Genomic DNA, 60,166 nt, shown 5'->3' on the forward strand with positions numbered 1-60,166 from the left:
AGCCGCCACATGCCTCAGGCCTCCAGGAAAGAGGAGGGGGTGGCTGTCTGACCCATGTGTTCCAGAAGGGAAAGTCCACCTAGTTCCAATGTCCCCAAATCTGTCTTCCCAAGAGAACCACAGGAATAGGGAAGAGCTGACCCACAGGCATCAACTTCTAATCCCAAGTGCCCAAGGCTGGAAGAGATGCCCCAGGTGCTCCAGGGCACCAGTGACCCACAGCCCGAGGTGGGAGGGGAGGATAAGGACAGTAGTGGAGGGAGGAGGGAAGGCCACATGAGCAGTGGGTGACACCTGTATCACAGGCTGGCAGGAAGATTAAATGAGATCATACGTAATCTCCAAGCACAGAGGCTTAACCCCTTGTTGCCACTGTGAACAATTCCATAGCAAACTCTTTTGGCCGTAAAACCAGATCTCATTTGATGCAAGACCAGTTAGTCATTATTCGCCCCACTTAAATATTCAATCGTTTTACTGCAGAAATGCTATGCATGAATGTGAGTGCTACCCCAGCCCCATGAGGGTGTCCTGTGGTGCTGGTTTCTTCCCCAAATCTGAAAAATTCTGAATTCTAAAACTTGCCTCACCCCAAGAGTTTCAGACATTCAGTTCTGGGTCCCCTTCCTTCTCTAAACTGCTTATCTCTGTGCAAAAAGAAGCTGACCCTCCGTGGTGATGGGAGAGAAGACGTGCGGATTAACGTGTACACTGCGAACAGGCGGTGATGTGGGCATATTGTGTACAAGTGTGTAGGTAGGAGAGGTGACCGTGCACATCCAACACTTTGTCAAAGAGGCAGGCATAGGTGGGTTAAATTCTTCATGAGAACGAGAGAGACAGAGAAGACGGAAACAGAGAAGTTGGAGGTCGGTGGGGGCACCTGTGAAGAGCAGCAGATCTGACAGTTTGCCCTTTTATTACTCTCCCCAGCATGCAGCATGCGGAAAGGGGGCAGGGATAGGAGGCTGCTGCTGTGAGAAAGAAAAAAAAAACAGCCACAACAGAGCTTCAACTGCCATCAAAGGTCAGCTCGCCACCTGAAGCGGGGCAACGCAGAGAAGGCCTGCAGCCGCTGCCCAGGAGGTGCCAAGAGGACCCAGCACAGAGGCCAGCAGTTAGCAACCGAAGTGCAGAAAGAGCTCCCTGGGCAGGAGCCATGGCCTGGCCACTTTCCTGCTGGCTGTGGCTTCTGGGGACGCTGGTGGGGCTCTCAGCTATCCCAACCCCCAAGATCTGTTCAGAGCAGCAGTACTGGGCTCCGGGAGGATGGTGCTGCCAGATTTGTAAGCCAGGTAAGAGGAGGCCTTGCCAGGGGCCAGGTGAGTACGGGAGAGAGAACTGGGTTTGGGGAGAAGGGCCACAGGAAGCGAGTCTGAGCTCAGGCAAGGAGAGGAATCCTGCAGCACTTGAGACACCACCTTGAAGAGGGCGGAGAAGCGGCCTTCCTTGGGCCTTGACCCTGGACCTCTGCTTACAGGAACGTTCCTAAAGAAGCACTGTGACGGGCACAGCAAGGCTGCTCAGTGTGACCCGTGTACACCAGGGATCTCCTTCTCACCAGACCCCAACAAACGGCCCCACTGTGAGAACTGCCGGCACTGTAACTCTGGTGAGATGGGGGAGCAGTTGGGGGAGCAGGTGGCAGAGCTGGGTGTGGAGAGCAAAAAGCAGGGAGCGTAGGAGCTGCAGTTACTTCAAGGCTACAGCAAGTGGAGCTAACTCTGGGAATGGAGCACCCTGGGAGCAGGTATATTGATGTGATGGGGAGAACTCTGGTGTTTCAGGGAAGGGGAAGCAACATTTGAGGGACTGCTCAGAACGGTCAGCATCAAGACAATAAAAAGGGGCAAGTGGCTCCAGGATCCCAGATTACAGCCCAGCAACCCCCCACTTCTGAATTGGCTGGGTTTGAAGTGGACATTTATTTGGAACTTGGAATCCATCTTTTAAGGACATAACAACACCAGCCAGTAGATAATAATCTTTCTTTGCACAAAAGCCAATGTAGGAAAATGAATATGCATGTGGCTTGTGTTTTTCTTATTTTGCAATTTTATTGTTTTTAATTAAGAAGTATAATATCTGCAGGTGTTATGAATTCTTTTATTATTTCTCCATTTTAGCTAGAATTTCAGAAACCATGTGTCAGTCTACATAGAGTAAGAGACTTTAAAGTGGCCCCTTTGAACAAATGTCCTCCAGCAGGACACTTGTGGACTACTTAACTAAGCTAATCCACTACTTGCCTATAAAATGTGTTTGCTCTCACTAGGCCTTTTAATGCTGTCTTCTTTAAAACCTAACTAAATAAACGGTTTCACCATTGCAAATCAAACAGCAACATTTGAAATACACAAAAAGTATTCCTCGGTCCACTCAACTTAAAAATGATTGTTAATGGATGTTTTTCTCTTCTTGGCATCAACCCCAGCAGGGCTGGACTTTTTTTAGGTCAACGCCTGCCCCACTCACTCTGTGGGCCCCACCAGAAGGCCTTTGCCCAGTACTGAGCCAATCCATACCCCTTTTGCTGTGTTCCAGACAAGCCCAATCCATGATCCTCCCCTGAGACACAGCCCACAGACTCCCCAAAGCACTGGGGCAGCACCTGGCTCCTCTGGGGAAGGGCTTGGGGGGAGGCTGAATGCGTGCGGTCCTCTTGGACCTCAGCATTCCCATTTGTAAGATGGAAAAGTGCCAGAAATCAGCCTGGAATTTTGTGCACAGGTTACACATGGTGAAGAGAACTCTCAGGTCTCTGGATGCTCATCACTGAAAACAATGGCGCTTCATCCATTTTCACCCAGTCCCCGTCCCCTCTCTAGCTCTTCCTTTCCTGTTGGCAGACACGTTCATGATCGCCCCTCCCGGTCTTCTCCTTTGCTTACCTCTTTCCCTCTCCATCACCGCCGTCCCCCTCCCCTCTCTGGTCTTCCCTTTACGGATCCTTATCCAGGTGGGCTCACCATTCCTGGTAAGCCACAGAAATCCAAATCCACATCGCAACGACTAGTCAGAATTCAGAAAGAAGAGGCCAGAGGAGCATAAGGATGAGAAAAAGGAATTTGTGTCCCTCTGCCTTGCCCGACAAAAGGCAAATGCTAAGGCAAACTGGTAGAGTTGTTAGGCAGTCTTTGGAATCCTCCCACCTTCCTTTCACGCTCCTCTCCCTGGATCCCCATGAGTGCACTGCCCTAAAGCCACACCAGGCTCATGCTCAAGTCTGGCCCACATCCAGACGCTGCTGCCCCCCACCCCCATCACCCTCCTCTTCTCAACCCAACCACCTGTGAGCCAACCCAGTCCAGCGCCCCTCACACCCTCCACCTGCGGTATAACTGACTAGCAGATACCCAGCACCAGACCTCTACACTTGAATAACATTTTTATTTTAAAGGCAAAGGATGTCCGTAATCAAGTAACTCTCTAGTAAAGTTAAAAACATATTAGAGACCACGATAGCATAATTCCTAATGGCTGAAAACTGGAAACTACCCAAATGCACATTAGAAGTAGAACAGAGAAATAAACATGGTATATTCACACAATAGGATAGTGTGAACACAGCAATGAGAATGAATAGTCTGCAATTACACTCAACAATATGGATTAATCTCACAAAGAGTTGAGTAAAAGCAGCCAGACCCAAATGGGTACACACACAATTCCCTGTACACAGTACAGGCAAAACTAACTTATGGTGTAAGGAAGTCAGGCTAGTGGCTATTCTTGGGAGGAGGGTAGTGAGTGACTGGAAGGGAATATTACAGTTCAATAATTATGAAAGTCTCAGTGAGTTAAGAGAAAATCATACAAGCTGTTTCTACCTTTCATAGTGTCCATTTCTGAACCATGAGTTTCTAAAAGTCCAAGTTTTCCTCTTAACAACAATACTGATGGTAAAGGCACTGGGTGATGGTGAGGGAAGGGACAGATTTATGGGAGGGGGCGGGAGGGGAGCTGGGAGAGGTTAGCAAGTGGACCTTGCATGTCTCTGCCTCCTGAGTGTCTTGTGTTCCTCTGACCTCCTGTCCCCAGGTCATCTCATTCGGAACTGCACCGTCACCACCAATGCCGAGTGTGCCTGCCCCAAGGGCTGGCAGTGCAGGGACAAGGAGTGTACCGAGTGTGACCCTGCTCCAAACCCCTTGTTGACCCTGCGTCCATCGCAGGGCCCGGGCACACATGCACAACCCACCCACTTCCCTTCCACCGAAAGTAAGTCCCAGGCTACGCTTTGTCCAGTCACTTGGGGTAAGGGTTCCCCTTAACCAACACCCCCACTTCCATGCCCATCCCCACAAGTTGGTCAGCCTGTCTCTGCCTTCCCATCTCAAACAGCACCTCTCGGGGCTCTGAGGCCTTCAGCTTAGCCTTTCCCTGTGGGTGGCTGCTCACCCTCTGTTTCCAGAGCTACCAGAGGCCAGGACAGCCAGGCACATGCGGACTCTGGCTGACTTCATAAAGCTGCCTGCCCCAGCTCTTTCAACCCAATGGCCACGTGAGTTTTCTCCCCACCCCCAGAGAGAATGCATACAGGAGAGTCCAGGAGGAAAGACATCCAGAAAGCTCTTAGGAGTAGGAATAAAAAGAGGAACTCTAGGGATGAGGAAAGGACTTGGTCCAACGGTGGGGATGGGGGAGGAAGGAAGGGAAGGAGAGAGGCAGCGGTGGTGGGAAAGCTGGGCTGAGGGGAGTCAAGGGCTAGGCCCTCCTCAGAAACCCCTCATGGCCTCTGCCTGTCACAGCCCAGAGATCCCTGTGCAGCTCAGATTGCATCCGCATCTCTGTGGTCCTCTCTGGAATGTTTGTTTTCACCATGGTCGGAGTCCTGTTCCTCCATCAACAAAGAAAACATGGACTAAGTAAGAGACAAAATACAGGTCGCCAGACCTGTCCCCGGCCCCATCCCCACCTTCTCCGCCCTGCCACCCATGCCTGGAACCTCATGGATGCCTCCCGAGCTTCATCTTGACCAACCCTGGTTACTGCCTACTCTTCCTCTCCTCTTAGCTGAGAGCCTCCCGAAAGTCCTCCCTAAGCTTACCCTCTTTGCTGTCTCTTCTCTCTTCACCCTCCCCCCCAGACCACCACCAGCAAAGACTCATCTAATTCTTTCTACAGACAAAGGAAGCCCAGGAGTGCCTGTGGAGGCTTCTCCTTACAGCTGCCCCAGGGAGGAGGAGGGCGATGCCATCCCCATCCAGGAGGATTACCGAAAACCAGAGCCTGCTTCCTACTCCTGAGCCAGCACTCCACGGAGGGGGTCATCACTGCAGTGAGGTCCTAGCCTCAATCTCACCCCACTGACCATATGGAGGCAATGAGACCTGGAACCCTCAATTTCAGCACCATGCTCTCATCAGGACCCTTTCCTGTATGCAGACTTGAGAAAGTGCCTTTTTGAGATTGGCAGTGACAAGGGCACAGGGGAATGAGGTGGAGGGTGGGAAGCAGTATGTGCCAGCTTCACCCGGCCAGCTTCACCCCTGTGCTGCAGAAGGGCTGGGCTTCCGGTTGTAAGGCACACTTACACCTACAAAAGCCGCGCGTGCTATCACTGATTTAGAAACTCGGCAAAATAAAGTGACAAAGACTGTCAAACACAGCCACTCGCCTGTTCTCTCTGAAATTCCACTCACAAGGCAGGCCACTCCCAGCCTCAGCTCTCCAATCAGGGATCGGAGGGAGGAGCTTCCCCGATACTTGCATCGGGAGCTGGATGCAGACTTGTATTGTCCCCCCCCTCCCCGCAAGGGGGAAAGAGGAAATGAATAAAGGTCCCCACGCTATGGGGGGGGGGGTGTCTTGCTCCTGGCTTCAGTCTCTCCCTTCCTCCTCCCACCTCCTTTCCCCCACATCTCCAATTTCTTGGGGACTGGTGGTGAGCAAAAGGGTGCCTGCGCTGAAGTTAGGTCTTGAAATCAGCAAGGGATTTTTTTCTGTGGCGGTGGGGGGGGGTGTGGTGTGAAGAAAAAACAGTGAGCAGGACTCTGGTACCAGCAACAAATGGCTTCACCCACAAGCAAAGGCAGCTGCAGTATCACTTCCTCAAAGTGAAAGTGAAAGTCCGTGGAGGACGAGAAAAAGCAATGTTTGGAGAGACTCCTCTTCTGTAGCCAGGACCTTGCAAGCAGGGAGGCTGTGGAGAGCAGCCGGTGAGGAGGGCCTGAGAGCAGCCCCCATGGGCACGGAGGAGGGGTGGTGCCTGCTGCTCTGCTTGGCTCTTTCGGGAGCAGCAGACACCGGTGAGTGGGGAGCAGGCAGGAGGGAAGGGTTGGGCTAAGGAAGCACCAGGTAGCCACCCTCCCCAGATTCCAGAAGGGGAAAAGGGACAGAGTGGCTTCCACTCGCCTTCTAAGCCCAACAGGAGACAGGCTCCATGGCTGACGATGTAGGGAACTGGTTGTGTTGGGGAGAGAGGCTGAGAACAGCAGGGAAAAGGCCAAATGAAGAAAAGGGGCCTCGGCAATGGATGTGGTAGGGGCTGCTGTCCTACTGGAGAAGGGACACCTGCAGAAGAGGAAGGGGTTCCCCCGCTAAGAAATCACTCGGGAGGTGACCCGCAGGTCGGGGAGGGAAGCACACCTTTAATGGCGAAAGCAGAGCAGACCTGTGGGCGGGCTCCAAAGCTGAGAAGATGGCTGCCAACACCCACACAAACATCCAATCTCCTCTCTCAACGGCAATTTTGCTCATTTATTTTAGCTGAGAATTCCTTTTAACTGAAGAGATAGTTTTTTTCATTTGGTAGTTGTAAATAAAAAACATAAACCCCTATGAAGAAGACAAATCCAGGTCTTTAAATAATTCGTACCAAGAAGTTCGAACCTGGCATGGCAGGTGCTTCCCAGAAATCTGGTTTGGGGAATGACTGGAGGAGGGACCGAGACAGCTAGGACCTGGAGACTTTTACCCCTTGATGACCACACTTGGGGCTGGGGTCGGGGCAGTACAGAAATAACTTTCTGGACAGGAGGGTATGGCTTCACTCCAGCCTTTTCCCTGCAGCAGGGCAGTGGCGGGCAGTGGATGTGGTCTTGGACTGCTTCTTGGTGGAGGAAGGCGGGCACCGTGGAGGTTTTGTCAGCAAGGAGAACATGGTGAAGGCCTTGCTAGTGCTCAGGCAGGTGCCAGTGCAGGATGATGGCTCCCTGGAGGGCTTCACCGATTTCCAACTGGACACAAGGGCCAAAGACAACCCACCTGTTACCTTTGAGGCCTCAGGTAAGAGCATCCACTGTGGCCCAGTCCTTCTGGGATCCCTCCACTAGGAGAGCCCAGTTCCCAGTATCCCCACCCACATCTCCTTCCCATATTCTCAATCCAGCTGAACTTCTGTGCCATCTTTCTCTCACAGTGAACCTGGTACAGGTTCCCAATGCTGAGGCCTTGCTCCATGCTGACTGCAGTGGGCAGGAGGTGACCTGTGAGATCTCCCGCTATTATCTCCAGGCCAGACAAGAGGCCACTATTGAGACAGCAGCTTGGTTCATCACCAACGTGCAGGTGTCTGGAGGGGGACCTAGTATCTCCATAGTGATGAAGACTCTCGGGGATGCTGACAATGGGGCTCTCTTGCACCCCACGCTGAAAGTACCCCCAGGCCTCCAGGGGAATGTGCAGACTGAAGGTGAGAAAATGATAAGGGGCAGAAAGAAAGTTTTGTTTTTTTAAGTGGTCAGAGATGGGGGGATAGGAGAAGAAAGGGAACAAGTCCACCTCCATCCACATCAGTCATCTCAGGGTGTCCAATAGGCCTTGGTCCTTTCTTCCAAAAGACCCAAAATGGGGATAATCTCCTCACTGTGTTGCCGGAGGAAAGAAGGCATGTGATGCTCCATTCATGTATGCTGTTCTCGGTAGTCTTACTGAGCCAAGCACCAGTTTTCTCCCAGTGAAAAGCCAGCCTGGTCTGGTGCTTCAAGACGATCAGCGCAAAGGGCAGGGATACAGAATTTATTCATTATCTCTTATTAGTAAAACCTGGTCCTTGCCCTTTCCAACCCAGCATATCCCAGAGGACACAGGAAATTGAGAACATGACATGACAATAGATTTCTCCAGAGTTCATTGACTCCAATATTTTGCTTCCAAAAAGAGACAACCAAGTCCAAATAAGATGAGGGGGCTACACTCCTGTCCTTAGAAAGCCTCAGAACACTTGGCCTTTCTGTGCTCCAACCTGAGTTTATCCTGCTACATTAGGAAAGAGGAGGTCTCATAGTCCTAGCATAGCTGGATAGTCCCTTTCTATTTGGGGATATTTTAAACCTACAAAAGGTGAAATAATATAATGAACACCTGTATATCATTCACCTACGTCCACCAATTGTTATACCATTTGCCACATTCTTTCCATCAATGGATAGATAGACCCCTTGAACTAATTGAAAGTTGCAGAAATCTTAACACTTCACCCCAAATGCTGCCACGTATAGCACATGTTAGTTTATAACCAAAGACGAGGATAATCCTCCTTCATATTCACAAAACCATCACCTCAACAAACCAAGGTGGGGAGTGGGCTACCGTGGTGCAAACAATAAGGGGGTGTAGTATGTCGGTAACTGAAGAACATATTTGCCAGGGCACTTCGTTCCCATCTCACCCCACCAACTGCTTGCTACACTGCTGAGCGTCATACTTAAGTATCAACATTTTAAAATTGATACAATAATACTGTCAAGGATAAAGTCCAAATTCAAAGTTCTCCACTTGCCCCAACAATATTTATAGCTTTCTGCTTTTTTAAAGTCCAGGATTCAAATAAGCATCGTGCATTCCATTTGGTTGTCTTGTGCCTTTCGCCTCCTTTACTCCAGAACAGTGTTTCACAGCACTGACATGTCTGAAGAGCCCAGGCCCGTTGTCTTGGAGCATATCCCACCATTCGGGTTTGTCTGATTGTTTTCCTCAATAGATTTAGGTTCAGCATGTCTGGCACAAATACTACCACTGTGTGCTTTTTACACTCTTACTCCTATTTAGTCTTCACAACAACCTTGCCTTCAGCAGACGAGCTTGGCAATACTAAGTGACTTGTCCAAGGTCACAGAGCTGTTATACCAAAGAACCAGGGTTCCAAAGCTTTTTCTGCTATCCCAGTGGTTCTTACTGGAAAGTCAACAATAACCCCTAATTTTGCACGTATATTGTCCTGGTGAGAGGTCCATAACTTTCATCAGCTTGTCCAGGGGTGACTCCAAAATAGTTAAGATTACCCCATGTGCCGCACTGCCTTTCCAGAGCCCCATTTCTTTGTGGTTCCACCTGTTGGGAAATGAGCTCAATTGGCCTTACTGTCCAGGAGAGGAGGCAGGAGCAAGTGTATGCTCACAACATGCCCACAGCTCAGAGATCAGGTAACCTCAAGAGGAAGAAGTCCGCCATCACCCCCTCTTTCTCTCAACACAGTGGAGTTCCAGGTGACAACACGGACCCCATCCCTGAGTTTCCTGCTGGGCTCCTCAGCCTCCCTGCACTGCGGCTTCTCCATGGCACCAAGCTTGGACCTCACCAGCGTGGTGTGGCGGCTGCAGTATAAGGGCAGTGGCCAGCTGGTGGCCAGCTGGACCTCAGGGCAGGAACACGTCAGGCGGGAGGGCATTACCCTAGAGCCTGAGCAGCAACTCATGGCGGGGAATGCCTCCCTCACCCTGTCCAGCCTCACTCTGAAGGACGAAGGGACCTACATTTGCCAGATCACCACCTCTCTGTACCAAGCTCAACAAATCATCCAACTCCACGTCCAAGGTGAGGGCAGGACTTGGTTATCTGGGAGAGAAGGGACGGGATATGCCTATTGGAAGTGTTTTCCAGAACGGAATCCAAACACAAGGGCATTTCCTGAGAGGCAGATTGCATTCCCACAACCTAAACGCCATCTCCATCCTAGAAGCACAGATGGTATCAGATTGTCCCTGTCAGACTCCATGATATGCCCACAGAAAAACTACCCAGCCCAGGATCCTGCTGCCCTGCTCTGGTTAGCGCTCTCCAATCTCCCCAGCCCTTGTAGACCACATCCTAAAGGAGCAGCAGCAAACCAAGGAGGGACAGTGGGACTGGTCCTGACCAGGAGGATTGTATCACTGATAACCCTTTAAAATCCCTGGCTTAGCATCAGAAGCAAGCCAACCTTTAGTTGGTTTTACTATGGTTTTTCAATTACCTGTGAAAGATGTACCCTTTTATGGCCTGCATGCAGAGTGGACCCCTCACCCGCCCCTTGGCACTCCACTGAGGATGAAATTTCAGTCTCCACAACCTATCTCACTCTCAGCAGAAGAAAAGGCTTTAGGCTTCTCACCCTGTTGATTGCTCTGGAATCTTATTCATTCTTTCTTCCAGCTTCCCCTAAAGTACGACTGAGCTTGGCAGATGAAGCTCTGCCACCCACCCTCATCTGCAACATTGCTGGCTATTACCCTCTGGATGTGACTGTGACGTGGACCCGAGAGGAGCTGGGTGGAGCCCCGGTTCCCGTCTCTGATGCCTCCTTCTCCAGCCTCCGGCAAAGCCCGGCAGGCACCAACAGCATCTCCTCCTCCCTGACAGCGGAACCTGGCTCTGCAGGAGCCACTTACACCTGTCAGGTCACCCACGTTTCCCTGGATGAGCCCCTTAGGGCCAGCATCTGGGCTTCACCACCAGGTACTGGCGTGCCCTCCTCTCCCCACCTCCATCCTGGGCTTGTAGCTCTCCTACCCTCATCTCATCTTTGGTCTTGTTCTGCTTCCCAGCTTCTTCTTTTCAAGGTGGCAGCCTCCATAGCTGCCACCACACATCTCAAGACTTTGGTAAACCCCAGGTGCCAGGGCACCAGGCAGTGTGCTGAGAGGCAGAGATCAAGGTTGAATAATTCCTGACGCTGCCCTTGAGGAACTTAGTCCAGTTGGTGGGACCGACTAGGCAGTCAGGGAAGATGACTGGGGGTGGGGGTGGGGAGACATGCGAGCCAAGTTAGCTAGCTCGGGGGGAAGGGAACACCAAGAGAGAAAGGATGGCACATGATAAAGCCAAATATGAAACAGTCTAAAGAGGATTTGGGGAACTGCACAACTAGAGCTAGGGTATATGGGAAAAAGGGGAGGTGGCCTAAAGTTTGAGAGGTAATTACATTGAGCATGTACATGAATCAAGCACTGTACTAGCACTTAGATGTATGATCCCGTGTATTATCATGACTCCCACTGTACTGATGAGTGAACTGGCAAATGTCAAGCAATTTGCCCAAGGTCACCTACCTAGTAAATGGTAAAAGGGAAAATGTGAGAAACAGGCAGCCTGATTCCCCTACAACCTTAAACCCTCCACTATTAGTGGGCAGATCTCCATGGGCCTTCAAGCCACAGAATGTCATTGAAAGGTTTTAAACAGGAAGGAATCAGAACCTAGAATACAAACATCCAGGAGCACTGGGCATTATCACTAGGCCGTAAGCTTCCCCCAAACTGGGGTTCTATCTCAGCTTCCATCACTCCTCACATATTTACAAAATTCTAATTTGTCAACAACTAATCTAACACAAATCTCTCTTGCAAAGCAGTAAAAAAAAAAAAATGTTATCCGATGTGGGAAGAGGTAGAGAAATCTACCTGAATACACGAGCATCCAACAACCTTGAACAAGCATGAATGCTACGGTGTGCCCAGTTCCTGGGTGAGAGAACACTTGATATAAGTTCCCCAACCCAGGACTCACACATACTCCTTTGTCCCGTTTATTGGTGTGGGCTCAGAGCTGATTCCTACCCACTGATTCCTGCCCACACCGCTCTCACCTACAGGGAGGAGAACTATGGCCTTTGGAGTCCTTTTTGCCAGCAGTCTCTTCCTTCTTGCACTGTTGTACCTGGGGCTTCAGAGATGGCAAGGTAAGAGCCTGGCTGCCCTCAGCTCTGCCCCTGACCCATCTCACTCATAGATCAGCCTCCTCTAACCACCTCTCCACCCAGACCAGGGGTGAAGCCCAAGCATCACGAGTTCCAGCCAGCCGCCAACCGTAGCCCTCAGCTTTTGGGGTTACCCCAGCTGAACCCAACCTTGTTCCTTTTGTTCTCTCCTAGCTACATCACCCAAGTTCTGCCAGGACACCGAGGCCCTCTGGGCGGCCACTCTCCCGCCTCAGAGTAAAAAGAAAGCGTAGTCATGTGCTCCCAGAAGGACTCTAAGCCCAGGCCTGGAGCTCAGAAAGGCATGAAGAAATCACAGATCACGGGAGCACTGGCTCTGGCTCTGAACATGTGTAGGCGTCTACCTTCACTGTGTCCCTGGGCTAAACACAAAAACAGTGAAGAGGTGAGAGGGCAGCAGGAAGGCAGAATGTTTGGGTGGAGGTTAACAGATCTGAGGCGTGGTGGCAGGAAAAGAAAATGGGATGAAATTAAGAAAGGAGCAAGTGAGGGGCAGTGGGGCAATGGGGTGGGGGGTGGGCCACCAAACGCACATATTGAATTCTGTCCAAATAAAAGCCCCTTGTGTCCTCAGAGGCAAAGCTTTTCCACTTTTCTGTCTTTTTCTAACGCTGGACCCTGAGCTTTTTCTGAGCTGTGTCCCTAAGCCTAGCTGCAAAGTGTTCAAGGTGTGAAACGAAGGCCCTCAGGCAGCCCTAAGGTTCCATCTTAGTTGCTCTGTGTAACCTGGAGATGCAATTAAGGTGCTGCTCCTTCAGACAGTTGCTGGGTATTTCAGGATACCTACAAACTTCTCACTCCCTCAGCTGCAAGGGAGAAATTTCTTTTATTCAATTCTAAAATCTGCCTAATCAACAAGATGGAACTCAGCATAAGGGAAGGAGGTAGATAGGAGATGTCTAAGAAAACCTACAGTTGTTTGTCAGTGTGAGATGCCCACTCAACTTCCTGTTGCCACTTCCTCTCACCAGCACCTGGAAGAGTTGGGCTGCCTCAGGTACGAATGCTGAAAACGGAGACCACTTCCTCTGCTAACACAGAGATCTTTAATCTCAAGACCATCCAGCACACATAAGCCAGCTCTTCTGGCCTAAAGCAACATCAGACTACCAGAAAGAAACAACACTCCCCTCCTCCCCACCCCACCCCAGATAGTCTAACCCAAGCAATAAGCAAGTCAGTGCAGTGGTAGGAATTTGTATTTTTTGCCTGTGTTCAGAATACAAGAAATTGGTAAATATGTCACATGCCTTTGGTGAAGTACAGCTGTTATTATTCGATACAAGAATGAGATTGGGGTTAGGAAAAAGACAAAGAGGTGATGACAGACACACAGTGGAAACTCCACATCGTTTCACAGCAAACCGAAGAAGGGGATGTGGGAAGCTCAGCTTCATTTGACTGCAAAGTCCCAGGGTTTAGTTGCATATTTGCTCATGCACATGGGTTTTAGGAGGGAAGGGGGACAGCAAAGACACAGAAGAGGGTATAAGGTGGGGTGAGAAAGAAAATAGAAGGGCTAACGTTCTCAAAAGAACAAAGCCAGCTATGTCTGGAGAACCTCAAAGAGACAGAAACCTAGGAAGTAATTCCTGTGACAGGGCTGGGTGGGCCAAGAGGGCCAATTTGATCCAGGCTTGGGACACATCGAGGACAGTGGTGGTTCTTCTCCAGCGGTGACTCCCTGCATCAGGCAAGGAGCCCAGAGGGGCGTGGAGACTTTCGAGAGGGATCGGTGAGAGGGCACACTGACTGCTTTCTTCCAGCTCTTCAGTCCTACCCTGGGGCAGGACGAAGGGAATGTGGGAAACAGGGGCAAAGGGAGAGGAAGGATGATTTTGCGCAATGAAGTGCTGCTGCATGGAAAGTGAGCATCTAGACCCAGCCCAGCCTGGTGGCCTCAGCCTCTTCCTACTTGTGAACCGGAGGACAAAGGGAATAAAGGGTCATGGGTGTTCCCCCTTCCGTTCCCAGCCTGCCCGCCTCCCCTCACCCCTGGGCCTATCCCACTCAGTGTCCTACCCTGAAGCCTAGCAGTGGCTCCCAAGACAGGCTGAGTAGTTCCCATCCTCAGATTCCACTGTCTATATCCACAAACCATGCAAAGAGGAGAAAAGGAAAGGAGGCAAAGTGGAACTCAGAGGGGTATACGTAATTCAGAAGGGGAGTGTACTGCAGGAAAAACAGAGACGTGGCTCAAAACCAGAGGGCCCCATGACAGCACAGCAATACACAAGCACACCTGTCTACAGCCTGTCCTGCCTCCCACCCCAAGGCTGAGTTGGTGGGTACACTGGCCTTTTCTTACTACTCAGAACTGTGCAGGCCTCAGAAGAACCTCTTGCCTCATCCCTGTCTTTGGCAAGTACACAGGGGTGGTGTGGAGGAAGGAGTCCCCGAAAGTCCAAGGAGCCTCACACCCCTTGATCAACACAAAGGGAGGAACGGGACCCTCCTTAGTGAGAGTGCAAGCGTAGCTTCCGCTGAGCTTGTTATTTTCAAATTAGGCCCGTGACTCCCTGTTTCTCTACAACCAACCGGCATTCTCTCTTCAGGCCAACAATTAAAACTGACTGAGACTCCCAAACTTGGGCTATACAAAATTATTTGGTACTCTCCTGAACAGTACAGAATGCTGCAGACGATGTGGACAGCAGAAAGCCCCTTGCAGTTATGAGCTTGTAAGACTGCTTCTAGGATGGGCATGAGAGTTCTGGTATTTTCACAATTAGTATATGCTCTCCAGATCTCTGGAGAACAAATTAATAGTCTGTAAGATCCCTGAAGACGTAGAAAATCTTAGACTAACAGATTAGAAATAACTGCAAAAAAACCGTTTTTACTTCCTGAAAGGGTATGGCACCAGGACCAAGGGAGACTTTGGGCCACCCAGGATCCTCTTCAGGCCTGGCACAAGACAAGAGATGCACGTGACCAGGGTAGCCCTGAGTGAGCCACCATTTGCCCAGGTGTTCACGGTTTCCTCCTGACAGTGGCCTGGTTTTTCTTGGTGATGTCATGGGCACTGATACCCTTCTCCTGCCCCAGTCCTGGTACTTTCCTGGGCATGTTACCCCAGCTACGCCCCATCCCCTTCCTTTGGCCTCCAACTCTTTTTGGCTTTGGAGGAATTTGAGAGTACATAAGAAGAGGGTAGGGAGGGGTGCAGCTGTTGCTCTTTAGGTAGTTACTTCAAGACTGTGCCAGGAGCAGCATTTCTAGTGTTGAGGGTCATAGTGCAAATCAAAGCAACAGAACAGGAGGAATGGGCAATGGAGAAGCCTGGGCTGGGATGGAGGAAGGTAGATGGGGAAGTTTGTTGAGCGAACAGGAGGGAGAGGAACAGGAGTTTGGATGGCAACGGAGAAGAGGAAAGGGGTGGCACATTCTCAAGTAAAAAAGTAGACTGGACACAGGAACCAGGAAGTCCCAGAGGGAAAAGAGAGAGAGACAGAGAAAACAAGAGGACAAATTATATCAAGTTACTCGACATTCAGGCCCTTCCGTTGTAGGTATCCCATCCCCAAGCCTCCCTCTGCCCAAGCCAGTGACAAACAGCAGAGCCCTTAGAAGAGAAGGGACCATCTTCCCACAATATCTTACAGAGGAAGCCTTGCCAATCAAGGAAGTCCCATGTCTTTGCCCTTTCTCCCTCCCGAACCAGGTGGTGATCCCACAACAGCGATCTCCATACCTCAGTCGGAGAAGCCCCACTCCCCAGGCAGGCAGGCAGGCAGGCAGGGCTGGGAGAGGACTCCAGGACCTTCCCACCTCTTCACCCCACCAGCAACCTCAGTGATACTTACTTACAATAACTACCACGATGATGGCACAGATCGCTCCCAGCATGATCATCATCTACGGAAACATTGACAAAAAATGGGCCCTTGGACTTGGGGAAAGAGGAAAGGAGTCAGGACTAGAGATGTGGGAAGAAAACTTAGGACAGTGCAAGAACCCAAACATCACCCAGTACACCTGCAGGCCTCTTGGGGAGGGTCCAACCCTCATGCTCCTCAACAGACAACAAACCCCTGGACCACAGCTGAAGTGTCTCAGAAACATCGGACCGTCTGCAGCTTGCTCCTTTTCCCTTAGTTCCTGTTGCCTGAAGGCCTTGAATGGAACTCCAAGGGAGATGCAGACTTTGGATCATTAGTCAACTGGTTCATTTCTCATTGTGAAGTGTTCAGCTCATTCTTAAAAGCTGCATGTATTTAGATGCATATCTAGCCCAGCCACTGTGTCAATGTTGGATGTATCTGAGGAAGGGCCAGGTGAGAATATTTCCAGCGGTCCTTTGAGGAAAAGCAGCTTGACTGGCCATTTTCAAAGCATCAGGGTTATCACTGGCTTTCAGTCAGTGGTTCTGAATATTATAGCCTACCCTGGTGGCCAATTCAGGGTAACACATCTCAAAGAGGCTTTCAAGATTTCCTCCCAAGAAAGAGTTCTGCATGGCAGAGATCTTGCACCACTAAAGGCACGGTGGAAGGAATGAGAGTTTTCTTGCCTTCTATGAGTTGTGGCCCAGGAACAAAAAGGGAGAGAGGATAAGAAAATTCACCTTGCAGTTTTTCCACCAATACTTCCTCTTTAGCTTAGCAGCACTGCTCTCAAATTGTGACGCTCCCATCTGTAAGGCGTCAGCTCGGTCATCCAGCTCTGACAGTATCTCGTCCCTCTTCAGGACCTTGTCCACATTCACACGCATGATGTCCACCACCTGAGGGGGGTTCAGAAACAAAGCTGCTAAGCTTCCCACTAGAGACAGAGGAAAGAACAACGACCAGGGGATCACAAGTCTGCCCTGTGTAACTCTAAGGGATGCCTTGCCTCCCAGAGCCTTTAGCTACACCTCTGTAACAAAGAAGTTTCTAAACGTCTATGATTTGGAAACTCAGAGAAAAATTCTCCACCTACCTCTTCAACTTGCGCCTGGGTTTGCTGTAGTCGTCTGTTACTACTCGTATTAGGAGGAGGGCCAGGGGGACCCCCACCTGGGGCAGTCCCTTCTGCCCCTTCGGTAGGTGGCTGAGCTGGAGCAGACCTGCAGAGAGAAGTAGACAGAGTACACAAAGTACCCAAGACAAGAAAGGAATCAAGTGTATTCTCACCCCACACCACCAAATTCATGGCAATTGTGTTACTATATGCAATTAGAAGGGGTTCTAGCTCCTTGGCAATACCAAGTAGGGAGATGCAGCACAGGGACAAGCAGTAAAAGATTAAAGATCTTGTAACAACATTTAGAGGAAGCTCAGGGATATCCAGAATGGCATCAAGAGATCTTGCTTGGGCCACCCTCGGACCCAAACTCAAACATCCCCTGGCACAATGATTACAGGGACAAATATGCCAGGCTTGGCCTAAATTGTTTCCCTATCAGAAACCTTTCACATGAAGTCAAACTGGAAAACTCCAATCCAGGTTAGAAGAAATGTGTAAAAAAGACTAAACCCTCAGGACAAGACTGTGGACCAAACAGCTCTTTTTTGAAAAGCCTAAATCAGAAAAGAAGGGCAAGCTGACAAACTCTGCTAAGGGGATCCAATTATTGGTTATGATTCATGCAATGATTAGTGTATCGGGGCTGCTGTAAGGAAAACTTGGAGAATCACCAAAGGCATAGCCTCTGTAGATGGAATGAGTCAGGACTGTTTGCTTGCTTTCTTTTGACAGAGAAGATGAGGGTTTCATTTAGACAGAACAGGAGCCTAAAGCAATTGTGTTAATTATGAAACTGTTCCAAGAGCATAAACAGAAGGCAAAGCTAAGGGAAATGGGCCTCTGTGTACATGCACCATGGACATTCTGTCCCTTCCTTTTCTAGATTTGGCATCAAGTCTCGGGAGACTACCTTAGTTCCTTACGTCCCAAAGAGAAATCTTGGTTTAGACTACTACACACAGTGATTGTTCTCTTTTCCTTAGCTTTAGAAGGGATTAATCTAGTGTGGGGTGTTCAAGATAAACTCCTTTCCATGTCCCAACACATGGAGGCTAAATTCACCTCCTAAAGAACTTCCAAAAGTCTAACTTAAGGCATGAGATTTCTTTTCCAAGGAAGAATCCATCAGCAGGAGGGAGATCTCTCAAATTTAATAAAGAACAGAAATTACAACATGAACTCCTCAAACAGAAGCAGAGCCTCACAAGACATACCTCATAGGAGCAGTCCAAGAGTAAATGATCTAGGAATTAAACCATCAAACTCACCACCAGGGAAATGCTTTGACGACTCAAAATAGAACTAATACCCAGAAGTTCCTCCTCCCTAAGTGAATTTCTTTCAGTCTAAAAAGATAGAGAATAACACTCAGAGAGGCTATACTAGCAGACTACACCCTGCTCATCCCCATTTAAGGAATCACTTGCTCATTTCCCTCTAAGGCATCAAGGAGGCAAACGGAGGAAAGATACAAAGCCATGGAAGCCACCAGACTCTTGTGCTACTACTGAGCTAAGCAGTCTAGTTCTCTGACTAAGGATGGAAAATGCAGTGAGTAGGTAGAAGCCACTGTTTGGTCTTGGAAGCAGTCCAGGATGGTGGCACCAATGACAAGATTAAGGTCAGACACGGTATGATGCCCTGCTATTCACCACACTTTCTCCAGCTCCTTCCCTTCATCCCACATGGGTGCTACTGGGAACCAGTCAGCTGAGAAGGATCCTCCTTCCCAAAATGAAAACAAATGGAATCCTAGGACTTGGCCAAAATGCATAGAGCATCATAGTTAAAACTGCAGAAATCAAATAGCGAAAAAGTTAAAGGGTTATAAAGCATCTGAAGGAACCATTCCACATACTATTGGTTGAGAATTGGGAACATTCAGCAGTAAAATATCCAGGATAGTTATAACCTTTATGTAACGTAAGTAAATCTTTTCCCTTTTTGTCACTGGAGAAGCAACACACATATATCTAGGACCAAGCCAGGACTCCAGGCAATAATAAGAAATAAAAATCTTTGTTAAACATATTGTGGTTGTGACAGGGAGGTACTTCATTTGTTTAGCCATAGTTCTCCCTCAGGATCTTGGGATGGAGGTGATGTTGAAGATGGTCAGAGACTAAATTGAATGTGTTGGGGGAAGATGGAGATCCTCAGCTCTATTTCTCTTCCAAATACCTCGCTAAGACTCAATGAAAGGAAAACACCTCCTATAAGGGTGGCCTCGAGATGAATGGCCGCTTGGAATCACATGGCACTGCCTCCTGAATCTGAGCTGCTCACCTGGCGCCAGAGAACTGGCAGATAAGTTTCTGGAGTTTTGCTCACTGCCTAGGTGGTGGTGGTGGGGTAACATTTCACAGCTAGAGTGGGGACATACACAAATGCAGAGATTGCAGGGCAACTCAAGTTACTGGCAGATGCACCCATGACTCTTTCCAGAAGCCCTAAGTACAGATTCAGTAAGACGACAAGAGACCCCTACCCGTTGTCTCCATGCCCCACCTTCTCCCTCTCCTGGGCTCCACTATACCGAGACCTGAATGAGGCGAACCGCAGGCGAGAGAAGGTGCAATGAATGAGGGACCACCGCGTCCCAGCCCCGCCCGTAGGGTGCTGGCTGTGGCTGGTGCAGGAGTAGGGTGCTTCCCTCCTCCCCGGGGTGGCCAGGTCTGGGGGCCGCGCGCAGTGGTGGCTCCCCGCGTCGCCGCAGCTGCTGCAATGCGCCATTTTCCGTCCCGCAGAGTCCAGCACTGGGGGTGAGAGTTGGCAAGGAGGTGTCGAGCCCCCCCACACTAGAGTCAACTCACATTTCTCTGACAGAGGGAGGGTCCGTCTTCTCTCCAGAGGCTGCGGGAAGACACCCGCGAGGGAAACGCTGCGGCTGAAGTCGACGGAACTGCCCAGCCCCGCCTCTAGTTGACCAACCACAGCTAGAGCGGCGGTGGAACTTACTGCAGTTGCCGCGCGAGTACCAGTCTTTATTAGTGCCGGCCACGCCTACCCGGTAAGGTTGACAACCCTGCGGCCCAATCCACGCCCGGAACAGGCGCCAGTCCTGAAGCGAAGCCCAAGCAAATTGGCCAATCACAGCTCTCCTCTCATCCCGACTCTGGAATAGTGTGGTTGTGAGGATCATTTACTCAACAACGTAACTATAGTTTGCTTATGGTCTAACTGTCAGGGCAAGGTGAAAATACTCCTCGGCAACCTGGAGGGGCGACTCTTAACAGCTTGAGTTAGGCCTTTTTTGGTGCCTCCTAGCCAATCGCTGAGCAGTTTCTGAAGACCGGGCCCGCCCACGGTCCAGCTCCCGCAGCTCCAGCCAATCGCACCCCTTCGGCCGACAGCCGCGGGCGGGTCCGGGCTCGCTGTGGCCCAGACTCTGAAGTCCTAGGAGAGGCGGGGGTTTGGCAGTCTAGGCATAGCTCTGGCCCCCAGACCAGATCGGCGCTCCACTCCACCACCCCGCCTGTGACAAACAGCTCCGAGGAAGCAGAATCCATCAAGGCAGATCCGCAGGCTCTCGGCTCAAGTACCGGGCGCAGGATCTGTCCCACCAAAGCAGATACGAAGTCTTCGTTCATTCGTTTCCTTCAACATTGCCAACAAACTGCTCACGCAATGTTATCCAAAATTGAACTTCCCGCCAAATCTGCTCCTCCTATCCCTCCCAGGTAGTTTACTACATCGACTCAGTTACCCAAATCTGAAACCTTGAATCCAGCCTAGACTTCCTTGCCGTTCATCTTTACCCCTCCTCTAATAATTCACCGAATTCAGGGGATTTTTCCTTCTTAGTATTTCAAGAATTCTCTCCCCTTGTCTCACTGTCCCACTTTAGACTACGTATTATCCTTTGCCTGGACGCCATCCCTTGTAAAACACCATTACTGAGGCAGCCTGATGGCTCAGTTGGTTAGAGCGTAAACTCTCAACATGGCTGCCAGTTCAATTCCTGCAGGGGATGGTGGGCTGTGGCCCCTGCAACTAAACACTGAAAAAGGCGGCAACTGGACTTAGAGCTGAGCTGCACCCTCCACAACCAGATTGAAGGACAACTACTTGGAGCTGATGGGCCCTGGAGAAACACACTGTCCCCCAATATTCCCCAATTTAAAAAAATTAAAAAAAAACACACCCAGCTCACCATTATTTTAGTTCCCGCTAACCAAAAAGGTAGCAAAATACACTGAAACAGTGCTTTCTTATCACTTAGAATTTTTATATTTATTGAAAGTGTACATTTATATAGATATATTTTTACATTTCACTTTCGTGCACACATAAAACCACCAAATATAAAAGAATAACGTGGTTACTGTATTCCTAAAACTTTCCATTCAGAATTTGACTCATGATTCATTTTTTGACTCAGTTTTGGATGTTCATGATTTTCCACACAATGTAGCCCTCTGTGCATGCTATCAACGGCTTTGGTGATACACCAGTTATTAAGAGTGTTCTTGTCTTTGCAATTTTCTTCCAAGTTTCAGGCACCCACTTGGCAAGTTTTGATTCTTATGAGTAGGTATGACAAATACAATCTGACTGCTGTCTGGTTAATAGTTACAGTGAAACATCCCTTTTAAATGTTAAAATGGAAAAAAAAAACTCTCTTAGAATCAATGAAATATTTCTGCTTCTAGCCTTCCCTTCCCTCATATATCTCTAAGAAACCACTAGGGTGATCTATCACACACAACAAAGCAAAATCAAATATCACAACCCTGTTTAAAACCATTAAACAATTCCTCTTAGAAACATAACGTGTTGATCTGTGTTTATCCCAATCCCCTCCTAAAAACTACATCAAAATGACAATTTGTAGAAATTGAAAATAAATGGGAGTGGGAGGAATTATTTCCGTCAGTGTGAACACCTATGAATCCCCACTAACTCTCCCCTGAAAAAAATTTAAAATTAAATTTTTAAATTGAGATATTTTTTAACTTTTTAAAAAATGATTACAGATTCACATAAGGTGGCAAAATAAAAGTACAGAGAGGTGCACCTATAGCCTTTCACCCAGTTTCCCCCAATAGCAACATATGTAACTACAATGCAATATTACAACCAGGAAATTGACATTGGTACAATCCAGAGCTTATTCAGATTTTGCCAGTTTTAAATGCATGTGTGTGTGTGTGTGTGTGTTTTGTGTGTTACCACTACCACAATCTCCCTTATGCTATTTATGGCCACACCAACTCCCATCCCTAACCCTTAGCAAACACTAATTTTTTTTTTAACCACTAATTTTTTATAACATTGACTAGGACTTCATCCTAGTCTTATTGCTGATTTTAAAGGGAGTACGTGTCCATAAATATTTGTTGATCTCTAGTATATACCGTTTCCCCGAAAATAAGACCTAGCCGGACCATCAGCTCTAAAGCATCTTTTGGAGCAAAAATTAATATAAGACCCAGTCTTATATAAGACCCGGACTTATAGTAAAATAAGACCGGGTATTTTATATTATATTATTATATTATTATATTATATTACATTATATTATATTATATCATATCGTATAGGACTCAGTCTTATATAAGACGCCGTCTTATAGTAAAATAAGACCGGGTCTTATAGTAAAATAAGACCGGGTCTTATGTTAATTTTTGCTCCAAAAGATGCATTAGAGCTGGTGGTCCAGCTAGGTCTTATTTTTGGGGAAACACGGTAGTTACCAAATTAAGGAAATTTCCTTCTGTTCCTAGTTTTTGTTTTTTAATCATAAATAATTGAATTTTTTAGTTCCCTTTTCTATGTCAACTAAGATAATCATGGAAAGATAACCCCTCATCTTTCATAACAGGAAGTTGATATCTAAAGCTGATAAATCATGAAGAGCAACAGAGCATATTATTTCAAATTATGATGATAAATACCAGAATTCAGTTAACCCTTGAACAACATGGGTTTGAACTTCACAGGTCCATTTATGTTTTTTTTCCTTGTTTTTTTTTAATTCAAGTTTATTGGGGTGACAATTGTTAGTAGTTACATAGATTTCAGGTGTACAATTCTGTATTACATCATCTATAAATCACATTGTGTGTTCACCATCCAGAGTCAGTTCTCCTTCCATCACCATATATTTGATCCCCCTTACCCTCATCTACCACTACCCTCCCCCATTACCCTCTGGTAACCACTAAACTATTGTCTGTGTCTGAGTTTTTGTTTTTCATTTGTTCGTCTTGTTCTTTTGTTGTTTTTGGTTTATATATCACATATCAGTGAAATCATATGGTTCTCTGCTTTTTCTGACTTATTTCGCTTAGCATTATAATCTTGAAGATCCATCCATGTTGTCACAAATGGTCCTATTTCATCTTTTCTTACCGCCGAATAGTATTCCACTGTGTACATATACCACAACTTCTTTATCCATTCATCTATCGAAGGACATTTTGGTTGTTTCCATGTCTTTGCCACCGTAAAGCTGCAATGAACATTGGAGCACACTTGTCCTTATGTATAAATGTTTTCAGATTTTTTGGGTAGATTCCCAGGAGAGGGATTGCTGGGTCATTTGGTAATTCTATTTGTAATTTTTTGAGGAACCTCCACATTGTCTTCCATAGTGGCTGCTTTTTTTTTCAATAAATACATACAGTAGTGTAAATGTATTTTCCTCTTCCTTATGATTTTCTTAATAACATTTTTTTCTAGCTTACTTTATTGTAAAAATACAGTATATGATACATATAACTTGCAAAATATGTGCGTTGACTGTTAATGTTATTGGTAAGGCTTCTGGTCAACAGTAGGCTATTAGTTCTAAGTTTTAGGGGAGTCAAAAGTTATACTTGGATTTTTGACTGCACGTGAGTCAGTGCCCCTAACCCGTGTTGTTCAAGGGTCAACTGTAGTTGAAAGACGTGAAAGTCTTTCATTCTGAAAGTCTGAAGGTAGTTTGGAGGGTAGACTGGGGTGAAGCAGGGGACTGCTATTTTTGTCATACAACTTTCCCTTCTTTTTGATTAACTATATGCATACGTTACCCTGATTTTTAAAAAAATAAAGCTTAATGTAGAAACAAATTGTCTCCCACCCCATTTTTAAATTGAGATATAATTTATATACCATATAATTCGCTCATTTAGTATACAATTAGATGGTTTTTAGTATAGTCACAAGGTTGCGCAACCGTCTCCATTAATTCCAGAACATTTTCATCACCTCAAAATGAAACCGTGTACCTGTTAGCAGTCATCTCCCATTTCTCACCCCTTACCCCAGCCCGTGGCAACAACGAATCTACTTCCTGTCTCTTTAGATTTGCCTATTCTGGACGTTTCATATAAATGGAATCATACAGCATGGAGCCTTTTATGACTGGCTTCTTTTATTTACTAGTGTTTTCAAAGTCTCCACATTGTAGTGTGTATCAGTACCTCATTCTTTTTTATTAATATCTTAATAATATTCCATTGTATGGGATGTACATTTTGTTTATACATTTATCAGTAATAAACATTTGGGCCGTTTCTTCTTTTTGATGTTTATGAATAATGCTGCTATGAACATTCATTTATAAGTTTTTGTGTGGACATGTTTTCAATTCTCTTGGGTATATACCCAGAAATAGAATTGCTGGGTTATAAGGTAATTCTGTTTAACTTTTTGAGGAACCAGCAGTTTTCCAAAATGACTGCACCATTTCACTAAAGGCTAAGTCTTAGCAGTTCTCCAGTCTTCTTCATGATCTGACTCTTGCCTCCATCTCCTGCCTTATCTTTTGCCCTGCACATTAGCTCCACCAATACCATTCATAGCTTTCCCATACACACCATGCTGTTTCTCGCCTCTGGACCTGTTTCTGTTTCATCTGCTAATAAAGCCTGCGAGCCTCCTTTAAGACAACTCAGTAATGGGCCTCCTTCAGAAAGCCTTTCCTGACCCCAATTCTGCTCTCCCAGGAGGAGATAAGCATCCCTACTCTCCATACCTATGCATGTAGGTATTAACAAACTTTAAATGCCATGATACAGTGGATTTTACAATTATGCTTCTTTGTCTACCTCCTACACTAGGTGGAACTTTTTAAATGAAGGAGTTAGGGCTTTTTATTTTTTATTTTTTTAGTATCCCTAAGGCCTATTGGTAGCCTTCAATAAATGGCTGTTGAATGAATGACTTCTACAGATATTTATCAAGGGCCATCATACAAAGATATCTAACATACCACATATTAGGCTACTGTAGTAATCAAATATGTGCAAGACAGTCCCTGCCCTCCGTGAGGATAAGGCCTAGCTAATGGGGAAGACAGACACAGAGACACACAAAACAAAGCAAAATTAAAAAGCAAAAATATGAGTTCACAGGCTCAGCCAAATCAAAGTAAAGGGAACTTAAAAAGTATTCCCTTGCCTTCTTCCATTTTCCAAAAAAGTGGTACCCAACCCTAATTTAGAATCTCTTGGGGAGCTTTTAAAAATATGCCTGGGACCCCATCTCAGATTGAGTTTCTTGGTCTGGGATGGGTCTTAGTTTTTTTTGTTTTGTTTTGTTGTTTTGTTTTTAAGGCTCTGAGTTTTCTAAAATGTAGCTAGGGTTGAATAGCTCTGGTCTACAGGGTAACAAAATCTAAACTCTTCATACTGGCTGGACTCCTGGTTATTTGGCACTATTTTCCTATCCAAACTTATGTTCTATTATTAGAGAAAGACTACCCATGAGTTAATGATCATTAACTTAGTCCTGTGGACCTGTGTCAGTAGCTCCCACCTTTGCTCACATGTCTACGTCCCCATGACAAGGCTGCCCCCCCATGCCCCTTACCCACCTGAATTATTTCCTGTTCTTCAAAACTCCTGCCTATAGATGTTATTGTTCATACTTAACATTGATTTCCCATTTCCATCAGCCGAAATTTTCCAAGACTTAGTTCAAATGTCATCTTTTCAACAAATACCTTTTCTGACCCCCTCCCCCGGCAAAAAAAGAACTCATAGAACTGATTTTCCTATGCAATTATCATATTCGAATTCATATTGTTTACATACATATCTCTTAAGTAGAATGAAAGCTACTGAGGGTTAGAAATCAATCCTGACTTAGTGATTTATGTCCCTCCAAATAACCTCGCACATAATTGTTCAGTGTTTACTGAATGAAAATATTACATAGTGTTTCACACCTAAAACAAGTGTTTTGTCCTTGCAATCAAAGGACACAACAGGAAGCATTCTATAAATGCCCGTTGAACTATCAATTTCTTCTTCACCAATAATCACATATTCCACTAAAACATGCACATATATTCTTCAGAACACCTTGCACTTAGCAGTCTCAAATACTTGCTTTTCTCTCCAGTTCACCAAATCATGTAAAGTATCCCAGAGCCACACACACTTCACACCGATCTCTCCATTCTTATATCCATCTCCTCTCCAGCCATCCATTTGACAAGTCACTCCCATATGAGCCCTGACACTTTCATATATACATTTCCATAAGACCCAGGATCATAATATACATTCACATATACCCATTAATCCATTTCTCCAAAACCCACTTATCACTTACTTTAACAAGTACTTATTAATCGATAAAGTCCCAACAAAGACATGAAATCTTACTGAGGTTAGACTGAAATATGGCTGTTGATACTTCATCACATCCCTGCAATTGCATGCTGCTTCAGATCCAAAAACGGAGCGCATTTCCTCATAGCCTTGAATCTGGGCTGGCCTGTGACTTTCTTCGACCAATAGAATGTGGCACAAATGACACCATGTAACTTCTTACCTATGTCTATCAAGCGTTGCAACTTCCATTTTTAACTTTGGGATCAAGCCTCCACGTAAAGGAGTTTGGGTTAGACTACAAAATAATGAGACCATGTTAAAAAAAAATCTCAGCCACCCCAACTGAGGGACCAAACATGTCAACAAACACGTCTTGGACATTCCAGCTCCAGCCAAGCTCCCATCTGAATGAATGCAACATGACTGACCCCAGCCCACACTAAATGGAGAATATGCCTGTTGAGCCCAGGTAACCCAGAGAATATGAATTAATAAATTTTGTTTTTAGTCACTAACTTTCAGGGTGAAGTTATATAACAATAGATAATTGAAACAAGTATCTACTTGAAAGGATCTGGATCAGATAAGAGGCCTAATCGTCCTAATTCCTCTACCTTCAAATCCAACTTGTATCTGTTAAGTAATTCATTTTCTTTAGTTTGCAATACTACTTTTATAAATAAAAAGTTAAAATAATTTTTAAAACATTTCCATTCATTTCTTCAGGTTTTTCTAATCCTTGACAACTACACACATTCCAGGAGTGTCATTACCATTTACACTTGCCAAACTCTACTAAATATTTTTATACTAAATACATGCATAATTTCATTTGTTCCTCACACAACCTTATGAGGACAGTATTGTATTAGTCCTACTTGACAGGCTAAAAAAAAAATCTAAGGCTTATAGAAGTTAACTACTTTGCCTAGGGCCACGTGAATAGAGTGGTAAAACTTGAGTTTAAACCCTGTCTGACTCCAAAGACCATGTCATTAATCAATAGTCTATACCAGAGACTTACCCATCTCAACCTAAAAACCCTCCCAGGAAACACAAATAGCACTTTTAACCCACATAAAAGATTTATTTAAAAGCAACACATCAAATACTTTCCTTATTTCATTCTGCAAATATTTGAGAGCCTCATTATTCTAGGCACTGGAGGCACACTAAATCTAATCCTAGTCAGTACATGATTCTAGAAACTGCAGCAACATTTTTCTCCTCTCAGTTGAGTAATGCCAAGCTTATTTAATGTGATTCACAGGCAAATAAACTATTAAAAGAAAAACAGACAGTGGCATACTATGTTTTCATTATAGCTAGACCTACCTTGCCAACTTCTAGCACAAACTGTGTTCTCTCATTATGCACCACTGGTCACTCTTCTCTTCCCCCCTTAAAATGTTCTACCCCTTTTTTCTCTCCTTACTGAAATCCAGCATCATCTATGAAGCCTCTTGGAATTAAGCCAAATACATTTTTACCTAGGTCACTTACTGTCCACATCAATGGTGTCCTAACATGGCTAGTTAAAATTACCTGAGGGCTTTTAAAATTATAATTACCTAAAATTAGAGACGTCATACTTTGAAAAAGCAAAAGCCTAGAAACAATCTAAATGTCTATCAAAATGGAATTGGTTAAATCATTATGGTACATAATGTGAGGATATAAAATAATATTCAAGTTATATTAAGTGAAAATGCAAGGTACAGAACAGTGTATATGGAATCCAATTTTTTTTAAGGAGATAGACATATAGTCTTTAATGTAAACTTGTACATGCATAGTGTATGTCCCAAAGGAGTAAAAAAGAATCTTGTAAGAGTGTTTGCCTTGGTGAAAGAACACACACAAAAAAAGGCTGTGAGAAAACTTTTCATCTGATTACCCTTTGTAATTTTTAAATTTGCATTGTATGTATGGATACATATTTTGTAATTATTAAAACACACACATATAGACGCGTAAGACTCAGCTCAGCTCTACAGATCACAGATCTTTGGGGACAGGAACCAGGCTTTTGAAATTGTTAAACTACCATGATTCTGATGATCAGTCATGCTTCGGAACCACCGATGCAAACCATTAATATGGTACTTAATGTCTCATATTAAAGTGTACATGTGAGACTATGACTTTATATCCCTAACTAGAAAAGCATGTGGTCGGGGAAGAATATACGACACTTTTTTCCCCCTACAGTTCTCAGCTCAGAAAAGGTACCCAGTATTTTTGATGAGAATAGTACAGAATTCCATTTTTCTGTTATGTTTCATTCCAATGTGGGAGGGTTTTTCAAAATACATTTAACATTTAGCATTATGGGGTACTTAAAAATTACCACTTTCAATACATGAAACCCAAAGGACAAGAAGTGTCAATAATAATTTTACTTTTTTAAAGGCCGTAAGTATGGCTAGACTGCAAAGGACAATCGATGAAGTCCAAGCCTAAGACTGTAAGACTTAGGGATGAGTCAGACTGCATAGTCTACATGAATGAGTAAAAGTAGCATCTAAAGGAAAATAAAGTATATCAATAACAGATTCCAAAGAAGCCCCATTTTATTATGGAGAGCACACAAATCCCTTCACTGATAAGGAAAAGTACTGTTTCCCTTCTCCTGGGTGATAGATGTGCCTCTTCCACAATTCCTAGCTTTCTCTTCTACCGGTACTTTCCATGTCGGTTAAAGTGTTTGTAGAGATAGCTGATGCGTTTGTTAAGGTTGTGCAGGTCATCAATGAACATCCGATTTCCAACCATTTTCTTCTTTCGGATACAACGCTGCAATTCATTCCCCTTCCAGCCTCGAAGCCATCTGGGGCCCTTGATTAGTTCTTTGGGGTGCTTTTCAAAATTCCCTGTGTAACGTGAGAGTACATATTAGCCCAGACAACCAAGCCTCGACCAGCTAAGCCTTCAGGACACAGTTGCACCTTTCTGAACAGTACCTATAGACAAGCCACATTACAGTATCAAGAGACTCAAATTCCGCCATTGCCATTTATTAGCTTTGGAAAAATTACTTAACCTCTCTGTGCTTCAGTTTCAGCACCTGTAAAGTGAAAAGGTTATCGTGATTAAACGAGTTAATACATGTACAGCACTCAGATCAGTGCCCAACACAACATAAACAAGCCACATAGGTGTTCTTACTATTGAGCACAGTACCATTCCTACACAGGTGGAAAAAAAAACAAAACAGCTGTCACGGCGTAATTGCCATTCTTAAACTATGGACCATGGAGTTGAGTCTTACCCAAGATCCCGACGTTATCATACACCCCGAACATGGCCCTCTTCTCGTTCCAACGATCAACTACTTTGGGGGGCGGGAGGGTGAGTCTTACGTGTAACAATCCAGGAACACCTAGAGATGAAGAAGAAAGGGACTGAATCTGAAAAGCAGTTCTCCCCGGGGCGTTTTTCTACGTCCACCACTTACCCAGAGAGAAGCTTCTGCAGGCCGGGGGCACCCAGCCCCAAAGGCGCCTGCCTGCGCCCCCAGCGAGGCTCCCTGCCATTGTTCTAGTCTCTCCCCTACAACAGGACACCTCAATAGCACAGAGTGAAGGCCAGACGTGGCCTCCAAGGAGATGACAGGAAACGTCCGTAGTGGCCTCACACGTCTTTTAACCTAACGCAGCCATCTTGGGCCTTACCCAAGCAGCTCTGGGCGAAGGGCCCGCCTAGGCTCCACCTTCCCCAACCACAAGCCCCGCCTTCCGGGTTCCGGGACAGAGGCCTTGACACACACCCTCGGGCGCGCACGCGCCCCGCCCCGCCGAGGCGCTTCCGGTCTGCGGTCCGGAATCTTGAAACGCCAGAAGAGCTGAGGGGCTCGCGTCATCATCGCTTACGGCGTCCCAAAACTGAGCTTCAGGAAAATTCATTTTTTCGTTTCCTTGGCTGTCCCTCAACTGTGAGGGAGCTGAATATCCAGACCGTGGAACCCAGAGCTTCCTTTCTCTGTGCCTCACAGCAATTTTGAGCTGTCGCTGTTTCTATTACCCCTATTTTACAAGGGAGGGAATCCGAGACTCAAGAGTGAAGTGACCTGCTAGATATCACAAAGCAGAGGAAATGGCGAAACCTGGATTAAAGCCTAAACCTAAATCCTGCCCTGGGGTTGACTGAGTAGGTCACCACCCTAGGGACACTACCACTGCCCAGCTAGAAAAGTGGCATCTTGGGCAGGCACTGCCGGGGTCTCCTCCCCACCGACGCGGACAAAGGAAGACCCTGAAAGGAAGTGATCACCCGCAAGACCAGGAGCGCGGGGAGTCGGAGCCTGAATCTAGGCCCCGCCCCTCCCTAGGCGGTGCGGCCGGGCTTTCCGACTCCTGCGCTGTGATTGGCCGGTCTCTGCAGAGAGTGTCGCGATTGGTCCCCTTGCGACCGTTTAGATTTGAACTCCACGTTTTTGGCTTTGCCCGCGCGGCGCCGGCAGGTTTTTGCCTTCTCCTGCTCGCGATTGGTAGGTTTCTCGGCCCTCTTGAGCGCTGCCTCTCTGATTGGTGCGTACTGTGCACGCCCTGTTTGTGCACGCCCTGTTTTTTCCTTCATTTCAGCCCCACAACCGAAGTCTGAGGAACGGCAGGTGAGGTTCTCCGGTACAGTGTGGTGTTAATGGAGAGCGGGGAATAAAAGACTGGGAAAATCGGGTACAGGGTAATACTAGGCAGCGTACGAGAGGCAGGGAGGTCTAGTGGGTATATCCTTGGGGTACGATGTGGTAGAAACAGTCTGACATATCCGCAGCAGAATTTGGGCAGATCGCTTAAGCTTTTGTAACCTCAATTTCCTCAGCTGTAAATTGGGCTGTATTATCACTCCAGGAGATTGGGATTTGGAAAATTAGATCGGATATGCTCTATTCAAATAGTCTAACAGAACCTGGCACATAAACTGGTAATGTTAATGCTCTCCCATTCTGGAGCCAGGAAACCCACTAGCCCATGCCAGGCCACTGTTCTGGCCTCAGGCGAAACATTCTATTTTAAAAAGCTTTGCCCATAAAAACGGAAATAATGCAAACATAACGCATTGATATGCCACTTTAAAATTATTTAAACACTTTCATGTCCCTTGACTCTTTGAAAATGAGCAACTGTGATCAGAGACTAGTAGTCCCATTGTACAGGTGTGGCCTGGAGGGTTAAGTGACATAACCAATTGATAGAGTCATGACTAAAATTAGATTCTAGTCTAGGGTTGATTTCACATCCCCTAAGATGTCATCAGCATGATGTAAGACTAAAAAAAGCATTATGTATTGGAGGGAGTGGGGGATAGTAGAACCATAAGAAAAGACAGCCCTTAGATGCAGATCCTGACCTACTTGCTGTTTGGTTTCCAGCCCTGTGAGCCAGTTGGAGAAGGATGTCTCCCCAACTTTATGAGTTCCATCTGCCCTTAGCCCCAGAGGAATTGTTGAAAAGTGGAGGGGTGAATCAGTATGTTGTGCAAGAGGTACTGTCCATCAGAAATCTTCCATCACAACTTAGAGGTAAGAGTGCATAACTGCCACTGTGCCTAGCACTTCAAAATAACCATCCGACATGTAAATTCTATTGTTTGTCTGTTCCACTATATCACTAAGCGCCTTGAGGGCAAGGAACATATTTTTCCTATTCCCTGTTGTTTTCTCCCTAGTATTGCATGGGATGCATTACAGGAAGAGTGCACTCATTGACCACCTTATCTCGAGTATTCAATAATTAATCTTGGTGTATATGGTGGAAAATTATTTTAGAGCTTTATCTCCTGCCATATGCCAAAATAAAGTCCTGGTGGATTTAAGAGCTATTGGAGAAGAGCTTTCTCCAAATGTCTGGGACTTTACCTGACCTATTTCAAGTAACACTTTTAGATTCTAGAATTCTTGTTTCCAAGAGTATGCAGGAATCAGAGAAACAATATATACAAGTATGTACAGCTGTAACACTGTACAATATATGTGCAATATACGTTTCCATCCATGGAAACCTGTAGATGATCAAGAATAATTTATGCATTATCAAACAAGACTCCATAATGTCACTATACTTACTAGAGGTTGTCTTCTATCAGTTAGATTGCTTTAGAGAGGTACACAAAGTAGAGATTGAGACTCTAGAGCCAAGCTGCGTACATTTGAATCCTGGCTGTACCACTCTGACCTTGGACAAGTTACTTATTCTCTCTGTGTCTCAGTTTCCTCATATGTAAAGGTAGGAATAATAACCTACTTCATTTACTATCTCCTACAACAAGAAGAGTTGGTTAATACAGCAGCTTGAATATAACTCCATCTTTATCTCCTCTTGGCCTTCCCATGATGGTTGCCAGGTGGCAGTTCTTTGTTCTGATGTCCAGAGATAGAAAAGGGGATTTTTCTGTTTTGTGCTTTTTCTTCTTTTCTTTTAAAAATTTTACCTGAAGCATCCCAACAGATTAGCCAAAATTGGATCATGTGCTATTTCCCTAACTAATTACTAATAAGAGAAATGGAATTACCCAGATTGGCTCAATTGATCAGTTATTTCTTAGGAGCCTTCCTAAACCTGGACATATCACCATTTGGTAAACAAGGAATAAGTGGAAAATGGAGTGGCCAACCAACAGTGTCCACAGATAAACTCTCCATATTGGGTATCACCAATTGCACATGGCTACACACTAGCAAACTGTTCTTCAGTTATTGTAATGCATTATTTTTTAAAATGGATGATTACTCTCTTTAAGAATCCTTTTTTATATATAATTACATTGCTTTTGGTGTTTAGAACCCTAAATACCAGTTCTATAAATATATAAGATCAAATCATTTAATTTTCAACATGTACTGATGATGATATGCTATGTGCCAGGCACTGGTGATACAACAGTAAACAAAACAGACAAGATGACAACGTTCTCTCAAGGCTGTCAACAAGTAATAAATAAATATGAAGTGTGTCAGATGGTTATAAATGCCAACAAGAAAAATAAAGCAAGATAAAAAAGGTACAGTGTGCCAGGGTAGGGACTGGCATTTTATGTTGGATGATCAGAGAAGGCTTGCTGATAGGTGTCATTTAAAAGTGAGGGAGTATGTGGGATTACATCAAACTAAAAAGTTTTTTCACAGCAAAGGAAACCATCAATAAAACAAAAAGGGATCCTACTGAATGGGAGAAGATATTTGCCAATGATATATCCGATAAGGGGTTAATATCCAAAATTTATTCTTAAAAAAACAAAACTCACTCAACTCCAAAACAAACAACCCAATTAAAAACTGGGCAGAGGACATAAAGAGACATTTTTCTAAAGAGGACCTACAGATGGCGAACATATGAAAAAATGCTCAACCTCACTAATCATTAGAGAAATGCAAATAAAAATCACAATGAGATACCACCTCACCCCAGTCAAAATGGCTATCATCAATAAATCAACAAACAACAAGCGCTGGCGAGGATGTGAAGAAAAACCAACCCTTGTGCACGGTTGGTGGGATTGCAGATTGGTGCAGCCACTATGGAAAACATGGAGGCATCTCAAAAATCTGAAAATGGAACTACCTTATGACCCAGCAATTCCACTCCCAGGTATCTACCCGGAGAAATCCAAAACTCTAATTCGAAAAAATTTATGCACCCCTATGTTTATTGCAGCACTATACACAATAGCCAAGGCATGGAAACAACTGAAATGCCCATTGGTAGACGACTGGATTAAGAAACTGGTACATTTATACAATGGAGTATTATGCAGCCATAAGGAGAATGAAATCTTACCATTTGCAACAATACGGATGAACCTAGAGAACATTATGCTAAGTGAAATAAGTCAGACAGAGAAAAACAAATACCATATGATCTCACTTATGTGGAATCTAAAAAGAATGAATGAACCAATCAGAAACAGTCTCAGAGACAGAGGAAAAACTGAGGTTGCTAGATGGGGTTGGGTGGGAATAAGGGGGAAGGTGAGGGGATTAGAAAGCACAATCGGTAACCACAAAATTGCCACGGGGATATGAAAGTCAATTTGGGGAATGTAATCAATAATGTAAAGATTTTGTGTAATCAATAATGTAAAGATCCAATGGACACTTGTCTCATTAGGGAGACCACCTCAGGTATGATGTAAATGCCTGATCACTGCACTGTACACCTGAAGCTGAAGCTGAACAATAATGAATGTCAACTACAATTTTTATATATAGTTATAGGAAGTGGAGTACAGCATTAGGAATAGAGACAGTGGAAATGTAATGGCTGTGTGCGATGTCAGAGGGGTAGTAGATGGGGGGAAGGGGGGTTATCACTGTGTGAGGGATTTAAATGATAAATGTCTATTACATTGTTTTGTATACCTGAAACTAATTTTTTAAAATATCTTTAAAAATAAATAAAAGTGAGGGAGTGACCTATGCAGATTCTCAAGGAAGGGCATGACAGAGACAGAAAAGCCAGTGCCAAGTCCCTAAGGTGGGAAAATGCCAATATGGTTAGAGTGGAGTAAGCTAGGGGAAAAAAGTTCGGGTGGGAAGTGGTGCAGATTATTTTAGATTCTCGTTCCTCAAAGTGTGGTCTTCAAGACCAGCAGCATTAGTATCAAGATTTTGGGGTATATTAGACGTGCAGGATGAAGTCTCATCCCAGAACTATGAAATTAGAAAATTTGTTTTTGCCTCCTGCCCTGTGAGGACACAGCAAGTAGATGGCTGGCAATGAACCAGAAATTAGGCTTTACCCAGACACAGAACCTTGATTTTGGACTTTGCAGACTCCAGAACTGTGAGAAATTTCTATTGTTTACAAACTACCCATCTCTGGTATATTGCTATAGCAGCCCAACTGCCTAAGACCGCCTACAAAGACTTTCTTCCAATATCAAGATTATAAATGCGCAAGTACTTTACCAAACAGGTCCTCAACTTCCTTAGAGCTAGGATGTCTCCATTTTAGTTGGGGAGAGCGGGTTTAACTGTTTAGTATTTACTGAGAAACAATAAGTCATTAAATTTGCTATAGAACAGTCTCAATCATCAAGCCCCATAAACAGAGGTCCATTAATTTTTTCATAGGAAATACATAATTACTTTTATCATTTTATATATTAATAATAATGCTTTTCTGTTAATATGAAACAACAATGATTATACTCAGTTTTATTAATATGCATTTAAGTATGAAAGCTCAAGAAAAGTATAAAAATCTGTTTATTTTAAATTTCTTCATTGTCTTCCATTTTCCAAAAAACATCTCAGTTGGCCCCAAAACAGTATTACATATAGTATGTATTTTATATGTATCATATGTATATTACACACACAAATAGGAAACAACAATCTGTATATATAATATAGTTCAAATAAAATAATACAGTAAAATATAAATCATTTTGTAATATACTTCCAAACCTTAAGAGTCCCCCAAATAGAAGTATTTTAATATCTATTTTCTTTAAACTTACTTATTAGACTATTTTTTAAATGAGTTAAAGAAACTTTTACCAATATTATTTTATCCATTCAAATTACCAGGGGGAAAGGAGAGAAATGGCAGAATTAACATTGCTTGATAAGGCACTGTAAATATTACCTTATTTAATTCTCACAATATCCCTTCAAGATAGGTTTTGTCACTGTCTTATAGAAAGAAACAGAAAGATTAAGTCACAGCTGGTAAAAGGAGGGTTGGGCTCAAATTTTAAAAAAAAAAAATTTTTTTAAAGATCTCCAGGTAATGCAGATGCACATTTAAGTTGGAGAAGCACTGATCTAGAGTCTTGTAGGTCATGGTAAAAACTTTCGCTTCAATTTGAGTGAGTCTGAAAGCCATTGGGTTTTGAGCGTAGGAGAGACATGGTTTAACCTTTGAAAAGAATCACTACTCTGTTGAACAGAGACTGTAAGGGGCAAAGGAAGAAGCAGGGAGACTAAGGCTAATACAATAAAAGGTTAGATTCTGAATACGTTTTGAAAATAGAACCAACAGGATTATTGATGGATTGGATTGGATTTATAGGGCTAGAGAAAGAAGAATCTGGGATTCAGGCTTTTTCACTTGAGCAACTAGAACAATGAAATTGTCATTTGCCTAAATGGGGTAGAATATGAGAGAAGCCGGTTTTAGACTGTTGGTTATATGATTGTGGAATTCAGGGGAGAGGTCCCACCTAAAGATATTTGGGATTTAATACTCATCATGTAGAGGGCATTTAAAGCCATGAGATTAGAGTAAATGTAGATGGAAAAGAAAAGCAATGTGAAGTCATAAGACCTGAGATAGTTCAACTTTTAGAGGCTGGAGAGATGAGAAAGAACCAGTAGAAGAAACTGAGGACCAGTCATTGAGGCAGAAAGTGATTGAAGGAGCTAAATGGAAGCTAAATTAAGAGAACAATTCAAAAAGGAAAGGCGAGATCCACTGCAAATTAATTATTGGATTTAGCAATGTGGCAATTGCTGGTAACCTTGTTAAAAGCTGTTTCATGGGATTGGTGGGCGCAAAAGCCTGATAGAATAGGCTTATGAGAAAATGGGAGGAGAGAGATTAGAGATGGTGAGTTTAGATAACTTTCTAGTTGTTTTGCTTTACAGAGTAGCAGAGAAATGGGATGGTAACTAGAGGGGGAGATAGAGTTGAGAGGGGACTTTTTTTTGTAAGATGGGCAGTATTACGTGTATATGATGAATGGGAATGATGCAGGAGGGAAACAATTGTTGGAGCAATATCCTTTAGTAGGTAAGAAAGTATGTGATGTGCACAGAGGGAGGAAGTGGTTTTATTAGATCATGGACAATTTACAGTAGCAAAAGAGAAGGCAGAATCTATGAGGACAGATGCAGGTAGAGCTTGGGGCAGCGGAAGTTCTCTTCTGTCCAATTCTATTGTCTCAGTGAGATAGGTAGTGAAGCCTTTAACTGAGGGTGAGTTGGGGAAGAAAGTCTTGATGTGATGAGCAGAGGAAAGGTGTGAAATAATTGCCTGGAAGAAAATAGGCCTGGGAATTTGTAATAGGCTTACCAGGAAATACTAAATCATAAGTTCAAAGTGACAATAGTTGGCATAGTTGTGTGTTTTTTCAAGCCATTTTTAATTGTGTGGTTACATGAATGTAGTAATCTGTCAGTTGGATTTAATCCAGATTTAGCAGGGGAGTAATGTGTCGTTAATTGGTAATCTTTGAGAGAATAATTGTTGGATTGGTAAATCTCAGAAACTAGATTTCAGGAAATTGAGAGAGAGATTAGACAAAATTTAAAAGGGATATGATAGCAAGGTCAAATGAAAGGCATTGAGCGTTTTTCTTTGTTTTAAAGAAGGGAGGCCTGAGTATGTTGGCAGGGTAAGAGCAGTCTCTTCCCCCCACCCCTCTGGGAGAGGATAAAACCAAAAGTGGAAGAGGAGATAAATCTTTGGGTCAGTGGGACAAGTTAGCTTTAGAAGAGAACATCTTTTACTTGAGACTCAAGCAAAGAATGGGAAGGTGTTGGCAGAGTGATTTGTTCATCGGGTGGCAGAATAATATGAGGGAGCCATGCTTTGGGTCCCATTCTTTTTGGTAAAGTAGCAAGCAGTCATCTAAAGGAAGAGAGGCAAAAGGTAAGAAAAAGTATAAAGAAAGAGAACGTGCTATGAGTATAGCACTAGGGAGTTAGTATGAATTGGAGGAATAAAATAGCTTGTTAAAAATCACAGAGAACCAGGCCGTAGTTGGACAACATAGTATTGTAATGAGTCAAGTTAACACCAGCAGTGGTAATGGAGTACAAGGTTCAAGCTTTATTATCTAGGCAAACCAACCTGGTATTGAAGAAAAGAAGAGTTTGATAGAATTCTTTCCCTCACAGAAAGAGCTAGGTATATACAACTTGGTTCAAAAATTATCTAACTCCCATACTACCTTGCCAGTCTTGCATGTTATAAGACGTAATGAGACTCTACTGCCCATTATGCTGAAGTTTTTATCTAGAAGCAATACAACCACAATGAAAAGAGCACCGAGTTTGAGAATCAAAAGATGCTGGGTTTTCAAAATATAATATAAATAGTAACAAATGAAGTGTATTACAAATGATTGACATAATCACACTAAAGGAGTAAGGAAGAAAAGAACTAACCTAAGTATTTTGAAAAGCCTATTTTCCCTATATACTGCATATAAAAGAACCTTACACAATTATAAGCTAGTTAGTAAATTTATTTTTATAGAGGTTAGCAAGTCTGAAACTGCTTTATGTGTATACTAGGATTAAGCAAAAACATAAATGAATTTGTGTGTTTAATATATACAGAGATTAAAAAATAGGTAGGGGTGTGTGTGTGTATCCTATTTTTCTCTACTGAGAGGTCCTAAAAGCAATGATACTCCAATAGCAGTGAGCCTAACCAGAACCTAGAGCTTGTTTTCTACATACCATTCTCCCATAAAAGGAACCAGGAGTTGGTTGAGAATGTTGATGCCAGGACAGGACTGCGGAAAGTACAAGGTGAGCTGGAACATCTTGTGGTACAACAGAGTAACAACACAAAGTGAAGGGGGCATGTCAGGACACAGGCCAAGATGAAGGAGCTCCCAGTGGTCAAGTTTGGGACAATTTGAGCAACGAAATAAATAGTAATAGGAATGGATTAAGACATAGAATAACAGAAATGTCCATGAATCCACTCTGATATAAATAAATAATTGAATAAGTAAATGAGAAAAGGACAGCTCATCCTCATAGTGGCATTTCTATTAGTAAGTGTAGAAGGAATGATGGAGATAGAAAAGTCACCATTTAGTAAATACCATAGTAATAATTGTGGCAGGCAACAATCAGTAGATGCTTAGATTAGTGGGCAAATGTGGTGAGAAACAGGATGTTTGCATAGTGTCAAAGTATCTGCCTGTAAGATACTTATTAATTGCAAGGGGCAAAATAGTAACTTTACAGTGGGGACATCTGGCAAACACTGCCAAGTGATCAAAGTTAACACCACCAGTAATAAGACATTGACATCAGGTACTTCTTGGTATGATGCATCTGAAGGGCCCAACGTCCCTTCCATTGTAATTTGCCAAAAATGCATAGCCTCAGTCTAGTCATGAGAAACTATCAGACAAACCTAAACTGAAACATTCTACAGAATAACTGGCTAGTACACTTCAAAAGTGTCAAGATCATGAAAGACAAAGAGTAAAGGAGACTAAGGAGACACGACAGACAATGCATCGTGGTATCCTAACTTGGATCCTGGACCAGAAAAGGACGTAAATAGAACAATGGGCAGCATTCAAATAAAGTCTGTAGATTAGTTAATAGCATTGAATTAATTAATGTTAATTTGGTTTAGATCTTTGTACTATGTTATATAAGATGTTAACATTACCTGGAGAAAAGTACAGGAACCTACTACTGGTTTTGCCACTTTTGTAATTAAAAAAAAATTTTTTTTTAAAATCCTGAGCTTGTATCCACTTATAAGTTGGACAAGTCACATAACTACTCTGACATTTCATTTCTTTTCCCATAAAAATCGGCATAATACTGTCTGCTTTGTCTAGCTCAGAGATGTGGTGAAACTCAAGTAAGTCTTTAATTGTAAAACAGGACAAAATGTAAGATATTATTATGATAGGTTACACTGAAATGAACTATTCCTTTTGTGATTCTGCCAATATGAGCAATTACCTCAATTTTCTGCCATGAATAGAGTTTACCAAAAAGACCTCTCTCTTCTGTATTGCTGAGTTTCTTTCATCTTTGTAGCATTTCAGGCTGCCTTCCGAGCTCAGGGACCCCTGGCTATGCTGGAGCACTTTGATACTGTCTACAGCATTCTGCAGTAAGTAAAATACCCACTGGTACTTTAAAGAACTCGTGGCGATTTGCCCTAACTTTGCATGTTTGTCCTGAAATTCCAAATTATAGTTCACTAATAAATGGTTCTGGGTGCTGATATCTCCACTGATGAGCCTTTACCCCAACTTGCCCCCATATTTGTTCAGTTGAGCAATTTCACATGTATTTTTAGCCACTAGATTCTTCAAGTTAGATCTGATCTGTTAGAATGGGCTGGTTCTGCAGGTTCCTATCTCACCCCCCGCACTTTCTTTCCCTCATAGTCACTTTCGAAGTATAGATCCTGGCCTCAAGGAAGATACTCTGGAATTCCTGATTAAAGGTGTTTATGGGTCAGGGGGTACGGGATGGAAGGTGTTGTTTGTTTGTTTACTACGTTTTATCAGCCAAATGATGATATCAAGGCTGTGGTGATTCAGTTGGTTTGGCTAAGTCCAGGGGCCTTTGACCTTAAGGTCTGTAATCTTGGTGGTCAATACAGAGTTATGTGTGTTCACTGTAAGGGCAGACCAACAAGAAACTCTTCCTGCTTTTGAACTGCCTCTTTTTAATAGAGGTGATTCTTCCAGTTGCCAGGAAGAAATTATGGTAACTGGAGTGAGAGAGGAGGGACAGGACATACTCCTGGTATCAGGGTCAGGGGTCCCAAAGGACTTAGCTTGTATTGTGGCCACTGAGAGATGAAACACAGATCTTTGGTAATCTGATGGCTGCAAGTGCTGGGTGTTTTGAGGCTGGGGTGCATGAGGAAAGTGAATGAAACTGACTCCAGATTCTGCCCCTCGCAGTGGTGTCCCGCCATTCCCAGGAACTTCCAGCTATCCTGGATAATGCAACTTTGAATGTATCAGATAGAAGCGCCCACCTAAACGCCCTCAAAATGAACTGCTATGCTCTGATACGCCTCTTGGAATCCTTTGAGACCAGCCAGACAAGTCTCATGGACCTCGACCTTGGTGGAAAGGTAACTAGGAGTACCTGGCTCACTTAATACGGGGCTTGGAGAATTAGAGGAATTAGGGGAAAGAAAGGAATCCAACGTATGATTCTGAGACTCCTTTCTTTTCTTATTTAGAGTTTATGAGGAAGTGCTCAATAGTATCACAACATATCCTTCCCTGATAAGCAGCTCTTTTAGATTTTGGAACTTGTAATACTTCTGTATTACCTTCTACCTTGTCTCAATACTGGATAGCTTAGGCATTCAAACTAGCAGATCTTGACTGTCTGGTTTTTCTTATTTTTTTCCTAAATGTATACATGATCTATTTTTAGGGTAAGAAAGCCCGGGCCAGGGCAGCCCATGGCTTTGACTGGGAAGAGGAGAGGCAACCAATTCTTCAGCTTTTAACACAGCTGCTCCAGTTGGATATTCGTCACCTGTGGAACCACTCAATAATTGAAGAGGAGTTTGTCAGGTAGGCAGTTAAAATGACTACAGATAATGCTGAGCTATGAGGAATGAAGGCTCTGTTGCTAGATCTGCCTTTAAATACTTCATTTCATCTCTAATGAAATGAAGTTCTATCTCTAATACATAGACGTACACTCATAACAATGAGTTATTAGGAAGTAGATAATGAATGTTAAAAACTGTTGTGAATTTCTCAACTTTAATGCCCATTTATTCATTCTTGAAACCGCATTTACTGAGACTCTCCTAGGTGCATGGCTGGCGTCATTATAAGGAATGGAAACAAAAGTTTTTGCACTCGTAGAGTGTATATTATAGAGCAAAAGCCAGTTTTTAAAATAAGTAAAATATACAGTATGCTTTATGGTTTATTATTGTGGACAAAAATAGGGGGATGGGAAGTTTGATGGAAGAGGGTTGTGATTTTATTTTTAAATTGTTCAATTACAGCTGACCTTCAACATTATATTAGTTCCAGGTGTACAGCATAGTGGTTAGACATTTATATAACTTGTGATGTGATGCCCCCGGTAAGTCTAGTACCCACCTGACACCATAAATAGTTATTACAATATTATTGATGATATTTCCTATGTTGTACTTTATATCCCCCTGACTATTTTGTATCTTAATCCCTTCACCCTTTTTCACCCCCCAACCCCCCTGCCATCTGGCAACCATCAGTTTGTTCTGTGTAACTATGAAGGAGAGTTATGATTTTAAATCAGCCGCCCTAGCAAGACCTCTTTGAGCCATGACATTTGAGCAAAGACCCAGAGGAGGTCATCAGAGCCATGGTTACCTCTGGACTATCTGGAGGAACGGCAAAGGCAAGGAAAAGGAACATCTCGCTCAAAGTCTCCAAATGCAAAGCCCCTGAGGAAGGAGTGCGTCTGGCATGGACAAATACTAGCAATGAGGCCAGAGACACAGCAGCTGAGAGAGAGAGAGGCTGAGGGCAGGGGAGCAGTCGGGAGCCAAACTGTGCAGACCCTTGTAGGCCATCACAGTGACTGACGTTTTCTCGGAGTGAGATGGGGCCACTCAAGCGTTCCAAGCAGGGCAATAGGTGGTCTGACTTGTACTTTAACAGAGTCATCCTGGCTGTTGTGTTGAAACAGAGCATGGAGGGAAAGGAGGGAAGCAAGAGACCAGTTACGAGGCTATTGCCGTAACTTGGGCAAGAGATGAAGGTAACTTAGACCAAAGAGTGGCAGTGGAGACGGGCAGAAGTGGTTGGAGTCCCTACTTTCTTAAGGTAGAGCTCATAGGATGAGCTGACACGTGTGAGGTTCAAGGGAGAGTGCAGTCAAAGATGACTCACCCAGGGTTTTGGCCTGAGCATTTGGAAAAGTAGAGTTGCCTGTAACTGAAATATGGAGAAGTGTGTGGGGGCATGTTTGGGGACAATTAGACATACAAAGCTTGAGGGGCTTATTAAACATCCAAGTAATGTCAGATTCGGATGCAGAATGTATAGATCTGGAGTACAGGAGGGAGGTCTGGCCTAGAAGTACACATTTTGTAATATAAAATATTTATATAAATGATATTCATAGCCATGAGACTGAATGAGATTACTAAATCAGTAAGTAGAAGAGAGCAGAAATCCAAGGGCTATACCCTGGGGTACTCCAGGATTAAGAGCGTGAGATGATGAGGAACCAGCCCAAGAAGCTGAGAGGCAGTCTTGTATTCTGGAAGCCAAATGAAGATGTTTCAAGGTAAAAGGAGTGATCACCTATATCAGATGGAGCTGAAAGGTTATATAAGATAAGAACTGAATTGACCATTATTTGACAACGAGAAGTCATTAATGACTTTGTCCTATCTTATATATTCAGGTTCTGTAGGGGCATCATAACTGGTTAAAAGTTGGTGATCTTGAAAGACCAAGTACCTATCTGGGATCAGCAAAGCAAAGTGTAGAAGGTGGTAGATAGAATGAAGAAAACTGGAAGACCCTGACTTTAGGGGCAGCAGAATGAGGCAGAGCCCCAATGTAATTGAGTCTAGACAGCTGATTGCATCATCTTACCTCCTTTCTCAGTTTGGTTACTGGTTGCTGTTACCGCCTCCTGGAGAACCCCACCATTAATCACCAGAAGAACCGCCCCACCCGGGATGCCATAGCATGCCTGCTTGGTGTAGCCTTGACACGTTACAACCATATGCTCAGTAAGTTAGCCCTCCACTTTGCCCCTCCTTTGTATTTTGCCCATAATTTCTCATGTGTAGTACTTCCACAGGTGCCACTGTGAAGATCATCCAGATGCTGCAGCACTTTGAACATCTGGCACCTGTACTGGTGGCAGCTGTGAGTCTATGGGCAACTGAGTATGGAATGAAGAGCATAGTGGGAGAGATTGTAAGGTAAGTCTTCTCTGAGTTTCTAATTCTCATTTCTCAGGAAGAGGATAAAGAAAGATTGGAAATACAGTATATTCTCTGCAAACACTAGATTCCTTCAGCTGTTAGATACCAGTCTTACTGGGAACTGAATTATCTTGCTATGGCTGTGTTTTCTTCCCTGCATAGAGAGATTGGACAGAAGTGTCCCCAGGAGCTGAGTCGGGACACGTTAGGGGCAAAGGGCTTTGCAACCTTCCTGACAGAACTAGCAGAACGTGTCCCGGCCATCCTGATGTCCAGCATGTGCACTTTGCTAGATCTTCTGGATGGAGAGGTAGGTAATACCCTAGGAATCTCAGGTTTTTCTGGGGGTATAAGTCCTTTGTTGAAAGGCTATTTCTTAACAAGAAGATAGCTTTCACATGAAGTCAAGTTGTCTAGTTTTATCACTGTGGCAATTTCTTCCCGTAGAGAAGCCAAAGAAGTTTATTGAATAAAGCGCCTATTTCAATGTCACGTTGGTTTTATCTAGGTCTGGTAGGGGAGATGACAGTTCCACAGCTTAAGTCTAGTGACAGTGACTCAGCTGTGATTCTGAGTCCCATCCATTTCTCAGGATGAAGCTCCTACCACCTGACTTGCCTTGCTTTCTCCATACAATGTGCTTTCCCATACCATCTCCCTCAATTCTCTCTTATCTCGGAATATTAACCTGGCCATTTTCTAAACTGATGCGAGACACTCCTAGGTGAATGTCAAGGACAAAGACAGTCCACTCATTCATCTAATTTACTTTAATTTCTTGTGCAAGACCTCATTTTCTGGCTCTAGTCTGCAAAAAAAAAACCCCAAACCCTGTTCTCCGCCAAATTCTGTAATGGACTTGCTTGGCACCTAATGGACTCATATTTGCTTCCCTGTGTCTCATTTTCTGTTCATAAAATAGGGGAGTGAAAGGGAAAAAGGGTGTTTATTAGTAAAAATCAAAGGCATTGAGACCTCAGGTGAAACATAGTAATTAATGTTTTTCCAATGTATATTGGTAGGTAGATATGATTTCATATTCAGTTACCATCATGATTACCTGGGTGAGCCTTATGGGGGAAAATGGTTTGGGGCTCTGTTTATTTTTGTCCCTATATTCTCTGAGCAAACAAGCCCCATCTGGAATTCAACTTTTTCCAGTGACCTCAGGGGTAAATACCTAGGCAGTTGACCAGAAAGAATTATAGCTAAGACAAGCAAGTTTAGACATGCAAGCTTAATCTTTTCTAAAGGCCTTGCCCCTTATTTGTACCTGGAAAAGCACAAGAATTTAGGGAAAGGAGAGTTACTATGGGAGAGCAGAGACTTGTATCTACTTCATTTCTCTCTCAGAATTATGTGATGCGCAATGCTGTGCTCGCAGCCATGGCAGAGATGGTACTGCAGGTTCTGAATGGTGATCAGCTGGAGGAAGCAGCCCGAGACACCAGAGACCAGTTCTTAGACACCCTGCAAGCCCATGGCCATGATGTCAGCTCCTTTGTGCGGAGCCGTGTTTTGCAACTCTTCACCCGAATTGTCCAGCAGAAGGTGAACAGAACAGCCTTCTACATGATAGACATACAGTACCTCTCTATGTATAGGCCAAAGAAAAGAGGAATCTAGTGTCAAAGAAAATATCTGTCCCAAAGAAGAGCCTGGAATTCAGGTTGCTACTACTACTAGAAAGGTCTTCCTCCATCAAGGGCAAGGATGTCTGCTTTAAGGACGACACTGTGCCTTACCCAGTAACCCCTTTACTATTTTATATCCCATAGATAAGTTTCTTTAGAATGAATGGGTAGCTCATTTAGAGTTTACTTCAAGATCATCTTGAGCAGAAGAATGATGTGGGATGTGAGTGGATCTTTTCCTTTCTATCCCACATAGGCTCTCCCCTTGACGCGTTTCCAGGCAGTGGTGGCCTTAGCAGTGGGACGTCTGGCAGACAAGTCAGTTCTAGTATGTAAAAATGCCATCCAGCTGCTGGCCAGTTTTCTCGCCAATAATCCCTTTTCCTGCAAGGTAAGTAGGCTTGAGGTACCCAAAAGAGAAGGAATTAAATGGGAATGGATGAAATTATGTGACTTAGTGACCCTGATAGTCATCTTACCTTGATAGCTTAGCGATACTGACCTTGTTGGACCACTACAGAAGGAAACCCAGAAACTACAAGAGATGAGGGCCAAGAGGCAAACTGCAGCTGCTTGTGAGTAGTTACTGTGTAGGAGTCCCACTGCCCACTACCCACTCCCACCCCCGGTCATCTTCCTGCAGTAGAAACTAAAGAAAGAGTCTAAGACTTTCTCATTCAGCCACAGTGCTAGACCCAGAGGAAGAGTGGGAAGCCATGCTGCCAGAGTTAAAGTCTACCCTGCAACAACTGCTGAAACTTCCCCAGGAAGAAGAGATTCCTGAGAAAATTGCTACTACAGAGACCACTGAAGCAGTAAAAGGACGCATCCGTCAGTTGCTTGCCAAAGCTAGTTACAAGTATGTGAAAGTATGAGGTATTCTTTAATGGCCTGTTTAGGTTTAGAGTTTAACCTTTGAGAAACAAAATTGCTTTAAAATGAACTGCACTTAGAGTATGCTGCCACCAGATGATGGTAGTTGGTGTTTTCACTATAGTAATGGTCTGTACACCAGATTTATGCCAAGGCATAGTCCACAATTAAACGTACTTTTCTATGTTTACAAATGTTTAAAGAAACTACTAAACTAATCTAATGTAAATAGTTTTATATTGACTATGGCAAAAGTCCTCCTTTCTTTGAAGAAGAAAGCCTGTAAATATAATTCTATTTGTATGATCTTAAGTAAATTGTTTAAACTTTCTGAGTCTCAGTTTCATTATTTGTAAAATAAGTTGATTAGATCATATGATTTCTAATGACTCTAATTCTAAATTCTGTGAGCTAATAAATAATATCAAACTTGCTTAATCCTACTTTAATCTTTAAATCAACCTAATGTGAATCCTGATCTTAGAGAAAAAATTTCTTTCAGTGTTTTTGTGACTCTAGAACTTTGGAGCTGCTTAGCAAAAAAGCCCTTAGAGCTGTCATCAGGTTTTCTTAAACCTCAGCCACAGTTATATATTTACTTTTTACCTAAGTAGGCTGTTCAGAAAATGCTGAACATGAACAGAATGTGGCTATCCCTTACATCTCTCTTTACTTTGCTAACACATAAAAAGATACTATAGTTTTATAACTGCTTCTTCTGCCTCCAAGCACACTAGTATCTCTTATCAGTTAAAAAAGGTTTCATCTCATTTAAAAATGTCACTTCCTCCTTCAGAAATCCTCAGCAGTCGGTAATGGGTTATGGTACTAATAATAATAACCGAGGTGTTTGCTTCCAACTACAAATTTAAACCTACATTAGAACAAACTTTTTTAATAACTGTCGTAATAGTTTAATAACAGGTGTTTTTTTTAATTTGTTTGTTTGTTTGTTTTTTAATTTTATTGGGGAATATTGGGGGACAGTGTGTTTCTCCAGGGCCCATCAGCTCCAAGTCCAATCACTGTTTTCAATTTCAAATAAATTACAGGGGATGCAGCCCACCATCCCATGTGGGAATCGAACCGGCTCGTGCTCTAACCAACTGAGCCATCCGGCCACCCCAATAACAGTTTCTTTGAGCAGAAATTTACTTTAAAAAAACTAACAATACATTCACATGGTACAAAACTTTAAATTACAAAAAAGACATACCATGAAAAGTCCCTTCCAAACCTGCACCTAGCTACTTAGTCCCACAGGGAAGCAATGTTCAGTTTATTGAGTGTCCTTCTAGAGACACCATGTATGTAGACATATAGCCAAATGTGTGTTCTTCCCCCACCCTTTACACAAGTGATAGAATTCTCTGCCCACTGACCTACCACCTTGCTTTTTTTCACTTAACTATGTATCCCAGTGGCTTTTTTTCCCCCCGTGGCTTTTTAATATTGGTACATGAATAGCTGCCTCAGTATTTTTTATGGCTACATAAAATCCCATTGTATAGATGTAGCATGAATTAACCAGTTGTTGAAAGTTTGTTTTTTCTAAACTCACTTGGCAAAGTTTTCAAACAGATGTTTGGAATAGTTTTGTGATTTTTAAAATTTAAAAGCCTTACTTGAGTTTTTTGAAGACTATAGTAAAGCCTTGTCGCTTCAGAAATAGGAAAAGTGTTTGAGCTCCACCCCTTCGTAGGTACTTCACAAATTTCTAAGCATGAAAAGGTGTTCGTTTTCTTTGGGGCATTAGGTCTGAGTGCTTGATGGAATCATGAGGTAGGCTCCCTTATAAAACGCTACAGTGATACTCTTGTATGTCGATTATAATTTTTTTTTTTTAAAGGCTGCCATGACGTTTTTATGGGTACCGAATTGGTGACAGGTTGATGTTCTTTCAGGCGGGCCATCATTCTCACTCAAGAAGCCATAGGCCACTTCCAGGAGTCTGAACCCTTCGGCCATATGGACCCAGAAGAGTCAGAGGAGACCACGTTCCTGAATCTCTTAGGAACTATTTTCAAAGGTAATTTATTTTCCTTCTTGAGTCAACAGACAAAATAGTTCTACTAGTATTTTACAGACCATTTGCTTTATGCCAGACACTGGCCTAGCTAACAGAACCTGGTGCTGAAACAGGCCAAAGGGGAGTTGGCAGTGCTTCTGCCCTGAAATGGAAGCAGCGCATGGGCCCAAAATTGACACGGAGTGAGAAAGGGTATTTCCAAACCACAGAGGAATCTTTTTTGAGAAACAAACCAAGCTATTTTAGAATAAGTTCTAAATTTATACCTTCTTTTTGTGGAAAAAAATACTCAGGGATGTTTGTACCTGTTGGATTTCCCCATCTTGAACATTCTCTAACTCCTAGGCTCAGCAGCTTCCACACAGGAGAAGAATCCCCAGGGGTCTGCAGAGAACATGGGCCCAGGACAGACCGACTGCAAAGATAAGCCCAGCGCGTCAGAGCCGGAGACATCCAGGGGAAAGGATGCACTGGTAAAGCAGGAGATGCTGGTGCAGTATCTGCAGGACGCGTATAGCTTCTCTCTGAAGATCACAGAGGCCATCGGCATCATCAGCAAGATGATGTATGAAAACACAACCACAGGTACGGTGTGCCAGAGGCCCTTTCTGTAAGGACTGGGCCTTGGGGTTGGAACAATAGAGCATTACAGGAGTCAGCATTCTCGGGGAAAAGGAGGAAGGCCTCCACTTGCATGGTACTATATCAAGAAAGGTTCTATCTTTGAGATTGGGGGGAAGTTTTGCCAAGCAGATGGGTGACATTTGTGTCTGTCCTCTCAGTGGTACAGGAGGTGATTGAATTCTTTGTGATGGCATTCCAATTTGGGGTACCTCAGGCCCTGTTTGGGGTGCGCCGCATGCTGCCTCTTATCTGGTCTAAGGAGCCTGGTGTCCGGGAAGCTGTGCTTAACGCCTACCGCCAACTTTACCTCAACCCCAAAGGGGACTCAGCCAGGTATATGGGTACTCTTGCCTTTGCTGACTTTTCTGATGTCAGCTTCTCAGGATGTTTCTAGTCTCCTGAAGAAATTGAGAGTGGGGGGCCATCCTTCTAGAGGAGTTCTGAGTCCATAGACAGTAGGTCTGTAATGGGGCTCAGGGTAGGGCTAGCCTACCCATCCAGCGAAACCCATCCTAAGCCATTATTTGATGCTGTGGGGGGATAGTCCTAATCACCTGTTTGCCAGGTTCAAGGTAGCAGTCTTAATGTCCCCTGATGTTTACTGTTCCCACAGAGCCAAGGCCCAGGCTTTGATTCAGAATCTCTCTTTGCTGCTAGTGGATGCCTCAGTTGGGACCATTCAATGTCTTGAGGAAATTGTAAGTCTCCTCACTTCCTCTTTCTTTAATCATTCAACATGACTGAAGTATTAGTGAGTGATTACTGTGTGTTCAGCAGTTTACACAGCTTAACAAAGAAGGATAAAATCATTTGCTTCGAAGTTTCCAACTTAAAAGGAACCAGCAGTCTAGTTGGTAGCCAAAAAACACAAAATACTTATTGAATAATGCAACAGATAGATAATTAAGTGCCAGAATAAGTGACACAGGTAATGGTTATAGTAGCAGTAGTAATAGAATAATAACGTTATATAGGCCAGGCACTAGTCTCAGCACTTTATTCATATTAACATGTTTAATCCTCACAACAACCCTATGAGGTAATACTCCTATTATCCACATTTTACAATGATAAATCTGAGGCACAGAGACGTTAAAGAACTCAGCTAGTTACAGCCACTTAGTGGCAAAGTTGAGATTCAAACTCAGGCAGAAAAGCTCCAGAAAGCATACTCTTAACTTATATGTTATACTGATGAGTACAGAGTGGGAAAGAGCAGTGTGAAGTCGAATGGGCGGAAAGCTTCCTGAAGGTGGTATGGCTTAAGTTGGGTCTTGATGAGTAGGATTTAGTGAGTTTGAGAAAGGAGGGAAAGCGTTTGAGACAGAAAGCCAAGAAAGAACCGAGTCTGTGTTGTAGAATGAGGAAGATTGTGTTCTGGCTCAAAATTGATAGCTGGAAAAGGTAATAAAGCTGGGAATGTGAGTTGGACTAAATTAGGAACATCCCTGGATGCCTTTCCAGAGTTCAGGACTTTAACCTTGTTAGCCAGGGACTCCAGTATTTTAGGCAAACCTGTTCTGAAGCCTTTGAATTATGGGGACAAAAGGTGGAGGTGGTGCTAACCACCAGCTTCCACTGGCGGGAGCACTACTGCCAGCCATATTTTTCTCTGCACTGGGTAAAAGAAAAGAGGCCGGTGGTGGTGACTGGCGTAAGATCCATAGGCTGGCTACTGGTCCAAGCCCCTATAGTAGGCACCAGAGACAGGTTTCTAACTGATGAGCCACAGTGTGGCATGAGGAAATAGATGTCCGGGACACTGATCCAGCAGTAGCATACAAGTTGGTTGGAGTGGAGACTAGGGACAGGAAGGTCCCTGGTGGCTGCCATAGATGTGCAATGACAAGATGGGGCTAGACTCTGGGAGTGGGAGAGAAATCTATAGAATTGCACTTAATGGAAGACAAATTTTAAAGGAAGAATAGGTAGGATTAAGTGACTGATTCTTAAAAACTTAGGTGACTGAGGCCGGCCTGTGTGGCTCAGGTAGTTAGAGCGCTGTGCTCCTAATGCCGAGGTCGCTGGTTCGATTCCCACATGGGCCAGTGAGCTACGTCCTCTACAGCTAAGATTGTGAACAACAGCTCACCCTGGAGGTGAGCTGCCGTGGGCTGCTGAGTGCTACTGCGAGCTACCGTGTGCCGCCGTGAGCGCCCAGTGGCCAGCGGCCAGTGTGAGCTGCCGTGGGCTGCTGTGTTGCCGTGGGCTACCGTGTGCTGCCATGAGTGGCCGGCAGCCAGCGTGAGCTGCTGTGAGCAACCGACTGATGACTGGCAACTGACTATGGGGGCAAGGCTCATAATACTACCATGGGTCAGGGAGCTGTGTCCTACACAACTAGACTGAGGAACTACAGCATAAACGAGTGGGGGGAGGAGGTGGAAGAAGGGGGAGGGAATTAGGTGACTGAAATTGTATGCATATGTGATTGAGTGTTGGTACCATTGCAAAATGAAAAGGCAAGGAATGGGTTTGTGGTAATATCAAGAAAACCTACAAGAAACCTCCAGAATGTGGTCAGAACCGTAGAGCCACATGGAACTCAACAAGGTCAGTTTCAGTATTTCATCTTAATGAACATAGTCGTGAAGGCGTGAGAGTAGAAGAGTAGTAGTGATGGAAGTTCCTCCCCAAAGCCCCACTTCCCATTATGCGCCTCCTCCTTCCGTTTCCATTCCTGAGTATTGCTTTTCCCCACTTCCGAGGAGTACACCAAGGATCAGGGCAATCATTATTTTTTGGCCTGGGGCCTTTTTCTTTTTCCTTCAGCTCTGTGAGTTTGTGCAGAAGAATGAATTGAAACCAGCAGTGATCCAGCTGCTTTGGGAGCGGGCATCGGAGAAGGTCCCCTGCTCCGCTCTGGAGCGCTGTTCCTCTGTCCTGCTTCTTGGGATGATGGCACGGTGAGGCTCAGATCCAGACGGGCAGTAGGATGAGAGGGGAAAGGAAGGTTCTGAGAAGGTTCCTATCCTTTAATAATAGCAGTCATGCCCAGCTGAGCCCTGTGTGTGAGTTGGCTACCTAAATGGAAAATAAAATAGTAAAAGTACCAGCACCCCCTGCCTAGCAGAAATAGTGGAGTCAATAAAAAAAGAGGGATTCCGAGAGGCGGCCCTGGGTCAGAACTTCTTTGTAGTGCTCCAGACTCTGGAAGCCCTGTGTTGGGTGTAGGTACCCGTGGTATTGTCCCCTACAAACAGTCATGTCCATGACTAGCTTTAACTATGGCTTCCTTCCCCTAGAGGAAAACCGGAAATTGTAGGAAGCAACTTAGACACACTGGTGAGCATAGGGCTGGATGAGAAGCTCCCACAGGACTACAGGCTGGCCCAACAGGTGTGCCATGCCATTGCCAACATCTCTGACAGGAGAAAGGTATGTGGGGTAGTTACAGCCACACTAAGGGGAGTTGGAGGGTCCTCTTATCTACCCTCTACACACCCACATACTATCTTTCCTGTTCTCAACAGCCATCTCTGGACAAATGTCACCCTCCCTTCCGGCTGCCTCAGGAACACAGGTTGTTTGAGCGACTACAGGAGATGGTCATTAAAGGTGAGCTATCATGAAGAGCCTTGGGCAGAATTGAGTTCTTTGTCTGCTGTGGCAACTCCTCTGTTCTCCCATTCAGGCTTTATCCACCCAGACCCACTCTGGATCCCCTTCAAAGAGGTGGCCGTGACCCTCATTTACCAGCTGGCAGAGGGCCCTGAGGGTATCTGTGCCCAGATATTACAGGGATGTGCGAAGCAGGCCCTGGAGAAGCTAGAGGAAAAGAGCAACCCCCAGGATGACCCGAGTAAGTGGTCATGGGTCACTGGGCCCCGTGGGCAGCAGCGAGCTTCTGCTTTCCCTGCAGGCAAGAAGCCACTGCCACCACCACTTCCTACAACAGCTGATCCCCTCAGCCTTCACTGTCACATTTTTGTCACACACGTTGGGCCAGTCACCACCACCATTCCCCACCCCACCACCACATCTCTAGCTTCTTTACTAGTTTGTGTAGCACATGAGCAAGGGGCAGGTCAGTGAAAACAGGATGCAGAGTCTTGTGAGACTCAATTATGTCGTTTTCTCCTTGCCTTTCCTCTCCCCTCCAGAGGAGACCCCGATGCTCCCCACTTTCCTGTTGATGAACCTGCTGTCCCTGGCTGGGGATGTGGCCCTGCAGCAGCTGATTCATTTGGAACACGCAGTGAGTGGAGAGCTTTGTCGGCGCCGAGTTCTTCGGGAAGAACAGGAGCATAAGACTAAAGAGTCAAAACAGGTGAATGAAGTGCCTGGGCATTTGGGCTCATGTCCCAAGCATTTCCCAGATCTGTTTCGTGACCTCAGGTCATTCACATTTCCTTCTGGGATCTCTTTTTTCCTTACTGTTAAATGAAATGAAGATGACACTCCGCCTCCTTGTGCTCCTACGCTAGAAAAGATGAGTGAGAACTAAGACCAGTCTGTCCATGATCACCATGTCTTAGGTAAACACAAAGCATTAGTTAGGGACCTGAGCATAAAAATAGGCTCTACCCGGGCCGGCCTGGTGGCTCAGGCGGTTAGAGCTCCATGCTCCTAACTCTGAAGGCTGCCGGTTCGATTCCCACATGGGCCAGTGGGCTCTCAGCCACAAGGTTGCCAGTTCAACTCCTCAAGTCCCGCAAGGGATGGTGGGCTCCGCTCCTTGCAACTAAGATTGAACATGGCACCTTGAGCTGAGCTGCCGCCGAGCTCCCAGATGGCTCAGTTGGTTGGAGCGCGTCCTCTCAATCATAAGGTTGCCAATTCAACTCCGCAAGGGATGGTGGGCTGCGCCCCCTGCAACTAGAAACGGCAACTGAACCTGGAGCTGAGCTGCACCCTCCACAACTAAGACTGAAAGGACAACGACTTGAAGCTGAGCTGCACCCTCCACAACTAAGATTGAAAGGACAACAACTTGACTTGGAAAAAAGGCCTGGAAGTACACACTGTTCCCCAATAAAGTCCTGTTCCCCTTCCCCAATAAAATCTTAAAAAAAAAAAAAAAAATAGGCTCTACCCAAGGTAGTGTTAGAACATGTACATCAGCCTTGGTGACTGGGCCTACCCCCTGATGGGGACCTTGGGTTCTCCACTAGAGGCAGTGATGTCTTGCAGACAAATAAAACACAGCTTTGCTTCGTTGGAGTGAGGTCTGACCTTCTCTATGACCTTGAACCACTATCTGGTTTGATCTGTCTTTCCCACATACAGAAAATGATATGCTTCTATGGGGAGTTAAGAAGAGATATAGGGATATGCTTTGGCAACTTAAAAACAAATACAGGACACCTAGTTCTTTTCCTCTTTAATTTGGGACTCCTTCCTCTCTACAGATACGTTTAACAATTCTATGAATGGTTTTGCAGAATTCACCTTTTCCCAAATCCATTCATGGAAAATGAAGGATAGGTGGAATCAAAACTAATGTCTCTGATCACCCATAATCCCTGGCTTCTTTCTCATTAGAATGTAAGCACTGAGACCACCATGGAGGAGGAGATGGGGCTGGTCGGGGCCACTGCTGATGACACAGAGGCAGAACTAATCCGCAGCATCTGTGAGATGGAACTATTAGATGGTAAGAAGAATTGCTGAGTGACCTTCTCCCCAAATGAGATAACCGATCCCAAACCTGCAGTTGTTCTTCCAACAGGCAAACAGGTACTGGCAGCCTTTGTTCCACTTCTGCTTAAAGTCTGCAACAACCCTGGCCTCTACAGCAACCCGGAGCTCTGTGCAGCTGCATCACTTGCCCTTGGCAAGTTCTGCATGATCAGGTAGGCCCTGGGGTTGGTACCACCTTCTCAAGGGGGATGGGGATGGTATCATTTCCCTGATGATCCTCTCCTTGCCCCTAGCGCCACTTTCTGTGACTCCCAGCTCCGTCTGCTGTTCACCATGTTAGAAAAGTCCTCACTCCCCGTTCTCCGTTCAAATATCATGATTGTTACTGGGGATCTGGCCATCCGCTTCCCCAACCTGGTGGACCCCTGGACACCTCATCTGTATGCTCGGTAAGAGATCCTTCACAGTGCTTTAACAGCCCCTGCCAGCTCTGGGAAGGTCTCGTTAAGTCAGTATGAGAATCACTGAAGCTGCATTACCCTGGTCTTTAGCATTACCTGGAACATCTGCTTGTTACTTGACCTGTACAGGAACTGGCTAAGTATGGCCCCAGAGGGATTGATGAACTAACTGGCTAAAGCCTTGGCTAAAGCTTGGCCTCTTTCCTCAATCCCAGATTTCAACTCGACAGTTTTCTAACTGCTTCTAGAATGGCACATTAAGAAGTGGTACTACTACTAGGGGCAGCCGGAATGCTCAGTTGGTTAGAGTGCGAGCTCTTAACAAGGTTGCCGGTTCAATTCCCGCATGGGATGGTGAGCTGCGCCCCTGCAACTAACGATTGAAAACGGTAACTGGACTTGGAGCTGAGCTGTGCCCTCCGCAACTAGATTGAAGGACAACGACTGATGAGTCCTGGAAAAACACACTGTTCCCCAGTATTCCCCAATAAATAAAAAGTGGTCCTAGATTCCTAATGAGGGCCTTTCCTGCCAGTGTCAGGAAATAGTCCACGGTCTTGGTCCCAATGACTTGAGATTTTATTCCTAGCCTCCGTGACCCAGCACAGCAAGTACGGAAAACAGCAGGGCTGGTGATGACCCACCTGATCCTGAAGGACATGGTGAAGGTGAAGGGGCAGGTTAGCGAGATGGCTGTGCTGCTCATTGATCCTGTGCCTCAGATTGCGGCCCTGGCCAAGAATTTCTTCAATGAGCTTTCCCACAAGGTAAGAGGCAGACCGGTAGATTAGGGTTTGCTGCCAAGGGAACATGTAAGGCACCTATCTCGTTAACATGATTCTCTCTTACAGGGCAATGCAATCTATAATCTCCTTCCAGATATCATCAGCCGCCTGTCAGACCCTGAGGGAGGGGTGGAAGAAGAGCCTTTTCACACCATCATGAAGTACGCTCTGCTGGGCCTTGGGGCATGTTTTTCACAGCACGGGCTTAGCAACCAAAGCAACCTGTGCAGTCACGTGCTGCTTAGCAACAGGGATGTGTTCGGAGAAATGAGTCAACTAGGCAATTTCATCGTTGTGTAAACACCACAGAGTGCACTTACACAAACCTAGATGTCTAGCCTACCATGCCCTGGGACGATATGGTGTAGCCCCTTGCTCCTGGGCTAAAGGCTGTATAGCGTGTTACTGTGCAAAACAACACAAGAGTAAATCAAGTGCAAGAGAAAATGATACAATCAAGAGACAGTAAACACGAGCTGTCAGGCTGGTGCCAGTGTAACACGACATACTGTTTCACAGCAAACTTTTTTTCTAAGTAGAAAGAGCGCATCACTCTTTTTAAAATGATAAAAAGTATAATATAGTAAATACATAAACCAGTAACACAGTCATTCATTATCAAGTATTATGTACTGTACATACTTGTATACGACTGGCAGCGCTGTAGTTTGTTTACACCAGCATCACCACAAACACAAACATTATGACAGTTACATCACCAGGCGGTAGGAGTTTTTCAGCTCCATTATAATCTCATGGGACCACCACTGTCTGACTGCTACTTTTTAGCTGTATGGCCTTCAGCAGTAAGTTAACCTCTCTCTGCCTTTTTCTCCTGTATGAAATGAGCCCAATAATACTTGCCCCTTCATTCTCGAGAAGATTCAGTAAGCTCAAGTTCCTGACATTGTGGTAGGCACATACTGTAGCAGTATTCACTAGGTCGCAGCTGTTCTTATAAGTTTCCATTCACTGTGAAAATTCCTCAGGAGAGTGGGGTGGACCCTCCTTTGGGCTATGGGAGAGGGCAGGAGATGCAGGAGAGCAGCTGCCTACAAAGAGGCAGGCGTGGGCCATGGCAGAGAAAATTCTTCTACAGCAGGAGGCCTAGCGCTAGGGGAGGGCCCAGGGAGGGCGGTAGTGGGGGGTTAGAGCTGCCCCGGCGATGGAACATGGGCATCCCGCCTCTCTGCAGGCAGCTGCTCTCCTACATCACCAAGGACAAGCAGACTGAGAGCCTGGTGGAGAAGCTGTGTCAGCGGTTCCGCACAGCCCGGTATGCTGCCTTCCTTGGGGGGTGGGGGTTCTTCGTGCTGAGAGGGGCCCTGCAGGGGCAGGAGGAGATGCTGGGGGACCATGGGCCTTTACTTCCTGTACCTCCCACTGCTCCTCACAAAGCCTTTCCCATCTGCAGAACTGAGCGGCAGTACCGGGACCTGGCCTACTGCGTGTCACAGCTGCCCTTCACGGAGCGGGGCCTCCGCAAGATGCTGGACAATTTTGACTGCTTTGGAGACAAACTGTCAGATGAGTCCATCTTCAGTGTTTTTTTGTCAGTTGTGAGCAAGCTGCGGCGTGGGGCCAAGCCTGAGGGCAAGGTGAGCAGCACCTGCTCAGTGGGTCGCACACTAGTCCACGCAGCCCGCAGTCCTGAGGCTCCTGAAGTCACCCACATACTGCCTCACTTAGCCCCAGCTTGATTGCAACCAAGTAACCAGAGGCCAGATCTTTCTGTCTCCAATTGCTGTTTCTTTGGTGGTTCTTTTTTAAATAAACTTTTTAAAAGTAGTTTTAGGTTTAAAGCAAAATTGAGTGGAAAGTATCGAGTTCCCCCCAAGCCCTCTGCCCCCACATATGCACAACTTCCCCCATTATCAACATTCCCCACCAGAGTGGGACAGTTATAATCAATGAACCTAGATGGACACATCATTGTCACCCAAAGTCCACGGTTACATTAGGGTTCACTCTTGGCTCCTGTACATACTATGGTTCTGGACAAATGATCTGTGTCCACCATTGTAGTATCATGCAGAGTAGTTTCACTGCCCTAAAAAGCCTCTGTGCTCTCCCTGTTCACCCCTTTTTCCCCCTAACCCCTGGAGGCAACTACTGATCTTTTCACTGTTTCCAGTTTTGCCTTTTCCAGATTGTCATACAGTTGGAATCATACGGTATATACCCTTCTCAGACTGGTTTCTTTCACCTAGTAATACACGTTTTAACTTTTAACCACATCTTTTCATGGCCTTATTTCTTTTTGATCATAGAAATAACTTATTTCCAGGTCTTGTCTCAATCTCTTTTCCCCTCCAGGCTATAATAGATGAATTTGAACAGAAGCTTCGGGCTTGTCACACAAGAGGGTTAGATGCAATAGAGGAACTGGAGATTGGCCAGGGGAGTAGCCAGAAAACCCCATCAGCCAAGAAACAATCCGCAGGTATGTAGGGCAGCCCTATAGGTGGAGAGATCAGACTGGCTCTCCTCTCAGATAAAGGTTCTTTTTTGTCTTTTGGACTCAAGCCCCTGCCTTTTCTAGTCACTAGGCACCAGCATCTGACTTCTGCAGCCTCAGACAATGACTTTGTCACACCAGAGCCCCGCCGTACTACCCGTCGGCATCCGAACACCCAGCAGCGAACTACAAAAAAGAAACCCAGAATTGTCTTCTCAAGTGATGAGTCCAGCGAGGAAGGTACAGTGCCCCTCCCAGCCAGCCCAGAGGAACGCAGCTTGGGGAATAGGGGGCTGGTTTTGATGGCGTCCTGCTGGGTTGACTCTCCACCCACTTCCCCAAAGTCATCTTCCTCCCTGCATTTGGGTTTTATTTCTGCACTGTGGTCTGGGCCTGTCTTATTTGTTCTCTGAGATTGGTGTTCACCATCTTTGTGACTCAGCTTTTTCTTGTTTTTCCAATTCTTGGAATAGAGCTTTCAGCAGAGATGACAGAAGATGAGACACCCAAGAAAACCACCCCCATCCGCCGAGCATCTACTCGCAGGCACAGGTCCTAGGAGACTGGCTTGCCTGTTCCCATCCTTGCTGTACAGGGTGTCCTGGGTGACCTTGAATTCCATTCCCCTTGTAAAATACTTATTTGTCTGTCTCCTTGGTTTTTAAATACATAAATCATCTTTATATAATATAAAGCATTTCTCTTAAACCAGGCTAACTGAACTGAGTTGAACTACTTTCACTAGAATATGTTTGCCAGTCTCGTTTTCTAATGAATAAATGTTTTTATATACTTTTAGACATTTTCCTAAGCTTGTCTTTGTTTCCTTTCCCATTGGCCCAGAGGCAGGCAGCGACAGACAGAGGGTTATAAATCCAGAGAGAGGACGAGCCCAGGCGTCCTGGGCTCATCTCAGGATCTAATAACTTCATGCTCCTCGTTGCCTCATCTTTCCCTTCCCCACCTCCCCACCCTGCACAAATGACGAGATTGCTCCACTGGAGAATTAAGCAGTGTCTAGCCTCTAGATCTGTGCTTCCTAACCTGAGGGCGGTTTTGCCCTTTAGCGAGCATTTGGCAATGTGCAGAGACTTAATTTTTGTTGTCACAACCTAGAGGGGGACGGGTGCTACCAGCATCTAGTGGGTAGAGGCCAGGAATGTTGCTAAATATCCTGCAATGCACAGGACAGACCCCACAACAAAAGATTATATGCCCCCAAATGTCAGTCAATAGTGCTGAGGCTGACCCTACCCCCAAGGCCTGGTTTCCTCATGTCCTAGCCCCACCCCCACTCGTGCTCTCTAATCCTGTCTCTAAAGACAGGTGACAGGTGACTGACTTGGCCTGGCTGGTGGAAGGTCAGGTCATGATCCCCTCCAGCACTAGACAATGTCTCAAAACTGTGTGTCTCCCAGGGACTCCTCACCATGTTACAGCATCTATAGGAAGTCGAGCCCTCCAGGTGCAGGTGCTGCTAGGGTGCCGCCACCTGAAGCCTGTCACCCTCTCCAGCTCCCTGTGTCTCTGCTGAGTCACCTGGAACAGGAGGCAGTGAGCCTGCTGTCATGACAACTCTGGTTTCTTTGCTGTCATGACAACAGCAGACTGGTTAGTAGTGCTCTGTGGACACTGAACTCCCCCCCTCTTTTTTTGACAGAAAACAGTAATGAA

General features: G+C 44.9%; 5 protein-coding genes and 1 non-coding gene across 15 annotated transcripts; 4 read left to right on the forward strand and 2 right to left on the reverse strand.

Annotated features, from left to right (window-relative positions):
* Positions 1–910: 910 nt before the first annotated feature.
* On the forward strand, positions 911–5,611 carry CD27 (CD27 molecule). Its single transcript, XM_019754423.3, has 6 exons — positions 911–1,295; positions 1,481–1,612; positions 4,042–4,221; positions 4,415–4,504; positions 4,752–4,868; positions 5,128–5,611. Exons 1-6 carry the CDS (start codon positions 1,160–1,162, stop codon positions 5,247–5,249), a joined length of 777 nt encoding a protein of 258 aa, XP_019609982.1. The 5' UTR covers positions 911–1,159; the 3' UTR covers positions 5,250–5,611.
* A 181-nt stretch (positions 5,612–5,792) lies between these two features.
* TAPBPL (TAP binding protein like) lies at positions 5,793–12,501 on the forward strand. Of its 4 annotated transcripts, none has more exons than XM_019754420.3 (7): positions 5,793–6,251; positions 7,018–7,230; positions 7,364–7,636; positions 9,421–9,759; positions 10,357–10,659; positions 11,795–11,881; positions 12,074–12,501. In XM_019754420.3, the coding sequence occupies exons 1-7, from the start codon at positions 6,188–6,190 to the stop codon at positions 12,151–12,153; spliced, it is 1,359 nt and encodes a 452-aa protein (XP_019609979.3). In that variant the 5' UTR covers positions 5,793–6,187; the 3' UTR covers positions 12,154–12,501. The 4 variants fall into 4 exon arrangements, with proteins under 4 accessions (XP_019609979.3, XP_019609980.3, XP_074182249.2 ...); XM_019754421.3 differs by having other exon boundaries at positions 5,795–6,251; positions 7,015–7,230; XM_074326148.2 differs by having other exon boundaries at positions 5,796–6,161; positions 7,015–7,230.
* On the reverse strand, positions 7,635–20,027 carry VAMP1 (vesicle associated membrane protein 1). 3 transcript variants are annotated; one of them, XM_019754424.3, is made up of 5 exons: positions 19,684–20,027; positions 16,844–16,970; positions 16,488–16,646; positions 15,727–15,778; positions 7,635–7,924 (listed from the first exon to the last, which is right to left on the reverse strand). In XM_019754424.3, the coding sequence occupies exons 1-5, from the start codon at positions 20,010–20,012 to the stop codon at positions 7,872–7,874; spliced, it is 720 nt and encodes a 239-aa protein (XP_019609983.2). In that variant the 5' UTR covers positions 20,013–20,027; the 3' UTR covers positions 7,635–7,871. The 3 variants fall into 3 exon arrangements, with proteins under 3 accessions (XP_019609983.2, XP_074182251.1, XP_019609984.2); XM_074326150.2 differs by lacking the exon at positions 7,635–7,924 and adding an exon at positions 7,964–9,276; XM_019754425.3 differs by lacking the exon at positions 7,635–7,924 and adding an exon at positions 13,102–15,326.
* An 8,775-nt stretch (positions 20,028–28,802) lies between these two features.
* MRPL51 (mitochondrial ribosomal protein L51) lies at positions 28,803–30,127 on the reverse strand. Its single transcript, XM_019754414.3, has 3 exons — positions 29,876–30,127; positions 29,690–29,800; positions 28,803–29,291 (listed from the first exon to the last, which is right to left on the reverse strand). Exons 1-3 carry the CDS (start codon positions 29,952–29,954, stop codon positions 29,095–29,097), a joined length of 387 nt encoding a protein of 128 aa, XP_019609973.1. The 5' UTR covers positions 29,955–30,127; the 3' UTR covers positions 28,803–29,094.
* Positions 30,128–30,187: 60 nt separating this feature from the next.
* Positions 30,188–59,290, forward strand: NCAPD2 (non-SMC condensin I complex subunit D2). 5 transcript variants are annotated; one of them, XM_019754409.3, is made up of 32 exons: positions 30,188–30,907; positions 31,790–31,939; positions 40,163–40,238; positions 40,519–40,577; positions 41,044–41,219; positions 41,531–41,673; positions 43,720–43,847; positions 43,919–44,042; positions 44,208–44,355; positions 45,399–45,596; positions 45,936–46,070; positions 46,167–46,254; positions 46,361–46,538; positions 48,457–48,581; positions 48,927–49,166; positions 49,364–49,538; positions 49,819–49,903; positions 51,978–52,111; positions 52,451–52,583; positions 52,679–52,763; positions 52,840–53,007; positions 53,309–53,475; positions 54,690–54,801; positions 54,877–55,000; positions 55,082–55,237; positions 55,839–56,016; positions 56,101–56,195; positions 57,230–57,310; positions 57,449–57,632; positions 58,351–58,477; positions 58,577–58,732; positions 58,966–59,290. In XM_019754409.3, the coding sequence occupies exons 2-32, from the start codon at positions 31,813–31,815 to the stop codon at positions 59,049–59,051; spliced, it is 4,191 nt and encodes a 1,396-aa protein (XP_019609968.3). In that variant the 5' UTR covers positions 30,188–30,907; positions 31,790–31,812; the 3' UTR covers positions 59,052–59,290. The 5 variants fall into 5 exon arrangements, with proteins under 5 accessions (XP_019609968.3, XP_074182248.2, XP_019609967.3 ...); XM_019754408.3 differs by having other exon boundaries at positions 30,900–31,030; XM_074326147.2 differs by lacking the exon at positions 40,519–40,577.
* Positions 40,641–40,967, forward strand: LOC141570312 (small nucleolar RNA U85). The gene has a single exon (XR_012494316.1). It is a non-coding gene; the product is annotated as a small nucleolar RNA U85 (small nucleolar RNA).
* Positions 59,291–60,166: the final 876 nt, after the last annotated feature.

This window comes from Rhinolophus sinicus, chromosome 1, assembly GCF_057876585.1.
Source record: "Rhinolophus sinicus isolate RSI-liver-muscle chromosome 1, RSI-T2T, whole genome shotgun sequence".
Classification (NCBI taxonomy): Eukaryota; Metazoa; Chordata; class Mammalia; order Chiroptera; family Rhinolophidae; genus Rhinolophus; species Rhinolophus sinicus.

Excerpts from the sequence above, each read along its gene's own strand:
- CD27 (XM_019754423.3), top strand. The coding sequence starts at position 1,160 with ATGGCCTGGCCACTTTCCTGCTGGCTGTGGCTTCTGGGGACGCTGGTG. Across the intron at positions 1,613-4,041 it reads CTGCCGGCACTGTAACTCTG|GTCATCTCATTCGGAACTGC; the intron begins GTGAGATGGGGG and ends TCCTGTCCCCAG. Across the intron at positions 4,869-5,127 it reads ACAAAGAAAACATGGACTAA|ACAAAGGAAGCCCAGGAGTG; the intron begins GTAAGAGACAAA and ends TTCTTTCTACAG.
- TAPBPL (XM_019754421.3), top strand. The coding sequence starts at position 6,188 with ATGGGCACGGAGGAGGGGTGGTGCCTGCTGCTCTGCTTGGCTCTTTCG. Across the intron at positions 7,231-7,363 it reads TGTTACCTTTGAGGCCTCAG|TGAACCTGGTACAGGTTCCC; the intron begins GTAAGAGCATCC and ends TTTCTCTCACAG. Across the intron at positions 9,760-10,356 it reads CATCCAACTCCACGTCCAAG|CTTCCCCTAAAGTACGACTG; the intron begins GTGAGGGCAGGA and ends TCTTTCTTCCAG.
- VAMP1 (XM_019754424.3), bottom strand. The coding sequence starts at position 20,012 with ATGATCCTCACAACCACACTATTCCAGAGTCGGGATGAGAGGAGAGCT. Across the intron at positions 15,779-16,487 it reads ATTGGTGGAAAAACTGCAAG|ATGATGATCATGCTGGGAGC; the intron begins GTGAATTTTCTT and ends ATGTTTCCGTAG. Across the intron at positions 7,925-15,726 it reads CATCGTGGTAGTTATTGTAA|CACCAGACCAGGCTGGCTTT; the intron begins GTAAGTATCACT and ends ATCGTCTTGAAG.
- MRPL51 (XM_019754414.3), bottom strand. The coding sequence starts at position 29,954 with ATGGCAGGGAGCCTCGCTGGGGGCGCAGGCAGGCGCCTTTGGGGCTGG. Across the intron at positions 29,801-29,875 it reads CTGCAGAAGCTTCTCTCTGG|GTGTTCCTGGATTGTTACAC; the intron begins GTAAGTGGTGGA and ends CTTCATCTCTAG. Across the intron at positions 29,292-29,689 it reads TGATAACGTCGGGATCTTGG|GGAATTTTGAAAAGCACCCC; the intron begins GTAAGACTCAAC and ends CACGTTACACAG.
- NCAPD2 (XM_019754409.3), top strand. The coding sequence starts at position 31,813 with ATGTCTCCCCAACTTTATGAGTTCCATCTGCCCTTAGCCCCAGAGGAA. Across the intron at positions 53,008-53,308 it reads CAACCCCCAGGATGACCCGA|AGGAGACCCCGATGCTCCCC; the intron begins GTAAGTGGTCAT and ends TCTCCCCTCCAG. Across the intron at positions 55,238-55,838 it reads ACACCTCATCTGTATGCTCG|CCTCCGTGACCCAGCACAGC; the intron begins GTAAGAGATCCT and ends TTTTATTCCTAG.